This window comes from Halichoerus grypus, chromosome 11 (genome assembly GCF_964656455.1).
Source record: "Halichoerus grypus chromosome 11, mHalGry1.hap1.1, whole genome shotgun sequence".
In the NCBI taxonomy this organism is placed as follows: domain Eukaryota; kingdom Metazoa; phylum Chordata; class Mammalia; order Carnivora; family Phocidae; genus Halichoerus; species Halichoerus grypus.
The window spans coordinates 56,135,599-56,204,971 of NC_135722.1; the positions used below are offsets into that span (position 1 = coordinate 56,135,599).

The 69,373-nt window shown below is 39.6% G+C and overlaps 2 protein-coding genes and 1 long non-coding RNA gene across 11 annotated transcripts; 1 reads left to right on the forward strand and 2 right to left on the reverse strand.

The window, feature by feature from the left end:
* Nucleotides 1–4,220: 4,220 nt before the first annotated feature.
* Nucleotides 4,221–29,382, forward strand: AQP11 (aquaporin 11). 8 transcript variants are annotated; one of them, XR_013442482.1, is made up of 4 exons: nt 4,221–5,216; nt 11,516–11,632; nt 14,261–14,470; nt 23,348–29,382. XR_013442482.1 is itself a non-coding variant. In XM_078058587.1 (3 exons), exons 1-3 carry the CDS (start codon nt 4,595–4,597, stop codon nt 23,356–23,358), a joined length of 750 nt encoding a protein of 249 aa, XP_077914713.1. In that variant the 5' UTR covers nt 4,221–4,594; the 3' UTR covers nt 23,359–29,382. The 8 variants fall into 8 exon arrangements, 5 of the variants coding, with proteins under 5 accessions (XP_077914713.1, XP_077914712.1, XP_077914710.1 ...); XR_013442483.1 differs by lacking the exon at nt 23,348–29,382 and adding an exon at nt 18,099–20,450; XR_013442484.1 differs by lacking the exon at nt 23,348–29,382 and adding an exon at nt 15,427–17,373.
* LOC118549180 (uncharacterized) lies at nt 8,698–11,549 on the reverse strand. Its single transcript, XR_013442485.1, has 3 exons — nt 10,948–11,549; nt 10,196–10,250; nt 8,698–8,972 (listed from the first exon to the last, which is right to left on the reverse strand). It is a non-coding gene; the product is annotated as an uncharacterized LOC118549180 (long non-coding RNA).
* A 1,413-nt stretch (nt 29,383–30,795) lies between the features above and the next one.
* Nucleotides 30,796–60,432, reverse strand: CLNS1A (chloride nucleotide-sensitive channel 1A). Of its 2 annotated transcripts, XM_036113419.2 has the most exons (7): nt 60,209–60,431; nt 54,558–54,694; nt 48,584–48,685; nt 47,794–47,901; nt 46,504–46,677; nt 34,115–34,204; nt 30,796–31,605 (listed from the first exon to the last, which is right to left on the reverse strand). In XM_036113419.2, exons 1-6 carry the CDS (start codon nt 60,331–60,333, stop codon nt 34,137–34,139), a joined length of 714 nt encoding a protein of 237 aa, XP_035969312.2. In that variant the 5' UTR covers nt 60,334–60,431; the 3' UTR covers nt 30,796–31,605; nt 34,115–34,136. The 2 variants fall into 2 exon arrangements, with proteins under 2 accessions (XP_035969312.2, XP_077914715.1); XM_078058589.1 differs by lacking the exon at nt 46,504–46,677 and having other exon boundaries at nt 60,209–60,432.
* Between the last annotated feature and the right edge of the window lie 8,941 nt (nt 60,433–69,373).

Sequence of the window (69,373 nt, forward strand, 5' to 3'; positions counted from 1 at the left end):
TAACCCCCTCCCAACTTGAAAGTATATAATGGGCCACTCCTCATGACCCCGGTGCAGCTCTTTCTGCCCACAGGTCCTGTCCCTGTGCTTTAATAAAATCACCTTTTTGCACCAAAGATGTCTCAAGAATTCTTTCTTGGACATCAGCTTCGAACCCTAACGTCTTTCCTACATCATTGTCATTGCTAGAATCACAAGTGCCAACTTGGGCTCTACTGAAACCACCTGGTATTTCAATTCTACTAAAAAAAAAAAAAAATTTTAACAGCAACTCCTGTTCTTCCTATTCTGTGTATGTGATATTATTTTATTTTTAAACTTTTTATTTTAGTTATAGATTAATAAACAAAAATAGGGGTCCCTGAGTGGTTCAGTCGATTAAGCGTCTACGTTTGGCTCAGGTCATGATCCCAGGGTCCTGGGATGGAGCCCCGCATTGGGCTCCCTGCTCAGCACAAAGTCTGCTTCTCCCTCTGCCTCTGCCCCCCGCCCCCCTGCTCTCGTGCTTGCTCTCTCTCTTGCTCTCTCAAATAAATAAAATCTTTTTTAAAAAGTTATAGATTTACAGAAAAGTTGCAAACATAGTTCAGAGAGTTCCTACATGCCCCACACAGTTTTCCCTATTAACATCTTACATTACTATGAAACATGTCATAATTAATGAACCAATATTAGTATGTTACTATTTTATTCGGATTTTCCTAATTTTTATCTAATGTCCTTTAGCTGTCCAAAGATCCCATCCGAGACACTATTTTTTTTTATATTTTATATATTTTTATATATTTTTAAAGTGCATTTATTTAAATAATCTCACAACCCTGAGTAACTCACAACCTTGAGATCAAGAGTCACATGCTTCTCCAACTGAGCCAGCCAGGCACCCCAAGACACTACATTTCATTTAGTCATCATTATCTCCTTAGGCTCCTCTTGGCTATGAGTTTCTCAGACTTCTCTTTTATAACTTTGGCAATTTTGAGGAGTATCAGTTGGAACATTTTGTAGAATGTCCCTAAGGTGGGATTTCTCTGATGTTTTTCTCATGATTATATTGGGGTTTTGTGTTTTGGAAAGGAAAAACCACAGAAGTGCCATTCTCTTTACACCCTATCAAGGTTACACACTATCAACATGACATCACTGTTGATATTAACTTTGATCATCTAGCTAAGGTAGTGTTTGTCAGGTTTCTCCACTGCGAAATTTCTTTCTCATCTTCCCACCACCACACCTTTCCATACTACTCTCTTTGAAAGAAGTCAATATGCATAGTCCACACTTAACAAGCAAAGAGCTGTGCTCAGCCTCCTTATTCAATTATTTACATATAAAAGTATGGCTTCGTGGATATTTACTTTATACTTGGGAGTTATAATCCAATGCTACTCTATCCTGTTTTTCAAACTGTCTAGTTTGGGCCAGCTTTGTCTCCTGTGTCCCTTTGACATACCTCCATCTTTTAATTTTTACTATTATTATTTTTTTAATTTTAGGACTTGCTTACTTCCTGGCATTGCAAGATGCTCCAGGCTCATTCTCTGTTTCCTGCCCTAGTCCTTGAATCAGCATTTTCTCCAAGGAGGCCCTAGTTCCTTTTATTAGAGAATGTAATTAGAAACCAAGATCTGGACACTAGGTGTGCTCATTGCTACTGGGGTGTCCTAACTTCTAGGCCCTCCTAGCTGACAGAGTCATTGATTTTTGGAAAGCCAAGTCACTTGTTCTGTAGAATGTCCCACGCTCTGAATTTGGCTGATTGCTTTTACATGGTGTCATTTAACTTGTTCCTTTATCCCCTGCATTTCCTGTAAATTGATAGTTACATTTAAATGTTTGATTAGAGGGGCCCCTGGGTGGCTCAGTTGCTTAAGTGTCTGCCTTTGGCTCAGGTCATGATCCCAGGGTTCTGGGATCCAGCCCCATGTATGGCTCCCTGCTCAGTGGGGAGTCTGCTTCTCCCTCTGCCCTTCCCCCACTTGTGCTCTCTCTCTAATAAAACCTTTTTTTTTTTTTAAGATTTTATTTGACAGAGAGAGACACAGCAAGAGAGGGAACACAAGCAGGAGGAGTGGGAGAGGGAGAAGCAGGCCTCCCGCTGAGCAAGGAACCCAATGCGGGGCTCGATCCCAGGACCCTGAGATCATGACCTGAGCCGAAGGCAGACACTTAATGACTGAGCCACCCAGGCACCCCATAAATAAAATCTTTTTTTAAAAAATAAGCGTTTGATTAGATTTAGCTTATTTTTTTTCTTAGGCAAAATCCTGCATAAGTGTTGCTCTGTACTTGAGGCATATAATGTATAGCTGTTCCACTGTGGGCAATGTTAAAATTGGTTGGTCAGTGAGTGGGTTTATAAATTTACCACCAGTCTTCCACGTTTTTATATCCCTTAATTGTCTATTAAAATTCATTAGGGGTTGCAAATTGGTGATTTTCTAAATCCATCATTCTTCTGCCTTTATCAACTGAATTTCCTCTGTAAAGAATTTTCCCTTAGTAACTATTTGGTCACTCTAAAATAAGTTTGTATTTTTTCCTGGCCAGAATACCTCTGTAATGCCTAGAAGCAAAGTGGTTAAAATTGGACCAAAGTTGCAGGGGAAGCCAGACTCTTATCTTCTTAACCTGTGTAAGAGTCATTCTCATGAAGACACTTATCTTGAGAATTGGAATTTTGAGATCTGGATTTGCAAGATGCAGCTCTGTCACCTATATCAACAAACATTTTTGCTGAAGGAATTAGGAGATTAATTAGTGATTTCTTGTTTCTGAAAATAGAGATTGATTTATGTGATGTGAAATACTCGATTAAAAGTAATTAATTGGGTTTATTCTGCTTTTGCTCTCTAATTGAAACAATGTCCAAAGTCTTTTTAATGACAATATATATTAAAATCTCTAAACATACTATAAAAAAGTAAAATAAAATTTCTAATCAAAGTCCAAAAGACTAAGTTTTCTACATAGCTCTTGCTAGTTAAAGTGAATTATCATCAGAGCAGTAAATGAAATATATTCACATTAATTCTCAAGTGACTTTTAGTAAAGGGGAAAAATGAAAGGGTTACACTCACAGGGCTGATTTAAGCAACCTCTTTAGACAGCAGTAACTAAAAAATAGTTTTAATTTACTCAAAATCTCTGGTGAGGCACCAATACAGGAAAGAGAAAAGGGCTTCATTTCTGTACACACTTTGTGAATTTTGTGCAAGTATTTATTTTTTAATTCAGAGAATGTCTATTGGCACCACAGAAAATTTGGAGTTATAAAGAGAATTTTCATTAGTTATAAAAGGACAATTGAGATTGGGGAGAAAAGCTGAAGAGAATCAACAAGAACACCTGCCAAATTCTCTATTGCTTGAAGCTCGGGCTAATGAGTCCCCTCATTTTTGTTCTCTCTCCCTTCTCTCTAGCCCTAAGAAATGTGGACTCTTGGTCAACACAGCCCGAAGGAGGCAAAACTGAGGTGGGAGAGGGGGTTCAGGCATTTGAGCCCTTCTCACCCCCCCAACACTAAACCCTGACACCTATGGCATTAGCACAAAACCAGACTGGCTGCAAGGTCTGAGGAATCCCTGACATTCTCTCCCAGCTTGCCCACAGTGGGCAGCCCCAGATAGGCGAGCTGTTGGGGAGTGGGCTGCGGTGGCAAAAGCCATGGACTCTGGCATCATCAGACTTAAAGCTAGCACTTACTGAACACTTTTTACGTGCTTGGCTCTCTGTGCTAGTGTTTTCATGCTTTTTAAAACAAATCGATGAGGTGGGGCGTATGACCCACAACTGTGTGAGGTAGGTGAGGAAAACTAAGCTCAAGGAAACCCAGTTGCATGCCCTGGTTCACAGAGGTCAAACTCCGGTTCGTTCGACTCCAAAGTCTACTCCCGGTTTCGTTCGACTCCGAAGTCTACTCCCTTTAACTACCCATGGCCTCTGCGCCCCACCTCCGTCACCTCCAGTCTTCTCAGTCGCCCCATTAATAAAAACGAGGTGGTTGGCCGAGATTATCTCTAGGAGCGTCTCCAGCGGGACGGTTTTACCGTTTTAGGAGCGGGGAAGAAAAGCCTTCAAGGTCTTCCCTTCCCAAAGCAAGGGTCAAATCTCAGCGGACGCGAACCTTTCCGTTAGGCGCCGGGACCCGGATCCTGGGCGCCCGCTCGCAAGGGCTCACGGGTCCCCGCGCGCATGCGCAGTGGCCCCGGCGCGCGGCGCGCGGCGCGCGGCGTCCCTCCGCGCTCTTCCCCCGCCGGCGCCGGCTTCCAGTCTCTCAGGGAGGCGGCGGGGACGTGTGCGCGTCAGACTCCCGCTGACTGTTGGCCCTTTAGCCGGTATCCCCTAGCAGAGCTTCCCTTGCCGCCCTTCCCCTCCTCTCCTCCCCGGCTCTGGTCCCAACACCTTAGCTCCGCGCCGGGGAGGAGGGGAGGAGTCCTCCAGCGTGACGCCCAGGGACCTCCAGCTCGCCTCGAGTCGGTCCGCCCCGAGGCGGGAGGAGGGGTGGGGCTGCAGACTTAGGACTTGGGACTCCTACCCTGACGCTGCCTCTGCTTGAGTCAAGCAGGCAGTCTAGTCTGGCCGGGAGCGAACCATGACGGCGCTGCGGGGCCTCTGGCCCGAGGTGCAGGACACCTGCACCTCGCTGGGGCTGATGCTATTGCTCGTGCTGTTCATGGGGCTGGCCCGCGTGGTCACCCGGCAGCAGCTGCGCAGGTTCATGATGGCCCACACCTTCGTCTTGGAGTTTCTGGCCACCTTCCAGCTCTGCTGCTGCACCCATGAGCTGCAACTGCTGAGCGAGCAGGAGCCCGCGCACCCCACCTGGCCGCTGACGCTAATCTACTTCTTCTCGTTGGTGCATGGCCTGACTCTGGTGGGCACCTCTAGCAACCCGTGCGGCGTGATGATGCAGATGTTGCTGGGGGGAATGTCCCCCGAGACGGGTGCGATTAGGCTGTTGGCTCAGCTGATTGGTGCCCTGTGCAGCAGGTACTGCATAAGCGCCCTGTGGAGCCTGGGGCTGACCAAGTATCACCTCAACAAGAGGACCTTCGCTTGCAGGAATCCTATTCAAGTCGACTTGCCCAAAGCGGTCATCACAGAAGCCATCTGCTCCTTTATCTTCCACAGCGCTTTGCTGCACTTCCAGGAGATCCGAACCAAGCTTCGTATCCACCTGCTGGCAGCACTCATCACCTTTTTGGTCTACGCAGGTTTGTTATTCCCACAAAACACTTGGCACGTCCGAAGCCTCTATGACCCGAGGCGCTAGGTTCTTTACCAAGATACATTTGAAACCCCTATACTTCTGCGATGTCAATACTGGTATCCCCATTATTCTAACTATTTTGCAGCCTGTTCTTTACCAATAGTGCAGACATACAGATCCTCCATTCAGTGTTTTGAACCCTCAGCAACAGGAGCCATTTCTGTGCTGAAACTGAGATCTTGTGAAATATTGCCAAGGGTTCAAATATCCTACAAAGGGATTGTTTTAATGGTAGAGAGAAAAGATATCAGCTACTTCTTTCCTCATGCCAACCTGAAAAATGATCATGGGTTTAAAAAGTGCCTTTCAATTTAAAGCACAGGCTACATGATTGGTTAATAGTAAGAGGGAGGAGTAGAAATTTGGTAGTTCTGTTTCTTAGTTCTTTTTCTACAAAATTAAAGTCATTTCTTGTTTCCTTAATAATTCATCTTGAATTATAGGGCGCCTGGGTGGCTCAGTTGGTTAAGCGACTGCCTTCGGCTCAGGTCATGATCCTGGAGTCCCGGGATCGAGTCCCGCATCGGGCTCCCTGCTCGGAAGGGAGTCTGCTTCTCCCTCTGACCCTCCCCCCTCTCATGTGCTGTCTCTCTCATTCTCTCTCTCTCAAATAAATAAATAAAATCTTTAAAAAAAAAAAAAAATAAATAATTCATCTTGAATTATAAATGAACTTTTAAGTGGCCTATCACAAAAGATGTGTTTTAAAATTAAAACTTGCTTGAAATTAAAGATGCTTTTTAAAACAAGTAACTCGAGAAATCTGTTGATTTCTTGCAAACCATTGGTTTATTTTGACAGATCTCAGATGCAGTGGATACCCTGGACATCCTAAACGGGACAAGGAAATCCAAAAAACAAAAACTTAATGATGAAATATGTCATTTTAAATGCAACAAAGTAGCTTCACTGGGACTATATAAAATGTTTTAGAGGCAGGAATCTAATAAAAGGAAATTAGTGGTAATGGTCTATCTTCTGCCCACTGAAAGTGAAACTGTAAGTAGAAGTAAACCTCAAAATAAAGGCTTCTAAACATTTGCTTGACTTCCCAGGATAAAAATGAAAGACTTTCCAATCCATTTTCCATCCTTTAGATCTAGTACTATTCTTTGTGTAGACACAGATGGAAATAAAGGGTAGAGAAGAGAGGGAAGGATTTATGTATATTTGAGGGTTTGGTGAATAGTTGCTTATTTATTAGAGTTTTAGGTTTGGGCTAAAGTAGAAACGTGCCCCATATATGAAGGTAATCATCCTTGCAAAAAGTTATGCCACAGTTTAGCTCTGTACTTATATAATTAATGGTGTATTTTAAAGTTTCCCAGGTAATCCCAGTATGAAACCAGAGTTGAGAACCACTGCTCTCATCCAGACTTGTGCTGGACAATTCAGAAGCCACTAGCTACATGTGGTTACTCAGATTTAAATTTACTAAAATTAAATACTTGGTTCCTCAGTTGCAATAGCTACATTTCAAGTGGTCAATAGCCACACATGGCTAATGGGTGCAGTATCAGTGCTGGAGACTGTTTGCCGGGGCAGAACCTAATAGACAATTGTGGATTACTACTGTTACAGAAATTGATACTATTATGATCTTCCTTTTCTGTCAATGTAAGGGAGGTAAGAGTATTCATTGAGCAGTATACTAATAAGCACATAGGAAATTTATATGAGTTATCTTAGTTAATCCTTAAAAAAACTCACTAATGAATACATTACTCCCATTTTAAGTAAAGTGAGGCTCACAAACGTGAAATGACTTGTCCAAGGTCACACGGCTAGAATGTGCTGGATTCATGGTTCAAACTGACACTAAAGCTTATTCTTGTTTCATTATCAGCATTTCTACACTGCACTCCTCAAAAGTAACAAAAATATGTACATACAAGTGAACATTATTCAGCCATGAAAGGAATTAAGTTCTGATAAATACTACAACATGGATGAACAAATGTTGCAGGACTCCACTTATATAAAAAATCCAGAATAGGCAAATTCATAGAGTCAGAAAGTATAATAGATATTACCAAGGGTTAGGGGGCAGGGAAGAGTAGGGACTTATCCTTTAATGGGTACAGCATACAGAGTTTCTGTTTGGGGTGATGGAAAAGTTTTGGAAATTGTGGTGATAGTTGAACATTGTGAATGTAATTAATGCCCCTGAATATACACTGGAAAATGGTTTAAATGGCAAGTTTTATGTCATATACTTTACCATAATTTTAAAAAATTAAGTTGCAAAAGGATTCTTTTGCCAAGTAAGTCTGGCAAACACTGGATTAAACAGATTTTCTAATGTTAAAACTTTACAGAGCCTTTTCTAAGCTGCTGTATATTGTGAAACCCCAAAAGGAGAATGTGGAACAGTTTTTCAAACTTATGGAATCCTTTTGTCTAGGAGTATGTAGCAGAAGAGAACATACTTTGGGTAATGATACACTAAGCCATAACTCTGCATTATTTTCTGTGGATATGTCATAACTTTAGACCAGAGTTGTTCCAGATAGAATGAACGGTCTTGGGAGTGATCGAATTTCTGTCATATCAGAGAGAGGTAAAGCTTTTGTAGGAAGGATTTAAGAATGGATAGGGGAGGAAAGGCAGGGGGAAGGGTTAGCTACATCAAGTCTCATTAGAAGTTACTTTGATATGTCCTTTTTTTTAACTTCTAAGGTACTGTTGGTACTGATTTGACATGGCTGCATGCTAGGATGTAATTTATTAACATGTTAGAGCTATAAAACTATTAATGCAGATTTCAAGCAAATATCCTTAATTTAGGTTTTGGGAGAATTTGGCTCAATGAACAGAGTAAGAGGGAACTGCATTCATTTTTAAAAAAGATTTATTTATTTTAGAGAGAGAGTGGGGAGGGGCAGAGGGAGAGAGAGAGAAACTTTAACAGATTCTGCACTGAGCGTGGAGCCGATGAGGGGCTCCATCTCAGGACTCTGAGATCACAACCTGAGCAGAAACCAAGAGTCGGACCGTTCAACCGATTGCGCCACCCAGGGGCCCCTGCATTCATTTTTAATCACAGCTGACCCTTGAACAATGCAAGGGTTAGGGGCACTGAGCCCCTACACAGTCAAAAATCCATTTATAACTTTTGATTCCCTCAAAACTTAACTAATAGCCTACTGTTGACTGGAAGCCTTACTGTTAACAGTTGATTAACACATATTTTGTATGTTGTATGTACTATATACTGTATTCTTACAATAAAGTAAGATAGAGGAAAAAATGTTAAGAAAATCATACGGGCGCCTGGGTGGCTCAGTCGTTAAGCGTCTGCCTTCGGCTCAGGTCATGATCCCAGGGTCCTGGGATCGAGCCCCGCATCGGGCTCCCTGCTCAGTGGAATCCTGCTTCTCTCTCTCCACTCCCCCTGTGTTCCTGCTCTCGCTATGTCTCTTTCTGTCAAATAAATAAATAAAATCTTAAAAAAAAAAAGAAAAAATCATGAGAAAATACATTTACAGTACTGTATGGTATTTAAAAAAAAAAAATTTGCATATAAGTGGACCTGTGCATCTCAACCCACGTTGTTCAAGGGTCAACGGTAGACACTGAAAAAAATCTGTTATTTTATACATCTAAGTAAGTTGTCTTTATTATTGCACCTGTTCATTTCCTTTGTAGAATTTTTAATTATACACTTGTCTTATGATGTCTTCTTCCAACAGACAGTAAGCTTTATGAATACAGAAATTAAAGTTATTTTATTCATTATAACATACAACCAGGTCTTAGCATTGTATCACCTGTTACAAATCAAATACTCATATTCACTTTAAAAAATCATGTAGAAAAAAAATAATATATATCTGGACATTTTATATTTTATGTCTAAGGGCTTTCAAAATAAGCCTAATAAATTGTCTGAAGAAATTGTAGTATTTTTACTTCATTTCATTATTCCATTCAGTTTTTGGCATCCTTCTAAATCATGAAGAACATAGGTAAGATTATTTGTCAAAGGAGAAGGGAACTAAGTCCTTTACATACATTTGCTTTTAATGTAATAACTATGTGAAATAGATACTCATTTACAAATGAAAAATTGCTTCAAACAAAGGTCCAGAACATTTATTTATTCATGTAGTGGCTAAGTGCACAGGTTTAGAGTTGTACTGTACCCTTAGAAGAGATACTCAATTTAGGCCTCATTTCCTCATATTTAAAGTGGAGAATAATACTATCTCTCTCTTAAGACCATTATGAGGAATAGAATAACGTATTTCAAGTTAGCATAATACCTGGCACAAATATTCTAGTCACTGGAAAGGGCTAGCCTCCACTCTAAATTAGTTAATTAACATTCTGGCTTATACAGGAGTCTTAGGATTTTAACTAGTGTCATTCTGTCCCAGAGAATTTGATTTCCTTTAGGAGTATTGAGTAACATTAGCATCTAGAATTGCCAGATTTGGAACTTGGACTTTGACACAGTCTTTAACTGTGGTAATTTCGCCAAGTTCCTGCTATCCTGTAAGACTCTTGACAATCAGCCAGCTCTGTCTTCGCATTGGTACCTCTTCTTGGACATATATTATTATGTCTTTTCCTCTTCGGATGTCAATAAATAATATTTTTCAAAGATATTTTGTTAGTCCTGTGCCTAGATGATGATTCTTACTTTTTAAATAATTCATGTTTAATTACACAATGCATGAACGTATTCTTTTTGTTAAAAATTAAAACACTACCAGTGAGACCATAAGTGCCTTTTGACTGCCATCCCCATGCCTGTCCTTTCTCCTTCTCTGTCTAATCTTCCCACCAGGGTAGTCCTCCGCACATGCATGTGTGTGTCCTTCCAAACTCTTTATGTTATTTATTATACATATAGATAAGACCCTATAGAAACTATTGTTTAGGTATGTTCATGTTAACATAAAACGTATCATATCTTACTTTTTGCAGTTTGCTTTTCTTGGTGGTAGTAGTTGTTCAGTGGTATCTTGGAGACCTACCAACGTTAATTAGTAGAGATTTCTCTCATTATTTCAAAATATTGAATGTTATTCCAAATTAATAAGCTTGTTTATTTAGCTTTCTCTCTCTGTCAAATAAATAAATAAAATCTTAAAAAAAAAAAGAGTTATTCTGAAGATCCATGATGTGGTATCATTTATAATTGCTGAGACATGAATATGAATCACACTGTAAGGCCTGTGTGCTAGAAAAAACTTTTAGCCATGGAGTGAACTTAGTTCACTGCTCAACACCTTCATCTCGACACAGCTTCAGTGCAGCTTATCAAGTGTGACATCTCATTAGTGAAATCTTATGAAAGGGTTGCTTAATTTCCAATTTTACTGTATTTTACGAAGACAGCATGCTATAGAGGCATATGTCAAGGTAAAATTTGTGAAGATCTCGGGGTATATTTCTGTAGCTGAGTCAGAGGCAGATGTGTATGCCCAAGCTTCTACATGGAAGAAGTAATAGAAATGTCACTATCTCAGGAATATTTTAGGGTGTGTTCTAAAAAGCTGAGCCACAGTTCTGGTACCATTGGAAAGGAAGTCCAGCCTCCTCTGCTTTTCCTTACTTGCTTGTGTGGCCAGAACTAAACTCCTAGTCTCCGTGTCAGAGAGAGAACCTGGGTGCAGAGCTGGACCATGAGTCCTGAAAAGCAATCAACAGTTAGAAATTGTGCTTACCTTTCACAACTATACACGATCACTTTTTTTATTTAAAAATTTTTGTAGCCACTTTATTGAGACATAATTCACATGCCATGCACAGTCCCTTCTTCAGGGCTCTCTCTGTTGACAAGTAAAAATGGAGTCAGTGATAATACTTTGGTCCATTTTACTTTTGTTTTCAACACAAAGGTGTACTTAAGCCCACGATGATCCTGGGGTATTGTATCCATTTTAAATGTATTTTCATTATTATTTATTCATTTAAATTGATGAATGTTAAGATGGGCAGCCAAATCTCCTGTTTTGTAAACTTGTAGGAGCAATAATAGAACAGATTAACTTTCAAATGTGCATTCGATAATATATAGGAAAAGCACTGGATTAAAACTCTTAATGTCCTAGCACATTATAATCAATCTTTATATTCTATAACATGCCAGGTGATTCTGCAAAGGAAGATTATAGCATAAAAATACTTAAATACCTAAAACAAAGTAGTCACATCCAGTAACCCCTTTATTTCCAGTTACAAGAAAATGTAAAATACATGGTTTGGTATCACTCTGCTTAAAATGTATTACAGGAGGAAGTCTAACAGGAGCTGTATTTAATCCAGCTTTGGCACTTTCACTACATTTCAAGTGTTTTGATGAAGCATTCCTTCGATTTTTTATAGTATATTGGCTCGCTCCTTCTTTAGGTAAGCATATTTTTATTAATACGATTACAAGATTAGGGTATCTTAAAATGATAGGAAATGTCACTGTAACATGTCAATTTCCAAAGCCAGAATAGGTACAAAAAAGAAAATGAAAAAGGTAGTTAATATACCTGAAATAACACTTCATTTGTGCAGTATCCTTTAAAACTTTTTTCTTCAAAGAAATAAAATTATCTAGTTAAGGGTAGTCAGTTTCAGGCATGATACCATTTTAAGAAACCCTCAGATATATGGACCAAAAAACTGAGGAGTGATTCCTTCCATTAAAAAAAATATATCTTTCTTGCTAAAGGGAATTTCTTTTTTCAAATTTGTGAGTTCCAGATAAAATACTGTTTAGCTCATTTGACTCATTTTGCAAAAGAGCATCTCATGAAACAATGGATAACTGTAATAAGTGTAGTTTAAAAATTATCCACAATTTCATTCCTGTTATTTCTATCTGGATCAGATATATAAAACTCCTCTTACTTTTTTTATAAAGAAAATGTCAAATCTTGTGGGTCAGTTAACATATAGGTTGTTTGACTTTTTTTTTTTCATTTAAAGCCTCTGGTTGCAAAACAGACTTCTCTTTCAAAGGCATTTCCTAGTCAAACCTTAAGGTTTGCTGTTACCAAATAGGAGTAAAAAAATATCAAATCTGCATGTGACAAACTCATTCTTAATCTGAGTTTAAACTAATTTAGAGCTTTAAGCCTAAATATGTTAAGATAAAAATATTAATTATTGCAGACATCCCTTTCAAGACAGTGATTTGAGCCCTGTGGCTGTCTCCTCTAGCCCTATTTCCCCACTGAAAAATTAACCAATAGCCACATGCTAGATTTATCTTCTTGTGACCTCAAAAATAAAGATTTACTAATATATGACTCCTTTTTTTAAACCTGTTTTCTTTAAAAAAAAAGATTTTATGTATTTGAGAGAGAGAGGGAGAGAAAGAGCTGGGAGAGGGGCAGAGAGAGAAGGGGAGAGAGAATCTCAAGCAGACTCTGCACCAAGCACAGAGCCCAACACAGGGCTTGATCCCAGGACCATGAGATTTTGACCTGAGCTGAAATCAACAGTTGGACACTCAACTGACTGAGACCCGACTGAGACACTCAGGTGCCCCACATATTTTCTATCTGATATAAAATTTCAGCACTGACTGAAATTTTGCTTTAGACATTTTGCTTGGTACAGCTCTAAAAGCTATTAATATTGTGACTGATGAAAAAAAGAGAAGGGAGAAAGTAATGTTTGATCATTCCAAATGAAAACTCAAGAGTGCTTTCAATTGCCTTATTCTCCCAGTACATACATCTCTGAGGCATGGAGGGACACAGTGTTGATCTTTTAGAGAAGAGCAAATGGAGACCTAAATCCAGAGTTTCTCACTCAGCAAGTCAGTAATGGAGCCAGAACTAGAACTCCAGATCTATTTATCCTTCCAATTCACTGTTTAGATCCTTCTGGTTTTACCAGATACATATGTTTTTAAGGATTCATGGTTGAAGAAAAATGTGAGAATGTTACATTAAAAAATATCCACGTGTTTCATGTAGAATTGATGCAGCTAATTCTTTTAAACATAGCTTTCCAAATCTCTAGGTATATAATCTTAAATTATAGCCACTGAGTGATTATGAACTTCCTTAGATTGTTTTTATTTTACTCTATTTTGTCTTTCAGGTATATTGTTGATGATTTTGATGTTCAGCTTTTTCCTTCCATGGCTGTATAACAACCATACAATTAATAAAAAGGAATAACTATTCCAAAAGACTCAGACTAAGTTACAGGACAGTCAAGCTGGATGTGATAAAGATTTTATCACCTCATATTCAACATACTGGCTGCACTGGACTCATCAATGTTTAGCTTCCTCTGAGGAAGCTGCCTTGTAGTTGTCATCACTGGAACTTAAACTAATTACTGTGAAAAGGAGGTATCCTGTGTTTCTCAGTTAAGACTTGTTCTTTTGAGTGTGTATTAAATGTTGCTAGAAAAGACTCATTAGGGGTGCCTGGGTGACTCAGTCGGTTGAGCGTCCAACTCTTGGTTTCAGCTCAGGTCATGATCTCAGGGTCATGAGATCGAGCTCTGTGTCAGGCTCCACGCTCAGCAAGGAGTCTGCTTGGGATTCTCTCTCCCTTTCCCTCTGCCCCTCCCCCAGCTCTCTGTCTCTCTAAATAAAAAAATAAATCTTTAGAAAAAAGACTCATTACATTAAATATAAATCTCAAGTGATAATTATTAATTTTGATGAAAAAAGGAGCACAGGGTGAGAAGGAAAGGGAGGTGATAGTAGGACCAAAGAAAGAGTGTGTATCAAATCTCACCTGAATGAACAGGATTTTTAGCCAAAGTATGACCAGTCATGCTTACAGACCCAGAAAAGGTACATTTCAGCCACTACCTCACACAATGATACCATCAGCAGTGTCATTTATCAACAGGAAAGTTGCTTTTGGAAGTAGATTATATATCCACTCATACTCAGGGGTTCATAAATTTTAAATATACTCTAAAATATTTTTTCTAAATAGACAATCTCACTTGCTTTAGGCAAGTTGTTATTCCTTTTTTTTTTTTTAAGATTTTATTTTTTTATTTGTCAGAGAGAGAGAGCACAAGCAGGAGGAGTGGCAGGCAGAGGGAGATGGAGAAGCAGGCTCCCTGCTGAGTGGGGAGCCCGACGTGGGACTTGATCCCAGGACCCTGGGATCATGACCTGAGCTGAAGGCAGCTGCCTAACCAACTGAGCCACCCAGGCATCCAGCAAGTTGCTATTCCTTAACAGAATAAAACAAAGCAGCCATACCAAGTCAAGAGGTAAGCTTTTCACATTCTCATTTGATCCTAATAGCTACCTTATGTAGTAGGTAGGGTATGGATTTTTAATCTCCATTTTACAGATAAGGACACTAAGTCCAGAGGGGTTTGCTTCCCTGAGGTCAAAAAGAGCCAAATACCATCCTTAGACTTCTGTTTCAATACAAAAAATCTTCTTGGTCATCATTATGATTAAAGTAAAATTGAAGATTTTGAAGCAACATTAAAGATTTTATAATGTTAGGGGTGCCTGGGTGGCTCAGTTGGTTAAGCAGCTGCCTTCAGCTCAGGTCATGATCCTGGAGTCCCGGGATCAAGTCCCGCATCAGGCTCCCTGCTCAGTGGGGAGTCTGCTTCTCCTTCTGACCCTCCCTCCTCTCATGCTCTCTCTTTCTCTCATTTAAAAAAAAATCTTTAAAAAAAAAAGATTTTATAATGTTAAAATTATTTAGGAATTAACTAGTTTTTTGTTTTGTTTTGTTGGGCTGAAAGAGCCTCTAAGTTTTCTTCCATTAGAAGCTTTCTTTTATTGTAGGAGGTCTACTTTTTCATTCTGGCTATAGGGGCACCTGGGTGGCTCAGTCGTTAAGCGTCTGCCTTCGGCTCAGGTTATGATCCCGGGGTCCTGGGATTGAGCCCCGCATCGGGCTCCTTGCTCCGCTGGAAGCCTGCTTCTCCCTCTCCCACTCCCTCTGCTTGTGTTCCCTCTCTCGCCGTGTCTCTCTGTGTCAAATAAATAAATAAAATCTTTAAAAAAAAAAAGTTCTGGCTATAAATAAGGTTAAGTGTATTTCTCTTCCAAGGAAATTCCATTATCAGGGTTAGAATTGAAAGTAAAAAAATATGGGGTGAGATCAGATCTGTTTGAGTAATAATTAAACAACTGATAAATTGCCAGGTAATTTAAGTGCTGCTTGGTGATCAGCTTGTGATAGTCACTCCCTTTACACCTGCAGACTGGACTGAACGGTGGCAGGCTACCCAACAAGGCAGCCAGGCTGAGGATCATGGACTTTGACTCATGAACTTACAAATACTAGTTTTCTATTTTAAAAAGCAGAATTCATAAAATTTTGACAGTGGCTAAATACAGTTTATTTGGCCTGCACAATATTTTAAAATAAGTAAATAAGCTAGTGTTGTCGTCTTTTTCACACAAAAATCCAGTTCTGGATTCTTGGGAAAAAACCAAAGATCTGGCAGTACTAGGCCTGAATCCTCTCACAGCAACACAAAATAAAGGTTGTTCCCTTTAAAATGATCCCTCTTCCACTCCCTGTGTCTTCCAAACATGAAGCTGTGTTTCAACTACTATTTCATGAGACTCTCTGGTTCAAGAAAAATGAATATTAATTTGTGAAAACACCCAGCCCTCTAAGTGTGTCAGAATTTACAACTGTAGAGGACAGTGCTTCCCCTGCAGCCCTCTGAAATGGTAGCTGTTCTCTCCACACCACCTCTGATACCATGGGGCCTGGAGGTGGAACAGGTTCCTCTCTCCTCGTGGCTGCTTACCTCTGCTCCCTCCATTAAAAACCTGTCCTCAGACCATGCCCTCTGCCACCTGGGCACTTCTTACTGCAATTTTCTACCCTATAGTGCCCTCAATTCCCCCTGGTCCTTTAAGAACTTAGTTCCTGTCTCACTCTCAGCCTCTACAACACCATTCCAGTTACAGTTCTTGAGAATTTTAATACCCACAAAGATGATCATCCCAGTGTCTTGGCCTCTCAGTTCATTAGCTGAACTTGAAAGGCTTTTCAATTATTTTTCTTCTATTCTGCCTCAACTACAACTTTTGGTCATAACCTTAAGCTTGTTAATTACAAGTAACTCAGACTCTTCTATGATCTCAAACCTCTAACCACTAACCTCTCCTTCTAGCTCACTTACTCTAGTACCTCATCTCCAATAATCCTTCAACGTCTGTGGAGAACTTCTGTCCACCGATATCACCACCTCTTCACATCTCTCACCCCTCTCAAGTACTTCTTTCTCTGTAAGCAGCTTAAATTACACACTTGCAGAGAATCTTTACTCCCTTGTTCTTTTATCTCATCATACTCACATGGCTTAACCACAGTATGATTAAACCCAACTGTCTGCTTATTTCTTGCCTGCACCTGAACAGGAAGTAGAAACAAAAATGAGATACAGCAGTAGGACAGTTCTTTTCAGAGCTTGGCTGTAATGGGACGAAAATGTGGACAGTCGCTGAAGGTGGAAATTCGGTCAAGAAAGAATCTTTTTTTAAGATGGAAAAGATCCTGGCACGTTTATACACTAGGGAATGATACAGCAGACGATGTAGAAGAGGGAGGGGAGACTTCCCAGGTCTGTATTTTATACTAGGCTAGTGAAGACAGAATCAAGTACACAGGGGTTGGTCTCAGATAGAGGCAAAGCTAGATCGTTTATAGTAGCAGGAGAAAAGGTAAGAACTTATGGGCACAAGAAGAGTTAGGCAGATGTGCTGGGAGTCTGAAGTTCTATTTTCCTTTTCCTGTTTCTTCTTTTTTAAAATTATTTCTTTAGAGAGCGGGGAGGGACAGAGGGAGAGAGAGAAAGAGAATCTTAAGCAGGCTCTACACCCAGCTTGGAGCCTGACATGGGGCTCGTTATCACAACCCTGAGATCATGACCTGAGCCGAAATCAAGAGTCTGACAATCAATTGAGCTACCCAGGCACCTCTTCCTGTTTCTTCTTGAAGCATTCTAATCAAGACTTCAGCTCCACCATTCCACTCAAATTCTTGCCAAGGCCATCAATGACTTCCATGTTGTTAAAGCAAGTTCTCATCCTTATCTATCAGCAGCATTTGATACAACTGATTGTATTCTCCTCCTGAAAATACTTCACTTCCACAAAATCCCTGCCTTCTCAGTTTCTTTTGTTCTTCCTCCTTTCCCCAAACTAAATGATAGTCTCCCAGGACTTAGTCCTCTGAGCTCTTTTCTATTTATACTCTCTTGGTAATTTTATCCAGTCTTGTAGCTTATAGCAAATATATCCTAGTGACTGCCAAATTTGTATCTTCAGCTTGTACAACTGTCCAGAACTCCGTATCCATCTGTGTATTTGACATCTCTACTTGGTGTCTGATAACTCAACTGATACATGCAGCTTTAGTTAATTCAAACTGCATAGTTTATCCAATCTTTTGATGGTATTAGAAATACCTGAATAACTAGAAGTTAGTCACTATTAAAGCAGTGCTTCTTGTGTACCTGTGTTTCTCTAGGGTAAGTAGGCTTTCATACTTTGCATTATGGCCTACTAGCACAGGTTATTTCAAGCCTCCATTTACTTACTTACTTTTGCCCAGATTACTGCAGTTAACTTCCTGTTCTAATGCTTGAGTGATCCTATTAAAACAATCAATCATACCACAGCTTCCTATTTTAGACCTAAAGGCATGTCATCCTCTATTATAAAATTATAGGTAACTGGGGGTGCAAAATATTAATGTTTTAGGAAAAATTACATATGAACCAATGTGACTTCTGAGCTATACTGACATCACTGCCCTATTTAGCAATTATCTGTGAACTAGTTCATGTTATTTAAAAATACATTGTAGCAAAAATGTACTAGCATGCTAGAACTGGAATGTATTTCTTATTGTAGGCATAATGAAAAGAAAGGCACTGCAATAGAGGAATGCACACATGTGCATAAAACATGCCTAAGAATATTTGCTGCAGCATGCCTTAATAATGAGTAACTGGAACCTTAAATACCCATCAAGAGAATGGATGAACTGCCTGTATCAACTTGGATAAAACTTTTAAAGTGCTGAGTAGGAAAAGCAGCTGAAGGATTCAAATAATGAATGTGTTTTGTGTTGTTTTCAAATAATGAATGTTTAAAAACATGCAACCCTGGGACGCCTGGATGGGTACTGGATACAGATTTCTCAGGCGTCAGCAGAGCATGTGATACGTGATCTCAGGGTCATGAGTTCAAGCCTCACATTGGGTGTAGAGCTTACATTAAAAAAAATAAAAGTTAAAAAAGTAAAAAAAAAACAACAAAAAAACCAAAGAACCCCAAACATGCAACCCAATACCACAGAGTGTTTAGATGATACATGTAGAACAGACATATAAACAGGAAGTGGGCAAAAACCTCAGTTTCCCTCCTATTCCAGTCCCCACTTATTTCAGAAACAGCTACTACCATTTTATGATATTCCAAGGATATTTTATATATACATAAGCACAGAATACATATAATCCCCATAGTAACCTCCAGCCCTTTTTCTTCTATATAAAATACCTTAATTTTTTTTTTCATTTAATGTATCTTGGAGCTTATTCAGCATAGGTACATGAGGATCTACCTAATTCTTTTTGAGAAACAGTTTTCCATTATACAGATACACTGTAAACAATTGACTCAGGCCTAATTATAAACATTGAGATTGTACTCAGTCTTTTGCTTTTACAAATAAAGCTGCAATTAATATCCTTACATATATGATTCTTCCTAATGTGCAAATTTATTTATAGAATAAATTCCTTTACATGGAGTTTCTGGGTCACACAATATTTGCATTTTTAATTTTGACAAATAATGTATCCTTCATTTTTTATACAAAATCTTAAATTTTATGATATACAATCTCAATTTATTATTATTTTTTTTTAAGATTTGGAGTTGCAGCAGACAGCATAAGTTTTTTGCAAGCCAACAGCCAAAGCATCCTTTCTATTTGGGGTAATCTGCTGCTGTGAGGATCTGGGTAAAGGAAATGCCCTCCCACTACAGAAGCTGAAGGGGCCAAATACTCTTGTTTTTTGTCTGTGACAACACACAGAGTGCCAACCAGGACTTTGTGGTGACTCAAAAGACATGGGATCAATTAAGAAATCGATCTAAAAGCAACAGAAGAATCATAGCATCTTATGTAGGCCACCCCTAATCTTTTTATGAGCCTGGTTTATTTCTGCTTTCCTGACCATTTTGTGAGCTACCAGATAGCATTCTAACAAATTTTTCTGCTTAAATTAGCCAGATTTGGATTTACTTAAAACCAGAGTTTGGGCTGATAATTTTAGTCACACTTTTGTGAACATAAATTGCTGCACCATCCTCATATTTGCACTACACACTCTAAAGGCTCAGACTGCTGTATTTTGGGGTAACCTGTATTTGCTTTTCTTCATAATCCTGTCAACTATTTACTGCTATTGATATGCCTGATGCAACCACCCCTTTCTCCTTTTCTAACTTGTTGCATGCCTAAAAACTAGATACTCAAGTACACTGGACCTGTCTGTAGAGGAGGAATAGAGACTTGCAGTGAAGGCCAAGAGGTCCTATGAGGAAAATGCATAAATTTCATTACATCTATTTTAATTGCTCAGATTTTTAAATTCAGATTTCTCAGATACATTCTAAGTGTAAGTTAACACTATCTGCAGCTTCTTCTTTCTGTTATGAAAATAATTAATTGCTACTATTATGTAATAGTTAAAATTTTTTGAGCCATTTTCTAGGCACTGTTGTTCTAAGTATATTTGTGATTCATATAATCTTCAAAGTAATAATTTAAAAAGTCCTAAGAATTAGCCTCAGTACACTTTTATTTAGCCTTCTTATCCCTGGGTTATATATCTCTATTTTATCTTTTTTTTTAAGGTTTTATTTTTAAGTAATCTCTATAACCAACTTGGGGATCAAACTTACAACCCTAAGATCAAGAATTGCACACTCTGTCACTGAGCCAGCCAGGCGCCCATATTTCCTTTATCTTCTTAAAATTATGTTAATAACAAAAATTCTGGGCGCCTGGGTGGCTCAGTTGTTTGAGCGACTGCCTTCGGCTCAGGTCATGATCCTGGAGTCCTGGGATCGAGTCCCACATCGGGCTCCCTGCTCGGCAGGGAGTCTGCTTCTCCCTCTGACCCTCCCCACTCTCGTGTGCTCTCTCTCTCTCTCTCTCTCATTCTCTCAAATAAATAAATAAAATCTTTAAAAAAAAAACAAAAATTCTGACTAGGTTCACTGCTCTCCCAAGTTTTTCTGACTTCTCATCTGAAATTATGAAGTCCTCCGCATTACATACTGGTTTTACCTATGTATATATAAGCAGAGTGAGATGCTAGTGAAAATGTTTGTTTTAGCTCCTTTGTCAAAGAATGGCAATAATCCTATTAGAATCCTCATAAGGGATTTGCTTAGAATCATTTCATATTAGCCACAAGGATGGGTACTGGATACAGATTCATCCATTCTAGAAATACTTTTCAAACAGGATTTCCACAAGAATTAGCTACATAGTAAGGATACTATCTGAAATCCTGCAGATAAATAAAATTCTATCTAAAATATCTAATATCGGGGTGCCTGGGCAGCTCAGTTGGTTGAGGGTCCAACTCATGATTTCAGCTCAGGTCATGATCTCATGGGTCGTGAAATCAAGCCCCCCATCAGGTTCCATGCTCAGCAGTTAGTCTGCTTGAGATTCTCTCTCTCCCTCTGCTCCTCTCCCTCCTCATGCTCTCACACTCTTTCTCTCTCAAATAAATAAATCTTTAAAAAAAAATCTAGGGGCGCCTGGGTGGCTCAGTCATTAAGCGTCTGCCTTCGGCTCAGGTCACAATCCCGGGGTCCTGGGATTGAACCCCGCATCGGGCTCCCTGCTCTGCGGGAAGCCTGCTTCTCCCTCTCACACTCCCCTTGCTTGTGTTCCCTCTCTTGCTGTCTCTCTGTCAAATAAATAAATAAAATCTTTAAAAAATGAATTAAATAAATAATAAAAAAAAATCTAGGGGCACCTGGGTGGCTCAGTCAGTTGAGGGTCTGATTCTTGGTTTCGGCTCAGGTAGTGATCTTGGGATCAAGGGATTGAGCCTGGGGACCAGCACCATGCCCAGCTTGGAATTGGCTTGAGATACTCTCTCCCCCCTCTCCTCCACCCCCCACCCTGCCAATGACCTCACGCTCTCTGGAAACAAATAAAATCTTTTTAAAAATCTAGTATCTCAGGGGCGCCTGGGTGGCTCAGTCATTAAGCATCTGCCTTCCGCTCAGGTCATGATCCCAGGGTCCTGGGATCGAGCCCCGCATCGGCCTCCCTGCTCAGTGGGAGGCCTGCTTCTCCCTCTCCCACTCCCCGGCTTGTGTTCCCTCTCTCGCTGTCTCTTTCTCTGTCAAATGAATAAATAAAATCTTTAAAAAAAAAAAATCTAGTATCTCAAGGAGGAGCAAGATGGTGGAGGAGTTGGAGACCTAAATTTCGTCTGGTCCCAGGAATTCAGCTAGATAGTTATCAAACTATTCTGAACACCTACAAACTCAACAGGAGATCGAAGAAAAGAATAGCAACAAATCTCTGAACAGAAAAGTGACCACTTTCTGGAAGGTAGGACATGCGGAGAAGGGAATCCGAGGTGGTATTAGGGAAGATAAACGGCGAGGGAGGGAGCCTCCATGAGCCACTACCGGCAAGTGCTAGAGCAGCGGAGCACAAAATCGGAACTTTTAGAAGTCGGTTCTGCTGAGGGACGTCGCTCCAGTGGCTAAGTGGGGGATGGAACCCTTGTGGGACAGTGTGGTCTCAGGATCCTCGGGGTCACAGAAAGACTGGGGGTGCCTGAGTGTGGCAGAGCTCCCAGTTATCAGAGCGGGGAAGCCAGCTACAGAGACGGAGCCGAGGCGTGGGCTCGCAGCTCAGGGTTGCCATAAACCGTGATCCGCGGCACAGTCAGGCCACTGCTCTTCCAGCAGGGACCCAACAAGCGGCAGATCCGGGGAGACTCCCCTTCCTCCCCCGGGAGGAGCGGCACGGGAGTGCACCGCAGGGATCTGCTGGGTTTGGAGACTCCACATGGGGTCGGGTGCCAGAGATAGAAACACTCGGTCACAGGCCGGGTGAGCACGGAGTGCGGCCGGAGACCAGGGAGACGGGAGTGACTGACTGCTTTTCTCTGGGGGCGCACCGAGGAGTGGGGCCCAGAGTTCTCAGCTCCTCCGGGGCGGAGATTGGGAGGCCGCCGTTTTCACTCTCCTCCTCAAAGCTGTAGGGAAAGCTTGCAGGGAACAAAAGCTCCCGAGAGCAAACCGAGCAGATTACTTAGCCCAGACCCTGCAAGGGTGGGGCAATTCCGTCTCCGGCAAAGACATTTGAGAACCATGACAACTGTCCCCTCCCCCAGAAGATCAGCGAGAACAGCCAGCCAAGACCAAGTTTACTGATCAATGAGAATGGCCAAACTCCAGCGCTAGGGGAATACTGCACATAGAATTCATGGCTTTTTCCCCCATAATTCTTTGGTCTTTCAAAGTTAATTTTTTAAATTTTTTTTCTATTTTTTTTTTGAATTTTTTTTTCCCTTTTACAACCATCTTATCAATCCCTTTTTAAAAAATCTTTTTTATTTTTCATTTTTAGAGTCATATTCTATCCCTTCATTGTAGTTAACCTTATTTTTGGTATATATATATGTTGTTCTCCCTTTAAAATTTTGGGATACAGTTTCTTCTAACAGACCAAAATATACCCTAAATCTCTAGTATATGGCTTTGTTCTAGTCTCCTGCCGGATCACAGTCTCTCCCTTTCTTTTTTTTTTTTTTTAAATTTCTCTTCTTCTTTTTTTCAACCAACTTCTTATCAATTCCTTTTATAAAATCTTTTATAATTTTCATCTTCAGTATATTCTATCCTTTCATCGTATTTACCCTTATTTTTATACATATATAAATGTTTTTCTTTAAAATTTTGGGAGGCAGTTTCTTCAAACAGACCAAAATATGCCCAAAATCTAGTGTGTGGCACTGATCTATTCACCAGCCTGATTATATCTGATCATATTCTTTTTTTTTTTTTTCTCCTTTTCTTTCTTTCCCTTTCTTTCCCCCCGGTTTCAGGTCTCTTCTGATTTGTTCAGTGTATATTTTTCTGGGGTCGTTGTTACCCCGTTAGCATTTTGTCCTCTCATTCATCTATTCTCCTCTGGACAAAATGACAAAACAGAAAACTCACCGCAAAAAAAAAAGAACAAGAGGCAGTACCGACTGCCAGGGACCTAATCAATACGGACATTAGTAAGATGTTAGAACTAGAGTTCAGAATGACGATTATAAAGATACTAGTTGGGCTTGAAAAAAGCATGGAAGATACTAGAGAAACCCCTTTCTGGAGAAATAAAAGAACTAAAATCTCAACTAAAATCTAACCAGGTTGAAATCAAAAAGGCTATGAGATGCAATAAAAAATGGAGGCTCTAACTGCTAGGAGAAATGAGGCAGAAGAGAGAATTAGTGATATAGAAGACCAAAAAGAGAGAGAAACAACTCCTGGATCACAAGGGCAGAATTTGAGAGATAGGTGATACCACAAGATGAAACAATATTAGAATAACTGGGATCCCAGAAGAGGAAGAAAGAGAGGGGCAGAAGGTATATTGGAGCAAATTACAGCAGAGAACTTCCCTAATTTGGGGAAGGAAACAGACATCAAAATCCAGAAGGCACAGAGAACCCCCCTCAAAATCAATAAAAATAGGTCAACATCCCAACATCTAATAGTAAAACTTACAAGTCTCAGAGACAAGGAGAAAATCCTGAAAGCAGCTCGGGACAAGAGGTCTGTAACCTACAATGGTAGAGACAATAGATTGGCAATAGACCTACCCACAGAGACCTGGCAGGCCAGAAAGGACTGGCATGATATATTCAGAGAACTAAATGAGAAAAATATGCAGCCAAGAATACTATATAAAGCTAGGCTGTCATTGAAAATAGAAGGAGAGATAAAAAGCTTCCAGGACAAACAAAAACTAAGAATTTGCAAACACAAAACCAGCCCTACAAGAAATATTGAAAGGGGTCCTCTAAGCAAAGACAGAGCCTAAAAGTAACATAGACCAGAAAGGAACACAGACAATATACAGTAACAGTCACCTTACAGGCAATACAATGGCACTAAATTCATATCTTTCAATAGTTACCCTGAATGTAAATGGACTAAGCCCCAATCAAAAGACACAGGGTATCAGATTGGATAAAAAAACAGACCCATCGATACACTGTCTGCAAGAGACTCATTTTAGATCCAAAGACACCGCCAGATTGAAAGTGAGAGGGTGGAAAACAATTTACCATGCTAATGGACATCAAAAGAAAGTTGGGGTGGCAATCCTTATATCAGACAAATTAGATTTTAAATCAAGGACTGTTTTAAATAAGAGATGAGGAAGGATATTATATCATAATTAAAGGGTCTATCCAACAAGAAGATCTAACACTTGTAAATATCTATGCCCCTAACATGGAAGCAGCCAATTATATAAGCCAATTAATAACAAAATCAAAGAAACACATCGACAACAATACAATAATAGTAGGGGACTTTAACACCCCCCTCACTGAAATGAACAGATAATCTAAGCAAACGATCAACAAGGAAATAAAGACTTTAAATGACACATTGGACCAAATGGACTTCACAAATATATTCAAAACATTCCATCCCAAAGCAACAGAATGCACATTCTTCTCTAGTGCCCATGGAACATTCTCCAGAATAGACCATATCCTAGGTCACAAATCAGGTCTCAACCAGTACCAAAAGACTGGGATCATTCCCTGCGTATTTTCGGACCACAATGCTTTGAAACTAGAACTCAATCACAAGAGGAAAGTCAGAAAGAACTCAAATACATGGAGGCTAAAGAGCATCCTACTGAAGAATGAATGGGTCAACCAGGAAATTAAAGAATTTAAAAAATTCATGGAAACAAATAAAAATGAAAACACAACTGTTCAAAATCTTTGGGATGCAGCAAAGGCAGTCCTAAGAGGAAAGTATATAGCAATACAAGCCTTTCTCAAGAAAGAAGAAAGGTCTCAAATACATAACCTAACCGTACACCTAAAGGAGCTGGAGAAACAGCAAATAAAGCCTAAACCCAGCAGGAGAAGAGAAATAGTAAAGATCAGAGCAGAAATCAATGAAACAGAAACCAAAAGAACAGTAGAAAACAGATCAACGAAACCAGGAGCTGGTTCTTTGAAAGAATTAATAAAACTGACAAACCCCTGGCCAGACTTACCAAAAAGAAAAGAGAAATGATCCAAATAAATAAAATCATGAATGAAAGAGGAGAGATCACAACCAACACCAAAGAAATACAATTATAAGAACATATTATGAGCAACTATATGCCAGCCAATTAGATAATCTGGAAGAAATGGATGCATTCCTAGAGATGTATAAACTACCAAAACTGAACCAGGAAGAAACAGAAAACCTGAACAGACCCATAACCACTAAGGAAATTGAAGCAGTAATCAAAAATCTCCCAACAAACAAGAGCCCAGGGCCAGATGGCTTCCCAGGGGAATTCTACCAAACATTTAAAGAAGAATTAATACCTATTCTTCTGAAACTGTTCCAGAAAATAGAAATGGAAGGAAAACTTCCAAACTCATTTTATGAGGCCAGCATTACCTTGATCCCAAAATCAGACAAAGATGCCATCAAAAAGGAGAATTACAGCCCAATCTCCCTGATGAACATGAATGCAAAAATTCTCACCAAAATACTAGCCAATAGAATCCAACAGCACATTAAAAGGATTATTCACCACGACCAAGTGGGATTTATTCCTGGGCTGCAAGGTTGGTTCAACATCTGCAAATCATCAATGTGATACAATACATTAATAAACGAAAGAGCAAGAACCATATGATCCTCTCAATAGATGCATTTCACAAAGTACAGCATCCTTTCTTGAGTAAAACTCTTCAGAGTATAGGGATTGAGGGTACATACCTCAATATCATAAAAGCCATCTATGAAAAACCCACAGTAAATATCATTCTTACTGGGGAAAAACTGAGAACTTTCCCCCCTAAGGTCAGGAACACGGCAGGGATGTCCACTATCACCACTGCTATTCAACATAGTACTAGAAGTCCTAGCCACAGCAATCAGACAACAAAAAGAAATAAAAGGCATCCGAATCGGCAAAGAAGAAGTCAAACTCTCACTCTTTGCAGATGATATGATTCTTTCTGTGGAAAACCCAAAAGACTCCACCCCAAAACTGCTAGAACTCATACAGGAATTCAGTAAAGTGGCAGGATATAAAATCAATGCACAGAAACTATGGCGTTCCTATACACCAACAACAAGACAGAAGAAAGAGAAATTAAAGAATCAATCCCATTTACAATTGCACCCAAAACCGTAAGATACCTAGGAATAAACCTAACTAAAGAGGCAAAGAATCTGTACTCAGAAAACTATAAATACTCATGAAAGAAATTGAGGAAGACACAAAGAAATGGAAAAACGTTCCATGCTCATGGATTGGAAGAACAAATATTGTGAAAATGTCTATGCTACCTAGAGCAATCTACACATTTAATGCAATCCCTATCAAAACACCATCCACTTTTTTCAAAGAAATGGAACAAATAATCCTAAAATCTGTATGGAACCAGAAAAGACCCCGAATAGCCAGAGGAATGTTGAAAAAGAAAAGCAAAGCTGGTGGCATCACAATTCCGGACTTCAAGCTCTATTACAAAGCTGTCATCATCAAGACAGTCTGGTACTGGCACAAAAACAGACACATAAATCAATGGAACGAATAGAGAGCCCAGAAATGGACCCTCAACTCTATGGTCAACTAATCTTTGACAAAGCAGGAAAGAATGTCCAATGGAAAAAAGACAGTCTCTTCAACAAATGGTGTTGGGAAAATTGGACAGCCACATGCAGAAGAATGAAACTGGACCATTTCCTTACACCACACACAAAAATAGACTCAAAACGGATGAAAGACCTAAATGTGAGACAGGAGTCCATCAAAATCCTAAAGAACACAGGCAGCAACCTCTTTGACCTCAGCCGCAGCAACTTCTTCCTAGAAACATCGCCAAAGGCAAGGGAAGCAAGGGCAAAAATGAACTAGTGGGACTTCATCAAGATAAAAAGCTTTTGCACAGCAAAGGAAAGAGTCAACAAAACCAAAAGACAATGACAGAATGGGAGAAGATATTTGCAAATGACATATCAGATAAAGGGCTAGTATCCAAAATCTATAAAGAACTTCTTAAACTCAACACCCAAAGAACAAATGATCCAATCAAGAAATGGGCAGAAGACACAAACAATTTTCCCAAAGAAGACATCCAAATGGCCAAGAGACACATGAAAAAGTGCTCAACATCGCTCGGCATCAGGGAAATCCAAATCAAAACCTCAATGAGATACCACCTCACACCAGTCAGAATGGCTAAAATTAACAAGTCAGGAAACGACAGATGTTGGCGAGGATGCGGAGAAAGGGGAACCCTCCTACACTGTTGGTGGGAATGCAAGCTGGTGTAGCCACTCTGGAAAACAGTATGGAGGTTACTCAAAAAGTTGAAAATAGAGCTACCCTATGACCCAGCAATTGCACTACTGGGTATTTACCCAAGAGATACAAACGTAGTGATGCGAAGGGGTACATGCACCCAAATGTTTATAGCAGCAATGTCCACAATAGCCAAACTATGGAAAGAGCCAAGATGTCCATCATCAGATGAATGGGTAAAGAAGATGTGGTATATATATATACAATGGAATATTATGCAGCCATCAAAAAAACCCTGAAATCTTGCTATTGCAACAATGTGGATGGAACTAGAGGGTATTATGCTGAGCGAAATAAGTGAAGACATGTATCATATGATCTCACTGATATGAGGAATTCTTAACCTCAGGAAACAAACTGAGGGTTGCTGGAGTGTTGAGGGAGTGCAAGGGATGGGGTGGCTGGGTGACAGACATTGGGGAGTGTATGTGCTATGGTGAGCACTGTGAACTGTTGCAAGACTGATGAATCACAGACCTGTACCTCTGACACAAATAATACATTATATGTTAAAAAAAAAAAAAAAAGAAGATAGTAGGAAGGGAAAAATGAAGGGGGGGAAATCGGAGGGGGAGACGAACCATGAGAGACTATGGACTCTGAGAAACAAACTGAGGGTTCTGGGGGGGGTAGGGGAATGGGTTAGCCTGGTGATGGGTATTAAAGAGGGCACGTATTGAATGGAGCACTGGGTGTTATATGCCAACAATCATGGAACACTACATAAAAACTAACGATGTAATGTATGGTGATTAACATAACATAATAAAATAAAACTTAAAAAAAAGAAAATTCTAAAAATAAATAAATAAATAAAATCTAGTATCTCTCTGAACAATGAGTAATCACACGTCTTCTTCTAAAAGTAAAGGGCTATTGGGGCACCTGGGTGGCTCAGTCGGTTAAGCGTCTGCCTTCGGCTCAGGTCATGATCCCAGGGTCCTGGGATCGAGCCCCAGATTGGGCTCTCTGCTCAGCGGGAGGCCTGCTTCCCCCTCTCCCACTCCCCCTGCTTGTTTCTGCTCTCGCTAACTCACTCTCTCAGTCAAATAAATAAATAAAATCTTTTAAAAAAATAAAAATAAGTAAAGGGCTATATACCATGACCATCTATGCATCATCTCTTATCTTTACCAGTACTGACAAAGATCCTAACAAGCTTTCAAAATACATAATGTACAAAGATTTAAACAAGCTTATTTGAAAAGTATTAATATCTGACAAACTGATCTGAGGGAGGAGAAAACTCACCAGGGTCATTTTAATAAACACATTTTTTTTATTTTCTTATTTTTTTAAAATTTTACATAATCCCTACATCCAACTTCAGGCTTGAACTTACAACCCCAATGTCAAGAGTCAAATGCTCTACCAACTAAGCCAGTCAGGTGCCCCATGAATACATTTTTTAAACAACAGAATTTAGAACAGATGACTACTCACTAGCTTTTATGGCTATTTTAGATGGCTCACATTATGGGGGGAAATGTCCATGGCTTAAATTTCCTCTACATCAAGAAATAGGAAGCAAAACAATTACAGTAACATTAAAATTCAGCTCAAATAGAATCAAGAAATGTTGGCTTGGCTGAGCATTATGAATTTCATTTTTAGTAAGTCTGACCTCATCGTTTTTTTTCACCTTCTATATTCTCAGTTACGGGTACAACTGACTAATATTCTAGAATGTTACAGCTGAATCTCTGAAATCATTTAGTCTAGCTGCCTCATTTTACAGATAAGGAAACAGGTCCAGAGAGGTTTAAATACCTTGTCTAACAAGCCAGAATTAGATGCTTGGTTTCCTGCATCTTAGATGACTGCATTACCCATAATAACAAGGTGACCACAGCAGTGCCTATAGGAAAACAGTGCACACCAATCTCAACATTTTTTCAATATTATCAGAGCACTTTATTACTTCACTAAAAGTCATGATGACAAGTTGGTATGACTTCAAAAAAGGACCCAAATAGAATTTCTAAGATTAGCCCATGAGAATACCCTGACTGCTTACTGAAAAAGAGGTAAATGTCTAGGATAGAATATGAGTGCTGCTGAGACTGACAGCACATAAATTTGGGAACTTCCTGTGCTGTCCACTGAAATTTTAACATTTAAAATCCTGCAGTTAAGAGAGAATTTGCTTCCTTTCTACTGCTGATAGATGGTAAGGCTATATGGTATTTTGGAGCACAGGCTTAAAAATCACAGCTCACTATATGACCTTAAGTGTTATTTTAGCTCTCTCTGTAGTTTCTTCATCTCTAAAACAGGATAATAAAAGCACCTATACCTCATAAGACAATTAAGAATATTATATGTGTAATGTGTATAAAGAACCCAAGACAATGGCTGATACAGAGAAGGCCTCAGTCAACTTCAGTTTCCATTTCCAAGTGGCCCTTTTACTTGCCTATTGTAACAAATTCAGTATTTCTGAGAGTCTGGTCAGAAAAAGGACAATCAGCTTTTTTTTAGTCTACCATGCAGGATGACAGAAACCAAATGAAAGTGCTGTAAAGAACACTGGTAATGTGTTCTTTTAGTAGTCATGAACTAGAATTTAGTCACTAATTAGCCAAGTGATTCTGAATAGCTTTTCTAACCATATTTTTAAAGTCATATAATAGTATAGAAGATCCAAGTATAAATGTGTCATTATAAATCAGCCTTACAAATACCCTGGTGTCTGTGAAAACTAAAATTGAGAGTTGTAAGAAATTATTCCTGATCCAAGTGAAAGAAGCAGAAATCCCTTGAAATGTACTAAATCCTTGCCCTACTAAAAATTTGCCAGAAACTCTACCTATATATTTTCTTACTCATTTCATGTTCATATTTTCAAAAGTCAAACAAAAATAAACGAACAAGACTCGTTTTTTGACAGTCTTAATGAAAAAATTTTTTTCTCATTAATGGTTTCAGTCAAGAATGAGAGCACAATATAGAAAACCTAGATTTATTTGTTAAACTATCACAAAGACAAAACAATTATCATTGAAGCACTCTGAGGATTTCATCCCAATTTCACTTGTTATGGAAACCGACCTAAGAGGTTAGCAATTAAAGGATATAACCTAAGAGGTTATAACAAAACAGACTGGTGAAACATGGTGAAAGGAGTAAAAGCTAGTCAGAAGCATCCGTGTTAGTGGTATTTTATGTGGCTAGGATATTTCCCAAGAGGCTCCCTAAAGATGCCTGAATTAATTAATCTGGGTCCCAAATTAGTAAAAAAAAAAAAAAAAAAAAAAAAAAAAAAAAAAAAAAACAACAACAAACCCTTACCCCTGTGAAGAACGAGCAGAGGCCAAGATTTCTCTGAGATCTCTTTGTCTTTCTTTTTAAGGGGTAATGGGACTCTTAGACTCTAAAAGGGTTTATCTTAGATTCAGCCTCCCTCCTTCCCATCCAGTCTACCTACGTCTTCAAGCGCCTGCGCATTCTCAGGTAGGCCTGACGGGTTACAGAAGATGCATATAGTGAAGGCTGGAACTACAGGCCTACTCAGAGGGCACCTATACACAGAAATTTTGGGGTAGATGATAAACTACAAATACGCTCCTGGTTAAGTTAATTCACCTTTGTTAATAAAGGTCATAGTTTCTTCTGCTGGTGACAACTTTCTGTCTCAGTATAGTCTGTCTCAAAAAAGAACTGGTTCAGGTAAATTTTGGAGAAGGAAAAAGACTTCATCAACACCCACTCCACAGTAGAAGAGGCACCAAGTTCTTTCCTAGTTATGAGCAGAATCTGAAAAACAAAAGATTTACAGTGTTTATAATAATAACTATTATTTATTGAATGCCTAGTCAAGAGTGCCAGACAACTTAGATATATGTCTTAGTCTTTGCAACAATCCTGCCAGGTAGTTTATCAACCCCATTTTCAAATGAGGAAACTGAGGATTAAAGAAGTTATGTGCCTTGTCCAAAGGCACAGAAGCCGGTATATGGTAGAGCTGTGATTCTACCACTCCTGTGCCTTGACTCCACCCCATCTCCTGCACCGAGAGGTCCTAGTTCCATTATCTTGAAATCATTAATGGTTGCATAAACACTCTAATTATTCCTTCTTCATTCCTTAAAGGCAAAAACAATTTAAAATGATTAAAAATTTAAAGACATTGTTTGGAATTCAGGTCAATTATCCAGATGAATAATTTGTATAAACTTTATGAACAAAATAGCTCTCTACTCCAGCTGTAGCATAAAATGAATAGAAAACAAATCATCAGCTCATTAGAAAGCTTGTGGTTATTTTATGATTATTTCACCATAAAATTACATTACAAAGAATCCTAAGAATTCTCACCAGTGAACTGCAGTAACATCTCATCTGTGTAACCATTAGTGACACAACAAATGCGTTTGTCAGAATCCTTATTAATACAGTGGTGGGTACTCTCTGAATAGTCTATTTTTCAAGAAGAAATACGTAAAAGCCAGAAGATCAAAAAATGTTTTCCAGTTTCAATAAAAGTTACTAAGTATTACTGAACTGAAAAAGTTAACATGCTATAAAGAACATGATAAGCAGGAAAGTGAGAAGGGAAGAAGACTTAAGTTGGCACCAAAAAGATTTCCCATACAGTGTAAGAGTGAAGTACTGATATCTGGAACAGTAAGATCTGAAAATTAAAGGTAACAGAGCTGCAGCAATATGAACACGTAATTTTAGCTAATTGCAGAGGAGACAATGCTGGTTTTAGACTATATGGCTACAATGACAGAAATAAATGCTGTGGAAATAAAAATTAAGTATTTAAAGCAAGAAATATAAATCACAGAACTCTAAGAGATTATTCTCTGATAGTTCCACTGGCAGCACCTGAGAGGAAAACAGAGATTCATTATCATTTTTCATGGTTATAGTAAGAAGAAATGTTATGTTCACATGGCAACAATTTGGAAGGTAAATGGAACTTGGAAAAAGGAGGGATCTCACAACCCAACTGGATGACTCACAATAGTATAAGAGTCAAGCCAAAATATATAAATCTTGCCACACCATTACTATATGCTTTAAAATAAAGGACCTGGGCATAAGTAACATCTCAAAGACTGGAAGACAGCCAGTATTCAAGAAAATGCTACCTGGTCAGAAGTAGGAGGACACTGTAGAGGGGAAAGAGGGACAACAATTTTAACAAAGTAAAAATCTTACAGCTCATAAGGGAAGGCCAACTAGGATTACTAGTCCTAGAGCTCTAGGTGGTATGAACTAACCACATAACCCTCAGTTATTATCAAACATACAGTTGAGATACTCAAGCTGGCAAAGGACAATTTATTTCTCAGGGTAACATGCAGCAAAGTCAGGGACAAACTTTAGGCAAAGCTCACAAGAATGTGTCAGGGGAAACTGGCTGTGAGCTCTTATGTCAGTCAAGAAAGCAGGAGTGAAGCAACTTGGGAAATGATAGCTTTTGGAAAAGTGTGCATGGCCTTACGGTTTGGCAAACTGGTCTTGAACGCTAAGGTGCCCAGGACCTTGGTCCTCCATTATTTTCAGAAGGAGGGAAGCCAATACAAGATTATGATGAAATTAGGGGTGTTTGGGTGGCTCAGTTGGTTAAGTGATTGCCTTCAGCTCAGGTCATGATCCCAGGGCCCTGGGATGGAGCCCCATATCGGGCTCCCTGCTCAGCAGGAAGTCTGCTTCTCCCTCTTCCTCTACCGCCCCTCCTGCTCTTGCTCTCTCTCAAATAAATAAATAAAATCTAAAAAAAAAAAAAAAAGGATTATGATTAAATTAAAGACTTAGATACAGTATGGAATTACTACTTCCTCCCTAAACTGAACAGCAGTGAGTTGAAGCAAATCTTGCTTTGTGATTTCTGATGTACATGTTAAGGTTTCAAACACAAGTGGGAAAAGGTGAGTCAAGAGCAGAACAGGAGATTATCTCAGGCTCTGCTGCTCCCAACGAGGGAGCCCATTTCTGAATAATGGGCTAATGTCCTCCTCCTGAGTTCACTGAAGTTGGGTGTGTCTTATTCTTTCATGCCTCAATGCCTAGCACTGCCCAATGTCTAACACAGCACTTAACATGTGTAAGTGCTCAGTAAATGTTAACCTGAACATCACTGTTTGCAGACCTTGACTCCTCAGGGGGGAAAAAACCACGTAAGTCTCAATAATTTCAGAAATGGATAACTAACATCTTTCCAAGCTGCTAATTATATAGAGTTCTCCTGAAAATAAAAATTATTTCACATGATTTTCAAGTTCAATGACAAGGAAGAAAATAAACTACTCACCCCACAGCAGCATAAATCATTTTCAGTGATCAACATCTGCATCCTCAAACTGTCCAGCAACCGTTGGTGTAGTGTCTACCTCCATCCCATCTAAAAAAAAAAAAAAAATCAACTGCTGAGCAACAGTCTACTGAGCTCTTCAGACAGGTAAAGGGTCAACCTATTCATCAAGCAGAAGGAAGCTAGTGCCCTCTGTTGGTCAAAGTTGCTATTTCTTTCTACTGTGAAAAAGTAACAAGGAACAACCAAAAAAGAAAAATTCCACCTGTACATTTTTTTACTTTATAAATTCTCAACCTCAACACTAAAAGAACATTAGATAAGAAGTTTTTAATGTAGTAAAGAGTTTGATATGTGCTCTGAGCATACAGATGCTGTTCATCTTGCTCAGAAACGAAATGATTCTAAAGTGATGGGAAGAAAACTCAGTTATGTGTTCCGTTAATAAAGAAAAATTAAAACAAAAAAAAGTTTTTAATGTAGTTAGCATCAACTGTTCACTCTTCACAGAACTGTGCTGGGTATTTACTGTGTGACATTATCATTATTATTATTATCTTAAGATTTAATTTATTTGAGAACGAAGAAGAGAGAGCATGAGCGGAGGGGAGGGATAGAGGGAGAAGCAGACTTCCTGCTGAACGGGGAGTCCGATGCAGGGCTCGATCCCAGGACCCAGAGATCACAACCTGAGCTGAAGGCAGACACTTTACCGACTGAGCCACCCAGGTGCCCCATTATTTTCATTTTTAAAGGTATAAAAGTCCTATCCTCACAAAGCTGATGACATAACTCTGAGAAAAGACAAAATAAGTAGAGTGAGGTTCTTGCCTGTTTTTCTCATTTCATAGGGGGAAAAAAGCACGCGCGCGCATGCGCGCGCGTGTGTGTGTTTGTGTGTGTGTAGGGAGAGACAAGGAAAAAAAGCCCTCTGGAAAGAGCTGTTTAGAAATGCTTTCTCCACTTTGGCACCTCCCATTCACCTTCAACTCTTCAGCCCACAACAGGCTTCTGCCTGAGCCCCCCAGTACTCCACCTGGACATGCAGCAGGGTGTGCAAATGTAACACATATCTAAAACGAACTCATCATCTTTCCACATAGAAATGCTTCTCTTGGGGCACCTGACTGGTTCAGTTGGTAAAGCCTGCGACTCAATCTCAGGGTCAAGAGTTCAAGCCCCACATTAGGTGCGGAGCCTACTTTAAAAAAAAGGGGGGGGGCACCTGAGTGGCTCAGTTGTTAAGCGTCTGCCTTCGGCTCAGGTCATGATCCCAGGGTCCTGGGATCGAGCCCTGCATCGGGCTCCATGCTCTGCAGGAAGCCTGCTTCTCCCTCTCCCACTCCCCCTGCTTGTGTTCCCTCTCTTGCTGTGTCTCTCTCTGGAAAAAAAAAAAAGAATCTTAAAAAAAAAAAAGGTTTCTCTATCCTAACATTCTTACTAAAGGATACCTCTCACCTGTCCAATTCAGAAACCCCTACCACATCTCTAATTTCTGTTGCTTCTCTCAAACATCTCTCAAATCTGTTAAGTCTTTAACATTCACTGCCACTATCAAGTGCAGGCCATGATCTCTCATCTAATTTAAATCATAACTTATTTAACAGAGTTTCCCTTTGGGGCGCCTGGATGGCTCAGTCCATTAAGTGTCTGCGTTCAGCTCAGGTCATGATCCCAGAGTCCTGGGATCGAGCCCCACATCAGGCTCCCTGCTCAGCAGGGAGTCTGCTTCTCTGCCCCTCCCCTGATTTGTGTGCATTCTCTCTCTCTAAAATAAATAAGTAAAATCTTAAAAAAAAAAAGAGTTTCTCTTCTATCCTCCAATATTTCCCTCTGCAATCAATTTTCCATTATCACAGGCAGGGTCATCTTCTGAAACACTAATCAAACTAAAAATTCTTCACTTCACATTCCCATTGGCCTAAGCGTAACACTGAAATTCTTTAAAACAGCTTTCAAGTTCCATTAAGATACAACCAGTTCACTACTCCACCTCTGTCTGTTGCTGTAATAACTACCCTTCATACTCAGAGTTCCAGACATAATGAACTACTTCAGTTCCCCAAAGTTGAATGGTCTCTTGAAGTTCTGCACATGGCTGATCATGTTACCTGCCTCTCTCCCCAACCTGTACGTAATCCCCCTTCACCCCGGTCACTTTATTCATCTTTCAGATCTTGACTTAGATGTCACTTACTCCATGAAACTTGAATCTCTGACTATCCAGGCTGGGTGAAAAGTCCAGCTTCTGATTCCACAGCTTCTCAAGCTTCCCCTATAACTTAGTGCTGTATCACAATGTACTGCCTAATTACTTAATTTTTCTCTACACAAGAATGCCATTGATATGAAGACAGTAATCTCATCTTACTTGGGCACTGCTATATTCTCTGTACCTGGCATAATAGCTCAATAAACACTTCTTACATAAATAAGCACATGAAGCACTGACATACCACAAGGAGATAGGGTGTTTGTTTTTCAGTGCAAAAAAGATGGTTTTATTAAAGCATGGGGAGCAGGACTTGGGCAGAAAGAACTGCGACAGGGTGTATTTAAACGGCAAAAAGATTGAAATTTGCCAAGACAGCAGATCTTAGGTGTTCTACCACAAAAAAACGGGTAACTACGTGAAAAGATGGGTATGTTAACTGACTTGACTGTAGTAATTATTTCACTATGTATATGAAAACATCATCTGGCATACCTTAAACATAAACAATTTTTAGCCAGTTAAAAAATTTTAAAAATAAATTTTAAAAAAATGCACAGGTCAAACAAAATAAATAAATCAATGGCAAAAAGAGTGACATGGGTACTTAGAGGACTTTAGAAGACGGGGAATGGTATAGGCTGAAAAAGTTTCATATATAGGCAACTCTCAATATGCTAATAAGGCTTAGGAATAAAAGTCCAAAAATCTCACGTAGCAAAAAGTGTTTGTGATCTTAAAATGATCTGCTATAAAGCATTAAACAAGGAATTTTACAATTAAAAAAAAAAAACTCTTCAGTGAAGGTTTTTCAATGTCCAAGGACACTCTCCCATCAATCACTGTAATAAAAAGAAGGTACCATCTTGAATTCTTTCAGCTAAGAGTTTAGTAGTACACTAGAAATCATCTGAGCCATCTCATCCTATAGCCTATGTTATAGGCTCACCAAGTAGGACTTAAAATGGAGAGGATATACAAGGAATAACAGTGTGACCCAAAGCCTAAACTTTTCCAAATTAAAATATCCCAGGACTGGGGCGCCTGGGTGGCTCAGTTGGTTAGGCATCTGCCTTCAGCTCAGGTCATGATATCAGGCTCCTGGGATCAAGCCCTGCATGGGGCTCCCTGCTCAGCAGGGAGTCTGCTTGAAATTCTCTCCCTCTTCCTCTGCCCCTCCCCCTGCTCGTGCTCTCTCTCTAATACATAAATAAAATCTTAAAAAAAAATAATAGGGCGCCTGGGTGGCTCAGTTGGTTAAGCGACTGCCTTCGGCTCAGGTCATGATCCTGGAGTCCCAGGATCGAGTCCCGCATCGGGCTCCCTGCTCAGCAGGGAGTCTGCTTCTCCCTCTGACCCTCCCCCCCATGTGCTCTCTCTCTCTCATTCTCTCTCTCAAATAAATAAATAGAATCTTAAAAAAGAAAGTTTAAAAAAAAAAAAAAGCCCAGGGCTTCAGGATACCCAGGTCAACATGCTATGTGCATGAGGATATTTATCACAGCATTATGACAGAAATTTATATTGCCCAATAAAAGAAAAACTAGGGGTGCCTGGGTGGCTCAGTTGGTTAAGCGTCTGACTCTTGGTTTTGGCTCAGGTCATGATCTCAGTGTCCTGAGATCGAGCCCCACACTGGGCTCCACACTCAGTGCAGAGACTGCCTTAGATTCTCTCCCTCTCCCCTTCTGTCCCTCCCCCCACTTACATGCTCTCTCTTTCAAATAAATTAATCAATTAAATCTTTAATTAAAAAAATGAAAAACTACGGTAACACCCTCTTTAAGAACATTCTGCATCTCTAAAAATTAGAAGTGCTAAGACTCTAATGGCAACATAAAATACTAGTATATATTAAATACATGTAAGATGGAAGAAGTGCTTATATGCTTATAACACTTTTATATGTATCAGCTCATTTAATCCTCTCACCACTTATTAGCTATTTGACCTCAAGCAAGTTATATGATCTTTCTGTGCTTCAGTTTCTTCATCTGTAAAATAGGTATCAAATAACACTTAGACCACAGAGCATTCTTGGAAGGATTAAATGAGTACTTACGTGTAATATGCTTAAATCAGGGTCTGGCACATAAGAGCAGTAGCTGAATGTTCTATTGAGAGTAGCAGAAAAAGCTTGGAGATATCTGGGGCAAAGGCAAGGTTGTCTCTTCAGAGTTAGAACTTTATATGGTGATTATCAGGCAATCACTGAGGGGACATCCCTATATAGGGGTGACCACAGAGTGTTCTCAGAAGATTAAGATGGCACAGTGAGCTGGAGGCAGGAATGATTGAGGCAAAAAATTACTATTGTAAATCCAGTGTGAGAAGACAAGGGCCTAGGTAGGGTTGAAGGACAGCAGCAGCAATAGCAAGGAAATGTGAGTCACTTAAATGAAAAAATCAATGGGACCTAGTATTACACTAGAGCAAGGAATAAGAAGTAAAGGCTGAGGGGGGAGGAGCAAGATGGCGGAGGAGTAGGAGACCTGGATTTTGTCTGGTCCCAGGAATTCAGCTGGATAGGGATCAAAACATTCTGAACACCCACGAACTCAACAGGAGATTGAAGAAAAGAATAGCAACAACTCTGAACAGAAAAGCAACCACTTTCTGGAAGGTAGGACGTGCAGAGAAGTGAATCCGAGGCGAAATTCGGGAGGATAGACGGCAGGGGAGGGGGCCTCCGTCCACCGCTTCTGGCAAGTGATAGAGCCACGGAGCACAAAATCGGAACTTTTAGAAGTCTGCTCCGCTGAGGGACGTTGCTTCAGTGGCTAAGCGGGGGGTGGAACCCTTGCGGAACAGTGTGGTCTCAGGACCCTCGGGGTCACAGAAAGACCGGGGGTGCCTGAGTATGGCACAGCTCCCAGATATCAGAGTGGGGAAGCCAGCTGCAGAGATGGAGCCGAGGCGCAGGCTCTCAGCTCGGGGTTGCCATAAACCATGATCCGCAGCACAGTCAGGCCACTGCTCTTCCAGCAGGGACCCAACAAGCGGCAGATCCGGGGAGACTCCCCTTCCTCCCCCGGGAGGAGAGGTGCGGGAGCGCACCGCAGGGATCTGCTGGGTTTGGAGACTCCACATGGGGTCGTGTGCCAGAGATAGAAATGCTCGGCAACAGGCCGGGTGAGCATGGAGTGCGGCCGGAGACCGGGGAGACGGGAGTGATTGACTGCTTTTCTCTGGGGGCGCACTGAGGAGAGGGGACCCGAGTTCTCAGCTACTCCGGGCAGAGATTGGGAGGCCGCCATTTTCACTCTCCGCCTCCAAAGCTGTAGGGAAAGCTTGCAGGGAACAAAAGCTCCCAAGAGCAAACCCGAGCAGATTACTTAGCTGGGGCTGGCAAGGGCGGGGCAATTCCACCTCAGGCAAAGACATTTGGGAACCACGGCAACAGGCCCCTCCCCCAGAAGATCAGCGAGAACAGCCAGCCAAGACCAAGTTTACCGATCAATGAGAACAGCAGAACTCCAGCGCTAGGGGAATACTGCACATAGAATTCATGGCCTTTTTACCATGATTCCTTCGTCTTTCAAAGTTAATTTTTTAACTGTCCTTTTTTTTTTTTTTGAATTTTTCTTTTTCCTTTTTTCAACCAACATCTTATCAATCCTTTTCGTAAAAAACATTTTTATTTTTCATTTTTAGAGTCATATTCTATCCCTTCATATTAGTTACCCTTATTTTTGGCATATATATGTAAGTTGTTCTCTCTTTAAAATTTTGAGATACAGTTCCTTCTAACAGATCAAAATATACCCTAAATCTCTAGTGTATGGCTTTGTTCTAGTCTCCTGCCTAATCACACTCTCTCCCTTTTTCTTTTTTTTTTTAAATCCTCTTCTTTTTTCAAACAACTTATCAATTCCTTTTATAAAATTTTTTATAATTTTCATTTTTAGTCATAGTCCATCCCTTCATCATATTAACCCTTATTTTTATACATATGTAAATTTTTCTTTCTTTAAAATTTTGAGAGGCAGTTTCTTCTAACAGACAAAAATACACCCAAAATCTAGTGTGTGGCACTGATCTATGCACCAGCCTGATCATATTTGATCATATTCTGTATTTTTTGTTTTGTTCTGTTTTTGTTTTTATCTTTTTCTTTTTTTTTTCTTTTTTCTTTCCCTTTCTTTTCCCCCGGTTTCAGGTCTTTTCTGATTTATTTAAAGTATATTTTCTGGGGACGTTGTTACCCTGTTAGCATTTTGTTCTCTCATTTATCTATTCTCCTCTGGACAAGATGACAAGACAGAAAAAATCACCTCAACAAAAAGAACAAGAGGCAGTACCGACTGCCAGGGACCTACTCAATACGGACATTAGTACGATGTCAGAACTAGAGTTCAGAATAATGATTTTAAAGATACTAGCTGAGCTTGAAAAAAGCATGGAAGTTATTAGAGAAACTCTTTCTGGAGAAATAAAAGAACTAAAATCTAACCAAGTCGGAATCAAAAAGGCTATTAATGAGGTGCAATCAAAAATGGGGGCGCTAACTGCTAGGATAAATGATGCAGAAGAGAGAATCAGTGATATAGAAGACCAAATGATGGAAAATAAAGAAGCTGAGAAAAAGAGAGATCAACAACTACTGGATCACGAGGGCAGAATTCAAGAGATAAGCGATACCATAAGACGAAACAACATTAGAATAATTGGGATCCCAGAAGAAGAAGAAAGAGAGAGAGGGGCAGAAGGTATAATGGAGCAAATTATAGCAGAGAACTTCCCTAATTTGGGGAAGGAAACAGGCATCAAAATCCAGGAGGCACAGAGAACCCTCTCAAAATCAATAAAAATAGGTCAACACCCTGACATCTAATAGTAAAACTTATGAGTCTCAGACACAAAGAGAAAATCCTGAAAGCAGCTCGGGAGAAGAGATACGTAACCTACAATGGTAGAAACATTAGATTGGCAACAGACCTATCCAGAGACCCGGCAGGCCAGAAAGGACTGGCATGATATCTTCAGAGCACTAAATGAGAAAAATAGGCAGCCAAGAATACTATATCCAGCTAGGCTGTCATTGAAAATAGAAGGAGAGATAAAAAGCTTCCAGGACAAACAAAAACTAAAGGAATTTGCAAACACAAAACCAGAAATATTGAAAGGGGTCTTCTAAGCAAAGAAAGAGCCTAAAAGCAACATAGACCAGAAAGGAACACAGACAATATACAGTAACAGTTACCTTACAAGCAATACAATGGCACTAAATTCGTATCTTTCAATAGTTACCCGGAATGTAAATGGGCTAAATGCCCCAATCAAAAGACACAGGCTATCAGATTGGATTAAAAAACAAGACCCATTGATATGCTGTCTGCAAGAGACTCATTTTAGACCCAAAAGACACCCCCAGATTGAAAGTGAGGGGGTGGAAAACAATTTACAAGGCTAATGGACACCAAAAGAAAGCTGGGGTGGCAATCCTTATATCAGACAAATTAGATTTTAAATCAAAGACTGTAATAAGAGATGAGGAAGGGCACTATATCCTAAAGGGTCTATCCAACAAGAAGATCTAACACTTGTAAATATCTATGCCCCTAACATGGAAGCAGCCAATTATATAAGCCAATTAATAACAAAATCAAAGAAACACATTGACAACAATACAATAATAGTGGGGGACTTTAACACCCCCCTCACCGAAATGGACGATCATCTAAGCAAAAGATCAACAAGGAAATAAAGACTTTAAATGACACACTGGACCAAATGGACTTCAAAGATATATTCAGAACATTCCATCCCAAAGCAACAGAATACACATTCTTCTCTAGTGCCCATGGAACATTCTGCAGAATAGATCACATCCTAGGCCACAAATCAGGTCTCAACCGGTACCAAAAGACTGGGATCTTTCCCTGCATATTTTCAGACCACAATGCTTTGAAACTACAACTCAATCACAAGAGGAAAGTCAGAAAGAACTCAAATACATGGAGGCTAAAGAGCATCCTGCTAAAGAATGAATGGGTCAACCAGGAAATTAAAGAAGAATTTAAAAAATTCATGGAAACAAATAAAAATGAAAACACAACTGTTCAAAATCTTTGGGATGCAGCAAAGGCAGTCCTAAGAGGAAAGTATATAGCAATACAAGCCTTTCTCAAGAAAGAAGAAAGATCTCAAATACACAAGCTAACCCTACACCTAAAGGAGCTGGAGGAAGAAGAGCAAATAAAGCCTAAACCCAGCAGGAGAAGAGAAATAATAAAGATCAGAGCAGAATTCAATGAAATAGAACCCAAAAGAACAGTAGAACAGATCAACAAAACTAGGAGCTGGTTCTCTGAAAGAACTAACAAGATTGATAAACCCCTGGCCAGACTTATCAAAAAGAAAAGAGAAATGACCCAAATCAACAAAATCATGAATGAAAGAGGAGAGATCACAACCAACACCAAAGAAATACAAACAATTATAAGAACATATTATGAGCAACTATATGCCAGCCAATTAGATAATCTGGAAGGAATGGATGCATTCCTAGAGATGTATCAACTACCAAAACAACCAGGAAGAAATAGAAAACCTGAACAGACCTATAACCACTAAAGAAATTGAAGCAGTAATCAAAAATCTCCCAACAAACAAGAGCCCAGGGCCAGATGGCTTCCCAGGGGAATTCTACCAAACATTTAAAGAAGAATTAATACCTATTCTACTGAAACTGTTCCAAAAAATAGAAATGGAAGGAAAACTTCCAAACTCGTTTTATGAGGCCACCATTACCTTGATCCCAAAACCAAAGACGCCATCAAAAAGGAGAATTACAGACCAATATCCTTGATGAACATGGATGCAAAAATTCTCACCAAAATACGAGCCAATAGGATCCAACAGTACATTAAAAGGATTCTTCACCACAACCAAGTGGGATTTATTCCTGGGCTGCAAGGTTGGTTCAACATCCGCAAATCAATCAATGTGAGACATTAACAAAACAAGAACAAGAATCAGATGATCCTCTCAATAGATGCAGAAAAAGCATTTGACAAAGTACAGCATCCTTTCTGGATCAAAACTCTTCAGAGTATAGGGATAGAGGGTCCATACCTCAACATCATAAAAGCCATCTATGAAAAACCCACAGCAAGTATCATTCTCAATGGGGAAAAACTGAGAGCTTTTCCCCTAAGGTCAGGAATGCAGCAGGGATGTCCACTATCACCACTGCTATTCAACATAGTATTAGAAGTCCTAGCCACAGCAATCAGACAACAAAAAGAAATAAAAGGCATCCAAATCGGCAAATAAGTCAAACTCTCACTCTTTGCAGATGATATGATACTTTATGTGGAAAACCCAAAAGACTCCACCCCAAAACTGCTAGAACTCATACAGGAATTCAGTAAAGTGGCAGGATATAAAATCAATGCACAGAAACTATGGCGTTCCTATACACCAACAACAAGACAGAAGAAAGAGAAATTAAGGAGTCGATCCCATTTACAATTGCACCCAAAACCATAAGATACCTAGGAATAAATCTAACCAAAGAGGAGAAGGATCTGTACTCAGAAAACTATAAAATACTCATGAAAGAAATTGAGGAAGACACAAAGAAATGGAAAAACGTTCTATGCTCATGGATTGGAAGAACAAATATTGTGAAGATGTCAATGCTACCTAGAGCAATCTACACATTCAACACAATCCCCATCAAAATACCATCCACTTTTTTCAAAGAAATGGAACAAATAATCCTAAAATCTGTATGGAACCAGAAAAGACCCCGAATAGCCAGAGGAATGTTGAAAAAGAAAAGCAAAGCTGGTGGCATCACAATTCCAGACTTCAAGCTCTATTACAAAGCTGTCATCATCAAGACAGTATGGTACTGGCACAAAAACAGACACATAGATCAATGGAACAGAACAGAGAGCCCAGAAATGGACCCTCAACTCTATGGTCAACTTTGACAAAGCAGGAAAGAATGTCCAATGGAAAAAAGACAGTCTCTTCAACAAATGGTGTTGGGAAAGTTGGACAGCCACATGCAGAAGAATGAAACTGGACCATTTCCTTACACCACACACAAAAACAGACTCAAAATGGTTGAAAGACCTAAATGTGAGACAGGAGTCCATCAAAATCCTAAAGGAGAACACAGGCAGCAACCTCTTTGACCTCAGCCACAGGAACTTCTTCCTAGAAACATCACCAAAGGCAAGAGAAGCAAGGGCAAAAATGAACTAGTGGGACTTCATCAAGATAAAAAGCTTTTGCACAGCAAAAGAAACAGTCAACAAAACCAAAAGACAACTGACAGAATGGGAGAAGATATTTGCAAATGACATATCAGATAAAGGGCTAGTATCCAAAATCTATAAAGAACTTATCAAACTCAACACCCAAAGAACAAATGATCCAATCAAGTAATGGGCAGAAGACATGAACAGACATTTTTCCAAAGAAGACATCCAAATGGCCAAAAGACACATGATAAAGTGCTCAACATCGCTCGGCATCAGGGAAATCCAAATCAAAACCTCAACGAGATACCACCTCACACCAGTCAGAATGGCTAAAATTAACAAGTCAGGAAACGACAGATGTTGGCGAGGATGCGGAGAAAGGGGAACCCTCCTACACTGTTGGTGGGAATGCAAGCTGGTGTAGCCACTCTGGAAAACAGTACAGAGGTTCCTCAAAAAGTTGAAAATAGAGCTACCATACGATTTGCAATTGCACTACTGGATATTTACCCCAAAGATACAAATGTAGGGATCCAAAGGGGTACGTGCACCCCGATGTCTACAGCAGCAATGTCCACGATAGACAAACTGTGGAAAGAACCAAGATGTCCATCGACAGATGAATGGATAAAGAAGATGTGGTATATATATACAATGGAATATTATGCAGCCATCAAAAGGAATGAGATCTTGCCATTTGCAACGATGTGGATGGAACTGGAGGGTGTTATGCTGAGCGAAATAAGTCAATCAGAGAAAGACATGTATCATATGATCTCACTGATATGAGGAATTCTTAATCTCAGGAAACAAACTGAGGGTTGCTGGAGTGGTGGGGGGTGGGAGGGATGGGGTGGCTGGGGGATAGACACTGGGGAGGGTATGTGCTATGGTGAGTGCTGTGAACTGTGCAAGACTGTTGAATCACAGACCTGTACCTCTGAAACAAATAATACAATATATGTTAAAAAAAAAAAAAGAAGAAGAAGATAGCAGGAGGGGAAGAATGAAGGGGGGGAATCAGAGGGGGAGAAGAACCATAAGAGACGATGGACTCTGAAAAACAAACTGAGGGTTCTAGAGGGGAGGGAGGTGGGAGGATGGGTTAGCCTGGTGATGGGTATTAAAGACGGCACATTCTGCATGGAGCACTGGGTGTTGTACACAAACAATGAATCATGGAACACTACATCTAAAACTAATGATGTAATGTATAGTGATTAACATAGCAATAAAAATTTTTTAAAAAATAAAAATAATAAAAATAAAATTAAAAAAAAAGAAGGAAGTAAAGGCTGAGTCAAAAGAATACTTCAACATTCTGATTGAAATAGGATAGTCAGAAAAGCAAACCAGTCTTATAGGGGAAATATTTACAAAGAAGCCTACAGAGTGGAGACAAATGAAGCAAATTTGAAAGCCACTTGTTTAAGGTCCAGAAGTGTGTCACAAAACAAGAACCCAAGTTTCTTGAATGCTGTCTAGCCCTTTTAATCAACTGACTATCCTAGTTTTACATATAATCATGTAGGAATTTATTTTAAAAATAAAAACAGCAGCATAGATACACACACACACATATACACATAAGCAAACAAACAAAAAGACTGGAAAGATAGGCAATAGAAAAATTAAGAGGTCTTCCAATTATAATTACACTTGATTTTTCATTTCTTCTTTGCCTGTGCCCATTTAAAAAATTTTTGATTGTGAACACACTATTTTTGTAGTTGAGGGAAAAAAGTAAAAAAAAAAACAAAAACAAAGTTTCATGAGAATTCCCATTCTATATAATTCTACATTTGCTTCCTACACTGTAAGTTAATTCTGAGATTTCTCTGTCTTAAGAGTTTCCAAAAGAACATACATACATATCTATGTATATATATCTATCTCCATAACTTTCCTTGTTGCCCAAGGACCATCTGACTGCTCACACTGAAAGAAAGGATACTCACCTTCATAATCTCTTACTGAATCTTCTGTCCGGACTCCAGCCATGTTATATTGGCTGCTCACAGACTGAGAAAGCATTCCTTCTAATCTCTCCAATGTGGCTTGGCCTTCTGCTGTTAAATGGGATAATCCTTCTTCATAGGTATAAAATGTAGGGATGTCTCCCTGTCCTTGTTCTAAACAAATAAAATGCTTTTAAGCTATTATAAAGCAATTAGAAAAACATGCATAATCAATAATGCATTTACTGAAGATAAGGTACAGTTTAAAAAGGCTTCCAGGAAAATATTTTTCAATATTCATTTAATACACAGATGTAGGTCATCTGTTAAAAATAAAGACAGAAAGAAAATGTCTCTACCCTCTAGAATGAGAAGGGATTCCAAAAGATAATGACCCAGTAAACAGCAATTCTCAAAAAATCAAATGTCCAGGGACTAGAAGGAAAAGAGGGTGTACTTAAGGCCAGGAAGTCTTATGTTATCCCAAGCTGGGAATTTTATAGGTGAGTGCAAATTAATTTGATACTAACTTGTACTGATTTTTTTTTGGATTAAAATACATGCTCCGTTTAAAAACTCAAGAAATTCTGGAAAATATAAAAAGGATAAAAAAATAAAATCATTCAAAAATCTCAGCGGAAATGAGAACGTATTTAGATATATGAAGGAGAATTCCAGAACCGAATTTGTCTCAGGCCAGGAAGTAGGTACATATGGAGGAAAGGACTTTGGACAGCCAGATCGGTGGACATGAGAACAGTGGGAAGAAGAAAAGAGAAGAGCAGGCACCTCAAGTTACAAGACTCTACCAGGCTAGTGACAGTATTTTGGTCTGGGGGAGGCAAAGAGAAATAATCTTAGACAAATGAAGTATGGTTCTGGGGGGAGAAAATGACTTTGGTAGTGAGTTGTCTGAAGGATTATGTTAAGTAAAGATGTAGATGATAAAGATTTCAAGTGGTGGAGGGAGAAGGCTTTGTTCTCTGGGAGGAGCTGCATCAACTTAAAAGATTCTCCCAACCACCCACTTTCTCATCTATTGTTTTCTTCCCTTCCATTTATCTCTATCCATTTTCTGCTCCCAATAATATCTACTTTTTACCTTCAAGCTTGGAAAGTCCAACTATTTTTCCAGTTTGGCTTAGACATGAATTGTGCCATTCACTTTTATTAATAACCACACTATGAGTATTTAATAGAGATATAAAGAACTATAATCCCATACCCTTAGTACAAATAAGTGCTTAAAATGAAACACACACACATTTAAAAAAAATCCGTGTCACTAACCATGTGCTTCCACATCATATTCTTCTCCATCATAATCATCTGAATCTTCATCCTCAGGATCAGGATGCAAAGCCTGGCATTCACACATTGCAGTGAACATTGCCTCCACTGAACAAGGAAGTTAAATTGTAATGAACATTCTTTTCTGGCCAGTGTAGAGTAAAAATTTAATAATATAACCACCAGTACAAATAAATTCAATGAGTAGACAAGAAATATACCAGAATCACACTATTTACAAAACCTGCTAAATTCCAAGGAGAATCAATCTTGAGAAGTACTTGATGGCAATGGACAAGTCACAAAATAGTAATAGTTCATTTTAAGATAATGTTGAGATCTCTTCATGCCTGGCTGGATTTTCTGAGAAAAAGAGTCAGAGTCTTGGTCAGACTGCTGGTATCAGGGCGGAGCCCCTTTTAGTTGATAGGACTCTTTTCCAGCTATCCTGGCATCTTCCACTTTGGAACTGCCATGACCCTTGCCGTCTATCTGGTAAGATTCAAAGTCAACAGCATCAAGTCAATAAAAATAACCAGATCTCTTCATTCACAAACACACCAAATAACATAGTGTCTCCTATACTCTCACCACATTGACAATCTTTGATATTAATAGGTATCTGGTCCTCAACGGTATGACAGATGTTAGAATGAAGAAAAAGCAATGGGACAGAAGGTAATGAGGGTAACAGTAAAAGTGTGTGTGTGTGTGTGTGTGTGTGTGTGTGTATGGGGGGTGGGATGCTTGGTACATAAAGGGAAAAGAATCAATTCTATAGAATACTCACATGCTGATTTATCACTAGGCACAAATCTGAATTCAGCAATAGGTTCAACATCATCATCACTGTCTTCTTCTTCTTCTTCAGCAACAGATTCTTTTGATTCCTCTAGAAAGGGAATAAAAATAACTTTTTAAATGATGTTTTTTGTTTTGGAAAACAAGAAGCCTAAAATAATTTCATAAAGGATGCTTATTGATGTATCTAAATACTGCAACACAGTTTTTACTTCAAATTATAAGAACATGGTTATTTTAGAGCTAAAAAAGACTGTGGACTTTCACTGAGCCCTAGGGATTCCAAGCCCCCTTCAAAGTCATGGTGGGGGTGAGGAAACCCAAACAGTTAGGCCTCTAACAAGTACAGTTCCACTGTCATCTGTCTCTCTTACCTTTTACCATGAAACAAAGGGTTCAGTAGCAGTTTGTAAACCGCTGATGTGATTTATCACCAATAATTTACAGATGAGAAAACTAAGGCCCATAAAAGTTAGCAAACCCAACAGATAAATTACCAAAGTCTGTAGGCAAGAAAAAAATACAAATTTTCAATGAAGAGAACTAGCACAGTGGAAGCAGGAACTGCTACAACTATTCTGGAGGTGTGCATATTCTACTATGCAGCAATTCTCATCTATGTATTTATTATGTACACAAGGAGTTTATACATAAATGTTTACTGAAGTACTCGCGAAAAATTTAAAAATTAATGTTAATTTAAAAAAAAGGAAACATGTATTGTAACCCGATCATATTATGTTTTATAGACAGCAGTTAAAAAGGAACAAATATTTATATGTATCAAAACTCATAGATTAAAAAATGTAACTGAGTGAAAAAACTAATTGCAGAATATATATAAATAGGGGCGCCTGGGTGGCTCAGTCGTTGGGTGTCTGCCTTCGGCTCAGGTCGTGATCCCAGGGTCCTGGGATCGAGCCCTGCATCGGGCTCCCTGCTCAGCAGGAAGCCTGCTTCTCCCTCTCCCACTACCCCTGCTTGTGTTCCTGCTCTCGCTATCTCTCTCTCTGCCAAATAAATAAATAAAATCTTTAAAAAAAAAAAAAAAGAATATATATGAATAATACCACTTACATATTAAAAGTTTAACACAAAACAAAACCATTATATTGCTTATGGATTTATACATATTCAGTAAAAATCTAAAAGTTTAGATGGGAAGGACACATACCGCCTTTAGGATAATGTTTAACTTGGGAGATAAAATATGAAACAAAATGGGAAAGGTACGAAAAGGATTAACAGTACTGATACAGTCTTATTTGTTTTTTTTAAAGATTTATTTATTTATTTGTTTTAGAAAGAGAGAGCGAGCGAGCAGGGAGAAGGGACAGAGGGAGAGGGACAGAAAGAATCTCAAGCAGACTCCCTGCTGAGCGCAGAGCCAGACACACGGCTCGATCTGAGGACCCTCAGATCATGACCTGAGCAGAAATCAAGAGTCGGACACTTAACTGACTGAGCTACCCAGGCACCCCCAGTTTTACTTCTTTAAAAACCAGAGTAACTATGAAAAAAAGTTAGAATTTATGCTAGATCATGAATAATGAAAATTTTTTATTACTCTCTGTACTTTTCAATGTTTGAATTATTCCATAATTTTAAAAAACCAGGTCGGGGCACCTGGCTGACTCAGCTGGTAGAGGACACTGACTCCTGATCTCGGGATTTTAAGTTTGAGCCCCACACTGGATGTACAGATTACATAAAAAAAATCTTTAGGGGTGCCTGGCTGGCTCAGTCAGTAGAGAATGAGACTCCTGCTCTTAGAGTTCTAAATTCAAGTCCTTGGGTGCAGTGATTACTTAAAAATAAAATCTTAGAGCACTGTGAATTGTATAAGACTGTTGAATCACAGACCCGTACCTCTGAAACAAATAATACATTATATGTTTAAAAAAAAAAAAAAGAAGAAGAGAGCAGGAGGGGAAGAACGAAGGGGGGGAATCTGAGGGGGAGATGAACCGTGAGAGACAATGGACTCTGAGAAACAAACTGAGGGTTCTAGAGGGGAGTGGGGTGGGGGGATGGGTTAGCCTGGTGATGTGTATTAAAGAGGGCACGTACTAAATGGGGCACTCGGTGTTATACGCAAACAATGAATCATGGAACACTACATCAAAAACTAATGATGTAATGTATGGTGATTAACATAATAAAAAAAAATGTCAAAAGAGAAAAAATTACTGATGTGCGGTATGAACCCTGGTGTGGGGATTTCTTTAAAAACTCCTCCAGGTCAGTGTCCTGTGCAACCAGGGTTGAAAAGCACCACTTTAGAGCATTGCTCCTCAGACCATTTGTGGGGAAGCACCAGTTGTTTATTTCCAAAAGTATCAAAATACAAATAAAAATAAATTACTAGAAAAATAAAAAGAAAACACATAGAAAAAAATAGTAATAATAAATAAATAAATAAAATCTTAGGGGTGCCTGGGTGGCTCAGTCATTAAGCGTCTGCTTTCGGCTCAGGTCATGATCTCAGGGTCCTGGGACCGGGTCCCGCATAGGGCTCCCTGCTCAGCAGGAAGCCTGCTTCTCCCTCTCCCACTCCCCCTGCTTGTGTTCCCTCTCTCGCTGTGTCTCTGTCAAATAAATAAATAAAATCTTTAAAAAAAAAAAAATCTTAAAAAAAAAAAAATCTTTAAAAAATAAGAAGTATAAAAAATTTAAAAACCAGGTCAACAAAATACTTAAATAGACTCTCAAAACATGTTCAAACTAATAATCTTAAAAATATAAATTAAGGGTGTTATATGCAACTAATGAATCACTAAATTCTACCCCTGAAACTAATAATACACTATATGTTAACTAAACTGAATTTAAATTAAAAAAACACATAAAAATATAAATTAAATGTTGTTTAGCATATTAAAGTTACCATTTAAAAAAATTTTAATTCTCCATGCAGATGAAAATAAGGTAGAAAGATTCTTATACTATTACTGAAAGTGTAAATTGATATACACTTTCTGGAAAGCAATTTGACAATATATGTTAAGAGCTTTAAAAGTACTACCTTTAAAGCAGCAATTCTACTCATAGGAATCAATTATAGGGGGTATCTAAATGCTTTTTTTTTTCTCTAAGTCATACAAGCTGAATATAGAATGAAAAAATACAGATAAGCAAAAAAGGAAAAAATTTTAAATGCCCAGTATTAACAATTTTAAATCACAGATTTCATAGGACTTTTTCTGTCCTGTTGCTGTTATATGGTTACATTGTTATACTGTCCTCTGTAAACAAGTGAAATAATACAAAAATACTGGAGAATTCTAAAATAACTCTGAACAGTTGAACTGAATACGTTATGGTATTACCAAACTTTTTCAGTGTTTTAAAAAACAAAATGGTATCATATTAGAACTATTATTCTATAACTGAATGAACATCACTTTTTATATTATAAAAGTAATACATGCTGGTATAAAAATAATTGAAAGAGTGTAGATGTAGTCCAAGGAAAAAGTAAGTCCCTACCACTCTAGTTCCTCTCCCTGGAAGTAACAATTATAACAATCTGTTTTTTACCTCAGGAATCTACCTTAAGGCAAGAAATATAAATGCAATACAGTATTTTTGCAAGTAAGAAAAAAACACAACCATGACCAACACTCATTATCTCATGCTAGATCAGAGTATCTGCCTTATTTTCAGTCTCTAAACCTTTCTAAATTTTCAACAGTGGGAGTAAGTTTTTAGTTATTTTAAAAATAATCTAATATCCTCAACTATAAGCTGAAAGTCCACTTTAATAAGGTTTATGGAGGTTCCAAAGAGAAACAAACATCTGAAGCTTGGAGAATCAGGATGAGAGGAACAAAGGCTGGGAAAACAGGATCCAAGCACATGTAACTTATGAGAAGAGTTGAATCCCACATAAACGGAATTGGAGAAGTACTACATAAATGTGACCCAGGAGGATTCTACTTTTTAGTAAGAAGTGAAGTCTGACTTAGCTTAGTAAGAAAGGATTAATCACAGTCCCATTAATTTCAAGAAAATAATCATATAGAGCAAACACTTAAAATAGCTATCCCAAACCTACTGAATCCTTACTGCCTAGTTTGGGACTCCTGGTATCTGCATTTTTAACAAGCTCCCCAGGTGTTTCTACTGTGCAGCCAGGTTTAAGAACTAAAGACTACTACAATCCCCTCATTTTTCTGGATGAAACTGAGGCTCAGAGAGACGAAAATAACTTGCTTACCAAGTTAATGACAGTCTCATCCAATGTGTTTTTCTCTTTAGCTAGCTTTATTGAAGCCCTACCTCTCTAACCTAATTTTTTGACATACACCTGACATACACCTTTGCCCAAAGCTAATGCTCTCCACTATCTATGGGCATTTCACACCAGGATTTGGAAATGACTGGCAAGGTCACCTCTGAGTCTTTGCAATTCTATGAATGAATGGCTTAAACTAAACATGAAATAATAATAATCTCGGTTATAAAAATCAGAGTTGCACCTACTTGGAAAGTGAACTTTGTGCCCAATACCTCCTCATTTGGAAAGTCTTACTACAACCCAAGGTCAACAGCTTTTTCTTTTCCTTACCCTCTCTTTCAAATTTCATTAGAAATCTTTGCACTTTTTCCAATGGCAAGTGTTCGAAATCTTATAACAAAAATATTTTCAGATAGCTGAATCAGGCAGGGCTGATGAGACAGGGCTTGCCAAAAGCCCTAAAAGTTATTAGATAATTAATGTCACACTAATTATAAGTGGTCATCTTATATCTGAAATCATATTAAAATCCTAAATTGGATGGGGCGCCTGGGTGGCTCAGTCGTTAAGCGTCTGCCTTCGGCTCAGGTCATGATCCCAGGGTCCTGGGATCGAGCCCCGCGTCGGGCTCCCTGCTTGGCGGGAAGCCTGCTTCTCCCTCTCCCACTCCCCCTGCCTGTGTTCCCTCTCTCGCTGTGTCTCTCTCTGTCAAATAAATAAATAAAATCTTTAAAAAAAAAAAAAAATCCTAAATTGGAGGAGCAATAGCTTAACAGGTAAATTCATGGGACTGTCTCTTACACACTATTTCAGAGAAAGGCAACCCATTATTTTAAAAGCACAAGTTCAGTAAAAGTGTAACAAATTGTCCTTTCAGTCACAAAGTCCTGCATTTCTACAAAAGTTGAGCATATTAAACTAACACAATATAGGAAAAACTTCTCATCTAGTCACGCTTACAAAAATTAAACTTCTGTGCAGTAATTTTGTGCCTAATTTCTCATTTGGAATTCCTACAACCCATTGTCAACAACCCCCAAGATGGATTTTTCTTCTCTTTCTTACCCCTTCTTTTATCACTTTCACTAGATTTTTATGAATCTTTCAAATTATTTCAATAGCAAAAAACTTGGGAATCTTTTATCACAGGGTTTCTCAACCTTGGCACTACTGACATTTGGACTGGGTAATTCCTGATTGTGGGAGGCTGTCCTGTGCCTTGTGGGATGTTAAGTAGCATCTCTGGCCTCTAACTACTAGATGCCAGCAGCACTCTATGCCCCTTCCAGTCATGACAATCGAAATGTCATTGCCTAAAGGGGGAGGGACACAACACTGTCCCCCACTGAGAACCACTTTTCTAATAAAATGAAACAAAAAAACAGGTTCTACACTAAACTCTTGGAAGCACAAAGTATACTGATCCAAGCTTCTAAGGGTGCCAAATATAAATGCCTTTACAAAAAGAATAAACAATTCAATGCAAGAGGAAAAAGTAGAAATATAAATCCACAATAACTGAATAATTCTAAGTGCAAATATATATAGAAAGTAAAAAGCAGTGTCCAAATTATTTTACTGAGTTGAAATTTTGCTTAATAAACCGTTATCCAAAAGAGGTCAATGGCTTGAATATTACTTTATGATCAAAGACTGCTTTTTAAATATATGATATTTAATATTCCACCAAAGGAAGCTCAAGATTAAATTACACCATACATACCTCCAAATTTGGCATTCACCATAACATACAAATGCTCTCGTGGATAGGCATTTAGGTCCCTGGACACTGCATGCAAGCTAATCGTGGGGTATTCCAGTGAGAATCCTAATCCAGAGCCATCTAACCAAGACAGGCGGCTGAAAAACATGTGTAAAGTAGATTATTTTAAGAAATTAAATCCTAATTTAATCCTAAAGTTTATAAAGGTTCAGCTTGGACACTTTTACGCATGTGAATAAATTCAAGCTTAGTGTTTAGAAATATTCCTAAAATAATAAAATTCAGCAGCAGCAAATGACTTTCTTGATTCTGTTCTCTTCTCCTCTAGCTAAAAATTCAAAAAAATTTGAAATCCAATTTTTTTTTTTTTTTAAAGTCACATGTGTTTCCATGCCTTCCATGCTGGTTCTTATTTGGAATGTCTTCAGGTGCCTTGCTTTTGCAATTCCTCAACTGGTTAAGTCCCCGCTCCTCCTTGAGCCCTTCCTCCAATTACTCCAGTCCATAATAATCTCTTCTTTTTCTGAACTGCACTTCTGTGCAGTAATAGGCCATTTAGCACTTAACTCTGTGGTGATGAATCTCATATGTACCCTGACAGAATATGAGCTACTTGACAGAACCTGTCATATTCCTTTATTTCACATTCTTCAAAACCACTGGCATTAGTGCTCAGCATGTAAGTATGCAATAGATGCTTGGGAGTCACTAATTTCTCCACAAGTCCTACATTAAATGACATACACATGAAATGGCTGTAATCATACTTACCACAAGTTAGACAATATTTATCCCATTGAAAGACTTTATGAGCCTTTCACTTATTCTGCAGCTTTAAAAGAAAGCCACAAGAAAAGTCTAGTTTTCCTTCAAAAGTGGCCAAATGCAAATATTTTATTGGTATAATAAAGGAAACATATCACCAAAATCAGTATGTTGAGTTTTGATTAAAGGCTGGCTAATTTTTTGGCAATACTTCACCCATCTGGAACTGCACCACTTAGCAGGAAAAAAAAAGTAGCAAAAAGATCCTTAAGAGACCACACGCAAAAAAATGTTAATGGGATAAAAGTTAATGCAATATAGCGGCTGCATAGGGCTGGAGAGAAATAGAGATTGACTGCTAATGCGTGCCGGTTTCTTTTGGGGTGATGAAAATATTCTAGGGTGCCTGGGTGGCTCAGTTGGTTAAGCGACTGCCTTCGGCTCAGGTCATAATCCTGGAGTCCCGGGATCGAGTCCCGCATCGGGCTCCCTGCTCAGTGGGGAGTCTGCTTCTCCCTCTGACCTACCCCCTCTTGTGCTCTCTCGCTCTCAAATAAATAAAATAAAATCTTTAAAAAAATATATTCTAAAATCAATTGTGATGGTTGCACAGCTCTGTGAATAGACTAATGACCACTGAATTGTATACTACGTGAATTATCTCAATAAACTTTTATTAAAAAAAAGAAATTAATGTAATAACACCCCCATATCATTCTACTTTTTATACAATTTTAACCAGCCTGGTTGTCTCATTTCTAACCAAGCAAAAACAAATACAATAATGAACCTAGGACTCTCTTGGGTAAGAAAAATGGCAGCCCAGCAGTCTGAGATCATTCACATTCAATGTAAGGGGAGGTTGAACTTGACACCTCAGTCCCCCTAAAGGAAATTCATGTCTGAGAACACAATTAAGTGTATATAATATATGACCCTCACTTATCAAAAGCAAAGGCAGAATTAGATTGTGGTGAAAATGTGTACAACTCTGTAAATATACTAAAATGCAATGACTTGTACACTGAAGAAAGCAAAAACAAGAAAAGATGCACTGTCATTTGCAAGGATTTCCCTTCAACATGTTTATTAAAAACAGAAAAAGAAAACCTGGGAGGCTTAAAGTGATAAATCTTAAAAGCTTAGAGGTAAAAGCTCTAGAAATGATTTTCCAGAATGATTCATCCCATTAGTTCCAAAGAAATAGATTTTATTATTGTAATTAGATTGTGTGTGCTATATGTGCCTTTCCTGTCCACTGCTTTCTTAATGTGGAAATGAAATAGTCCTCACATATCCAAGAAATATTGCTAGTCCTTTACTAAAACTCTATTATTTTAAGCAAATAAACTCCCTTTTCTCATCTCAAAAATGCCCCAGCATCATCACAACTCAGAAAGTAATAGCCCAAATTTGGGTGTCCAAAATGATTTCAAATATCCAGAGCCACAAAACTTTAATGACTCAATTAGAAGATGGAAAAAATGAAATATAAAATGGACTCAGTGCCTATCAAATTATGGTCTTTATTTTTTTTAAGGATTTATTTATTTATCTGAGACACCTGGGGGGGGCGGGGAGAAAGAGAATCCCCAGCAGACTCCCTGCTGAGCTCGATCAGGCTCGATCTCATAACCCCAAGATCGTGACCTAAGCCGAAATCAAATCAAGAGTCTGGCGCTTAACCAACTGAGCCACCAACGCGCCCCTATGGTCTTTAAAAAGCACATAATAATTGCTCTGTAGTTCCTTATACATGGACATGGATATGCACTCTACAGAACAGAAGCAAGTTCCACTCAAAAGCAACATTTACTCTGATTGCTATGTTCTTATTCATTTTTCACATATTCTAGAAGAAAAGCCCTCCCAAACCAAAATATCTAATTAACTATACCCAACCCAAAGAAGCCATGAGTCACAAAAGGGAAAAACAATTAGACAGTAATACAAAGGAACGTTTTGCTAATTTCTAATGCTTTTGAACAAGTATGATCATTATACCTTATTCCTGGCATGAGGTGAAAAACAGGATAGAAAGAGAAAAGAAGTTTTGAATTTGAGCTGGCTTAATTATTTGGTTTAAAATTAACTTTGGCTTAAGATATAATTTAATTACCCTCTTTATCCATTTCACATGAGCTATTTTGAATGATTCATGCCTCTGATCCGTTCCTTACCTGAGTAACAAAGTCAACTTCCTGTGAAAACTCAACTTTGAAAATAAGCCTGAGAGTTCTGTATCTCTCAACACACATCTGAGAAACCACCTAAATTAAATCAGACCCTATCTCTCTTTGCCTAAAATCCTAAAATAATTTTCTCAAAGCCTTTGGGCAATAAGCCAAACTCATGGAGCATAGCTCTCTCCTTTTCCAGCTTTATTATTTTTCCACTCTTTTCCCCTCATTCCCTCAGATGAATATGGTGTATTATATATTCTGGCACAAACTAAATATTGTTTCTCACCCTTGCCTCTGAGCATCCTGTCTCTTCTAAACAGAATGTTTCCCCTCAGCCCCACCTCATTCACCTGGCTGTTAATACTCATTTGTCATATCCTCTAGGAAACCTTCCTAGTTTGTTGAGGCCTTGATTCTATCAAGACCTGGAAATGCTTGGGGGAAAGAAAAGTGGAAAGAGACCAAGGATGTAATGCTAACAAAGAGTAAAGGGTGATGAATATAGCTGTCCATGGTACTCATAATATTCTATTCTTTTTTTTTTTTTAAAGATTTTATTTATTTATTTGACAGAGAGAGAGAGACAGCGAGAGCAGGAACACAAGCAGGGGGAGTGGGAGAGGGAGAAGCAGGCTTCCCACGGAGCAGGGAGCCCGATACGGGGCTCGATCCCAGGACCCTGGTATCATGACCTGCGCCGAAGGCAGACGCTTAACGACTGAGCCACCCAGGTGCCCCATAATATTCTATTCTTAACCTAGATGGTGGACATACAAGGGTTGGTTTAATTATAATTCTTTAAATCATCCATATATAATGTATATTCCTTTTTGTATGTATATTTTACAAAAATATTTTCTTAAAGAAGGTAAGAGATTTCTCAGTGAAAAGTTGATACGAAATTTTTTTTTAAACATATAAGACCTTACAAGGAGTTTGTATTTCTTCAGTGTGATAACTGTATTATGATTATACAGGACAATGTCCTTGTTCTTGGGAGATTTTTGCTAAAGTATTTATGGATGAAGGGACATGTCTGCAACTCTCAAACAGCTCAGAAAAAAGATAACTGTGGTAAAATGTTAACAACTGATGAATCTTTGTGTGTATTAATTAACAACACTTGAGATTTTTCTTTAGGTTTGAAGTTTTTCAAAATGAAAAGACAAACATAGGGCCTTGTCTTCCTTCCCCAAACAGTAGTTATATTTTAGAAAGAGTCAATATATAGAAAAGCCATGGAGAAAAAGGGATGGTGTAGGGACTAACAATCTATCTGTGCTGCACTCTCCACCACTTAGAAGAAATTGCTCTCCCAAAATCATTAAAGATCTCCTTGTCATTACCCAACAGATGCTTTTCAGATTTTGACTCCTTCTCCCTCCTGTCTGTTCTCAAGTCTCTTCTTCCATAACCTACCTCTTACTGTAGATATGCCTTGGTCCTCTTCTCTTCTGGGGTATCTAACCTATCCCCCATGAGTATATGCTAACCTTTATACTAATGATTTCCTAATCTCTATCTTTAATTCCACTCTTCCAAGATACACACTCTTGTGTCCAATTAATCACATATGTCCAGACCAAACTCATTATCTGCACCTCACCCCCAACGTGCTTTTCCTCCCATCTGTATTTCCTATCTCAGTCATTGGTCAAAAGCCTAAGCTTTGCTCAATGTTTAGATTTCCCTCAAACAAAGGGTTCTTTACATTTTTTTTGTGCCCTCTGTGGTAGGCAAAAATTTGCCTCCCCCGGGACCTTCAAACCCTCCCTCCCCCGTGTCAAGCCTGTGAATATATTGTCACATGGCAAGAGAAAACCTGTATATGCAGTTAAGGTCACTAATCAGTTAACAACAGAATGGGGAGATCATCCCGGATATTCTGTGTGGGTCCAATGGAATCACATGGGCTCTTAAAAGGAAAGAAATTTCCCTGACTGTAGACAAAAGCAGTCAGACAAATTTCAAGGAAGGGAAGGATTCGGTGTGTCATTGTGGGCTTGATGATGACTGGAACCATGTGTCAAGGAAATAGGGACCTCAGTCCTACAACTACGATATTTGAGACACGTCTGTCTTACTGTAAAAGTACAGCGCTTCAGGCGGCCAAATAAAAGGGCGACTCCTTCTAGGAATGGAAATGGGAGTCAGAAATGGGAAACGAGAAATGGGAGTCTCGTCCCTCTGGATGACCTCGGCTTGCGTGGGGTTGAGGATGTTCCTCTCCCCATCCACACCTACAGAAGAAAAGCCATACTTCTTAACCAAACTTTTAAAATGCTCCACAGTCCGCTCTAAACTTACATATTTTGCCCAGGGCAACACCTCCCGCACCTTTTTACAGGAAAGAGGGGCACATCGATGATTCTCAGGGGCTGGAAACTCAAAACCTTAAAACGAAACCTTGAGTAAAGAGCGACGCACGCACCAGACGTCGGGAAAACAGGCAGGTAAAAAGCATAATCAATGAGAGAACTCCGCGTGAAGAAGAGAAAGAGGAAGACTCGGGAGGCGAGGACACCACAACAATCGAGTCTTCGCCCCGGCAGAAGCCTCCCCGAGGCGACCCGGAGCACGCGCGCTCAGCCTGCAGCAGCCCCCGAGACCGCGGTCTCGCCCCCGGCCCGCCACTCAGCCCGCGCCAGCGGGACGAAGGCGGCGCGCAGGAAGCCGGCACTGGCAAACAGGAACCCTGCTTACCTCTCAGCGATGTAAAGTGTGCCGGTGCCGAGGCCCTTGCCGTTCAGCACAGCCTCGGTCTCCGGCTGCTGCTGCCGGAGCCCCTCAGCCGAGCCGGGCGGCGGGAAACTTTTGAGGAAGCTCATTGCAGCAGCGAGCGCGGAGACACAGGCCGGGAGGGAACTGAAACACGGCGACTCCAGGGGCAAGCCTCACCCCGCCCCGGAAGCGGTGGCAATCACCCCGGAAGAGCAACTTAGTCCGCACCGGAATTTGAGCCCCATCCACCATAGAGACGAGTCGTTTGGGGGCGAGCCCCCGGAGGCTTGACCGGACCTGGCCGCGTTGGTCACGTGACTCCTCTCTCCGGGCCCCTTCTCCTCGCCGTTTCTAAGGCTCCGCGCTTGAGATAACTGAACTTTTCTCTCCGACATCCTACTGCTGGGTCGTCACAGCAACCCTGTGAGAGAGGAGGCACAAGGAATGTGCCTTTCTACAAAAGAGGAAACAGGCCTGAGCCTTGGACAGGAATCAAAGACCGCGCTCATCTAGAGGTCGGAGGTCTAATGGGTTCAGGGCTCTTCTAGCCTGCGCGGGCCTCAGCCCGGCCTGTCCACATCCCAGCTTAACGGCCGTGCCTCCGCCATCAGTCTAGGTCCTGACGCTGCCCCAGTGCGGCAGCCGCGTATCCCCGCGTCTCAGGCGGGCAAACGAGCCCGAAGAGGTAATGAACTCTGGGTGAAGAGTTGGCTGTCAGGGAGGACTTGGAGTGCTGAAAGGAAAGAATTAATCCATCAGATTTGGAACCCGTGCTTTATTTCTTTGTTGGGCACTGAAGAGCGAAGTAATCAGAGCAATGAAAACTTCCATCAGGAAATAATTGGTAAAGGTGACCGAGTGTTCCGTGCCAGGCACTGTTCCAGGCCCTTTACCGGCATTATTTCTTCATTTCCTCTTTATGCCAATTATATGAGAAATTTATTATTGATCCAGTTTTACAGATGGAAAGCCTGAGGCATTAACTGAAGAGCGAGAGTTTAGCCTTGAGAGACCTACTGGAATTCAAGTCAGTCAGTTTCTAGGCCAAATTTTCTTGCCTGTGAAATGGGCATGATCATACCTATGCTGTAGCACTGTTGAGGCTGGATGACTGGACATGTGGAGTAGCTGTATTTCTGTCTGCTGAAGAGAGGAGTGTTAGATTTTTTGTTTTTGTTTTTTATCTAGGATTCGTTTGTTGGTAGCGAGACTGGAGGGGGGCACTCTGAGCAGGGAGAGTATTAGGAAGTTGTTGCCACAGTGTAGGTGAGAGAGTGGCAGTGAGAATGGAAACAGAAGAGGCTGGAGCTATTACAAAGGTAAAATCCTCAGACTGAGAGAAAGAAGGTGGTGAAAATGCTAATGAGGATGGATGAAGAGAGAGAAGTCAAGGATGATTCCCAGGCTAAGTGATTGAGTGGATGCTGGCTCATTTCTCCAAGATGGAGAATTCGGGAGGAGCTTTGAGAGCAGCTAACAATCTGATATGAGAAATGGAGAGTTTCAAGGTTCCATGGGACAGCTACATGTGGTTGGCTGTTCAGTAAAGCAGCCAGTGCTTTGTTTGGAAATGGACTCCCCCAAATCATGCAGAGAGAAAATTGGCTAAAACCTGTATAATAATTTCGTATCAACTTGACATAGTTTTCATAGTGTCTTTGTAAAAAGTGCTTGTCTAATGGCAAAACATTTTATTCAAGTTTATAACTGAAGAAAGGGGATCTTAGCTATGACAAAGAGTTCTTCACCTGTTACAGTGACAGGCTCAGAGGAGGCATTTAAGCAAATGTATGTCAGAGCAAAAAGGCATATCACTAAGAGTTTAAAGAAGGGCAGGATTTGCTCCTTTGCCTCCTATATAAATCCCAATGAGTAATAGTAAGGCATAATAGGTCTCACGAATGCATAGTGTTTTACTTTTCAAAAGAATGCTTTTCTCACCCGTTAGCTCCTTTGATCTTTATAATAATTCTGTAAGTAGGCAGGGTGGCTGTTATTATGCCCACTGTACAGATAAGAAAACTGAAGATCAGAGAAAGTAAATGATTTGCTCCTGGCTACATTACTAGTACTCAGCTAGAAATTAAATTCCTTCCTTTTTATGTCAAGTTCAGTGTTTTCACTACAAACCACCACCTCTTACAACTAGTTAGCAGAGAGGTATAAAGATGTCTTGCCTTTTGGTGATAGTAAGAATTAAGCTTCCTGTATATCCATTCTTACTAGGATCGTACTCCTGATAGTCCTCTTAAGACTCTTGAAGATGAGGGGCACCTGGGTGGCTCAGTCGTTAAGCATCTGCCTTTGGCTCAGGTCACGATCCCAGGGTCCTGGGATCGAGCCCCGCATCGGGCTCCCTGCTCGGTGGGGAGCCTGCTTCTCCCTCTCCCACTCCCCCTGCTTGTGTTTCCTCTCTCGCTGTCTCTCTCTCTCTCTGTCAAATAAATAAATAAAATCTTAAAAGAAAAAAAAAAAAGACTCTTGAAGATAAGTGATAGAGTTGAAAGAAGAACTGGTGAAAACCATGTACCAGGACTAGATATACCCTGAGATTCCCAGCCTTCCATACTGACATCTGACATGTTGTGGCTGACAACTGGGACCTCTGTGGGAACTATCAGCTGGAATACCTTTCCATAGCCTCTCCATGTGGCCTGAACTTCCACACAGCATGGCAGCTGGGTTTTGAAGGTGAGTATCCCAAAAGAGAGACTGACAGAAACTGCTCTTCTAACCTAGCCTTGGAAGTTACAGAGTGTGACCACAAGTAGGATCTGCTGGGTTTTTCTTTTTCTTTTTTTTAATGAACCTTGTAGTATTATATGCCATGAAATGCCTGCAGCCGTGGCTGCCACCTTGACTACAGCTTTGGGAGAGACTTTGAGGCAGAGGCACTCAGCTAAATGGCCCAGATTGATGACCCACAGAAACTGTGAGATAATACTTACTATTTTAAGTCACTAAGTTTTGGGGTAAACCTAGCAGTAACTAACAGACTAGCTAAAGAGAAGTGAGAGAGAACCTTGAATAGTGTTGAGTCACTGTGCTTCTCCTTATACACTTGACTTGGCAAGCTTGTCCATGCCCATAGTTTGAATTACCCTGTGCAGGGACTCCCAGGTCTGTATCTCCATCCCAGAACTCTCTCATGAACTACAGACTTTTACCTCCCACAGCCTGCTAGACTTCTGGCAGTTCCACAGACACTTCTCATTCAGCTTATCAAAAATTGAACTTGTAAACTGTGGACTTTGGGTGTTAATGATGTGTCTCAATTAGGTTCATTGGCTACAACAAATGTACCACTCTGGTGGGGAATGTGGATAACGAGGGAGGCTGTGCATGACTGGGGGCAGGGGTATATGGGAAATTTGTGTATCATCCCTTCAATTTTGCTGTGAACTTAAAACTACTCTAAGAAATAGTTTTAATAAAAATCTGAATTTGCCAACTTCTCACTCAATTCTGCTATTTCTTCAGTGTCCATTCTGTGGGAAAATACCACCTCATGTTTAGTTGCTCAAGTTAGAAATCTGGAATTTATCGTTATTTCCTTCTTCTCCCTCACTCTTCATATTCAGTAATAATAATAATTATAATTATTATAACAACAACAAAAACAGCAAATAACATTTATGGAAGGCTTACTATATGCTAGGTACTCACTGTTCTAAGCATTTTATGTGTATCAATCAATCTTCATAGCAACCCTAGGAAATATATGCTATCATGATTCCTGTTTTACAGATTAAAAAAACAAATTAGGATGAAGTAACTTGCCCAAGGTCCTTACCTACTAAGTGGCAGAGCTTGATTTAGAATCTATGCTGTTGGGCAGCAAAGCCCTGCACCCTTTAACCACGATATTCTACTGCGTCCAGTCAACCAAGTCCTGTTACTTCTTAACTCCCATCTCATGAATCTGACCCCTCACTCCTCCACTATTGCCCACTCAGGTCATCTCTCTATTAAGAGTCTCCAAACTGGTCTTGGTTCACTGAACCGAGAGACTTCACAGTCTTTGGGGCAGAGGCACAGGAATTATAATCTCATGTGGTAAGTACTGTATTGAAGTCTGCACCAAGTGCCATGGGATTGCTCTGCATGAGAATCTAGAGAACTAGGAGAACATGACATTTGAGCTGGTACTTGAGGATGAAGAGTTCAAAGATAGAGAAAAGCATGGGTAGAGGTAATTCCATTTTGTTGCACAGAGATAGGAAGGAGCATGCAGTGTCTGAGGAATTGCAAGAATTTGTGTGTGGCACATGACGGCATGATGGGGCTGGAAAGTAGGCCAAGATGGTCTGGGAGGGGCCAGGTATACAGCAAACCCTTGGTGAATGACTTGCCACAGATTATCCCTCAAATCTGTAACATTTTGCTAAAACAATGGTGAAATGATGAAAGAGCCCAGTCGGCCGCCCTGCACTTGCACTCAACTTAGCAGCTTTCCTGCCTCTTACCATGACTTAAGGTACTTTTCCACTCTCGCAAAACTATAGTTCACCATGGGGCCTGGGTGACTCAGTTGGTTAAGCGTCTGACTCTTGATTTCTGCTCACGTCATGATCTCAGGATCGTGAGATCCAGCCCTGCACTGGCCTCCACGCCGAGCGTGGAACCTGCTTAAGATTCTCTCTCTCCATCTCCCGCTGTCCCTCCCCACCATCTACCCCTCCCCCGACGTGCACGTGCTCGCTTTTTCCAAAAAAAAAATACAAAAAACTATACTATGTTGAGTTTCTTTTCTTGGGGGGTGGGGGTGGTTGGAGGAGAGGGTACCATATACACCATGGTGATGTTCCTGAATTAAAGGATTTGAGAAGGTCTCTGTTAACATACCTGGACAATGTCATGTGTGAGCAAAAGTTAACTTTTATAAGGTAATGGGTGATGCATATGAATAAACAAGTAAAATTAAATAGGTGAAAAACACGAACCAGGAGGAAAAAGAATATAGAAAAAATAAAAACCATGAAGTGAGAAAATATATTAGAATAGTGATTTTGTTTCTGTGTTAGCTCTATGTGACACCTATCATAGGGTTTTAACTTTGAAAAGGAATTGCTCCTAACCCATTGATTTCTCAAGCATATGGATTTGAGAGTTTAATCCACTTAATGATGTTTCACAGCTCCCGCTGCTTGGACACCAAGGTGCCAGGCAACATAGTCCCCCACTGTGTACAGGGTTTTCAGGAGAAGGTTAATATTAAAGCTGTAAGGTTCATTTCGGGTTCCCCCTTCATCCTTGAGTTGCAGGGCAAGGATTATCAGGGAAGATGGTGAATCTTGAAACAGGCCCAGGAGGTGAGATCAGACAACAATGCCCTTGTTTTAACAAACCACTGAGGTCCCTCTTTTAACTGTATAGCTAGTAAATCACAGAGGGTGTAACATCACCACATCAGCAGACATTCATTCTTTCGGATGCCAGAGTCTGAATGAGAAAGTGACCCAAACTGAAGAAAGCAGCTTGTGTTACAACATATGGCAGCAGAGATCTCGTGACCAGAGGTAGCAATTTAGGAAAGAAGAAGTTTCAAAGCCTAAACTATGAGGGTCTGGGCCAGGAAAATACTGACTCCCCGCCTTCTGCTTCCTCAGCTGCCACTGCCTTTCTCTATTGAAAACCTCCCATGTCCCCTCAGGGCTGCAGCTGACCCAGGAGCAAAGATTGTGCTCTTCATTCTCAAAGCTTCCTGCAGACTGGGTCATCTGGCTTTTACAGATAATGGAGTGTGTTGTTTGGTAATATAAACTGTCAGATTTATTAGGAAGGATCTTTGTTCAGAAAGATCTAGCTTTTTAATCTGCAAATAAAAAATACTGAAGGGAAATGCACTAACTTATTGAGTGGTTATTTCTAAGTGGTGGGGGTGTGACTAATTTTTCTTATTGTTTACTATAATAAGCATATATAGATTTATCAATAAAGAAAAACTCTATTTAAAAAGGCTAATAATGGGGCGCCAGGGTGGCTCAGTTGGTTAAGTGTCTCCCTTCAGCTCAGGTCATGATCCCAGGGTCCTGAGATCGAGCCCCACAGGCTCCCTGCTCAGCAGGGAGTCTGCTTCTCCCTCTGCCCTTCCCCCTGCTCATGCTCTCTCTCTCTCTCAAATAAATCTTAAAAAAAAAAAAGACTAATAGTGGGAGAAACTCTAGGACTTAGAGAATTGGCCTTCTCTGCTGGTACGGTTTTCAGATAGAAACCTGAAATGACTCATTGGAATGGCCCACGAAACAGCGAGGCTGAGTGCTTACTTGGCATGCAAGCTGAGTCAGGTTATTATCTATGCCTCTGAATTAAAAGAAGCTGTAGTAGAAAGAATATTGACTTGGAGTCTTAGAAAAATACTTAATCTATGAGCCTCAGTTTTCTCTTCTGTAAAATGGGAACAATAATACTTCCTGTGATTAGGTGAGTGACAAGTGAGATTTGTTATTATTTTTAAATGACTTAAATGTAAGGCATTTTGCTAGACATTGAGGATTGAGAGCAGATAGCCCTTGCCTATCAAACAGTAGCTGGAAAAACAATTACAGTATAGTTCATTAAGCAGTATAATATAGAATACGCAGCATCATACAGGAGCACCTAACTCAACCTGAAGGGTGAGGACAGACTTCTTGGAAGAGGTGGTGCCTGAGTGGCATCTTAAATAACTATCATTTAGAATTAGCCAGGTGAAAAGAAATAAGGTGTATGTTGTGCATGATGAACTGTGAGATGCTATAACATAAATTCGTAAAAGGATTCGATTTTTTAAAGAATTTTCTGATGAAGTGGGGCACCTGGGTGGCTCAGTCAGTTAAGTGTCCGACTCTTGATTTCAGTTCAGGTCTTTTTTTTTTTTAAGATTTTATTTATTTATTTGAGAGAGAGAATGAGATAGAGAGAGCATGAGAGCGGGGAGGGTCAGAGGGAGAAGCAGACTCCCTGCTGAGCAGGGAGACTGATGCAGGAGTTGATCCCGGGACTCCAGGATCATAACCTGAGCCGAAGGCAGTCGCTTAACCAACTGAGCCACCCAGGCGCCCTCAGCTCAGGTCTTGATCTCAGAGTCAAGGATTCAAGCCCCACGTTGAAAAAAAAAAATTTCTCATGACGTATATTTTTTATGCTGAAATGCATGGTCCTTAAATGTACAGTTTTGACAAATACACATACAACCCTATTGATATATAAAATACATTTTCTTCCTAGCAATTATCCCTCCCAGAAGCAACCACTAATCTGATTTTTATCACTGTAGATTAGTCTATTCTAGACCTTTATTTTTTTTTTTTAAAGATTTACTTATTTATTGAGAGAGAGAGAGAGCACAAGCCGGGGAGAGAGGCAGAAGGAGAGGGAGAAGCAGACTCCCCACTGAGCAGGGAGCCCAACACATGGGGCTTGATCCCCAGACCCTGAGATCATGACCTGAGCCGAAGGCAGGCGTTTAACCAACTGAGCCACCCAGGCGCCCCAAAATTTATTTTTATTTTATTTTCTTTTATTTTTAAATAATCTCTACATCCAGCGTGGCACTCAGTCTTACAACTCTGAGATCAAGAGTCACATGCTCTACCACTGAGCCAGTCAGGTGCCCCTATTCTAGAACTTTATATATAAATGGAACTATATAGAATATATGCTTTTGTGCAAATCCTCTTTTACTCAGCATAATATTTTTGAGATTCATTCATGTTGTCACTCAATCCGTGGTTTGATCCTTTTTATTGCTGAGTCGTATTGCATTGTGTGAATATACCACAGTTTCTTTATCTGTTCTGTTGATGGACATCTGGGCTATTTCTGGTTTTTGGCCATTGTGAATAAAGCTTTGTGAACATTCTTATGTATAGGTTTGTGTGGGTATAGGTTTTCATTTCTTTAAGATAAGTACCTAGGAGTGGAATTGCTATATTATAGGCTAGATGGTTTGTTTGTCTTTTTAAGAAACTGCCAATAGTTTCCAAAGTGGTTTTACCATTTTACATTGCCACCAGAAAAATGTATGGGAGATCCAGGTGCTCCATAGCCTTATCAACATTTGGTGTTGCCAGTCTTTTTCATTTTAACCATTCTAGTGGGTGTGTAGTATACCTTATTGTGGTTTTAATTCACATTTCTCTGACAACTAATAGTGTTAAGCACATTTTCATGTGTTTATTGGCTATATATATATTTGGTAAGTATCTTTTCAAATCTCTTGGGAATTAGAAAAACAGACCTACAGATTAAATGCAGTCCCTATCAAAATTCCAATTATCTTTTTTACAGAAATTGACAAACCGAACCTGAAATTGATACGAAATTCAAGGTACCCAGAATTGTCAAAATAATGTTATAAAGAAAGAAAAAGAGGTTGGAGGACTCACTTCTTGATTTCAAAACTTACTACAGAGCTACAGTAATCAATACTGTGTAGCACTGGCATAAGGATAGATACATAAATCAGTGGAATAAAATTAAATTAAGAGTCCAGAAGTAAACCCATACATTTCTGGTCCACTGATTTTTGGAAAGGATGCCAAGATAATTCAGTGAGGGAAAGAATAGGTTTTTCAATAAATGGTGCTGGTATAACTGGATAGCCACATGCAAAAGAATGAATTTGGATCTCTCCCTGACACCATATACAAAAATAACTCAAAAAGAATCAATCACCGGGGCGCTTGGGTGGCTCAGTTGGTTAAGTGACTGCCTTCGGCTCAGGTCATGATCCTGGAGTCCCTGGATCGAGTCCCGCATCGGGCTCCCTGCTCGGCAGGGAGTCTGCTTCTCCCTCTGACCCTCCCCCCTCTCATGCTCGCTCTCTGTCTCTCTCTCTCAAATAAATAAATAAAATCTTAAAAAAAAAAAGCCATTATTAAAAAAAAAAAAAGAATCAATCACCTAAACTTAAGAGCTAAACCTATAAAACTTAGAAAAAAACATAAAACATAAATTTTTGTGACATTGCATTAGGCAACAGTTTCTTAGGTATGACATTTAAAGCACGAGCAAACAGAAAAAAACAAATTGGACTTCATCAAAATTAAAAACTTTTTTGTGTCAAAGGACACCATCAAGAAAGCAGAAAAACAATCTGAAAAATTGGAGAAAATATTTGCAAGTCAAGTCCTATATTTGGTAAGGATTGGTATCCATAATAAA

What these genes read in the sequence shown, in the direction of transcription:
- AQP11 (XM_078058584.1), top strand. Translation starts at nt 4,595, where the DNA reads ATGACGGCGCTGCGGGGCCTCTGGCCCGAGGTGCAGGACACCTGCACC. An exon ending in CACCTTTTTGGTCTACGCAG is followed by an intron (nt 5,217 to 11,515) that starts GTTTGTTATTCC and finishes AATGTATTACAG; the next exon opens with GAGGAAGTCTAACAGGAGCT. An exon ending in TTGGCTCGCTCCTTCTTTAG is followed by an intron (nt 11,633 to 14,260) that starts GTAAGCATATTT and finishes TTTGTCAGAGAG; the next exon opens with AGAGAGCACAAGCAGGAGGA.
- CLNS1A (XM_036113419.2), bottom strand. Translation starts at nt 60,333, where the DNA reads ATGAGCTTCCTCAAAAGTTTCCCGCCGCCCGGCTCGGCTGAGGGGCTC. An exon ending in ACACTTTACATCGCTGAGAG is followed by an intron (nt 54,695 to 60,208) that starts GTAAGCAGGGTT and finishes CATGTTTTTCAG; the next exon opens with CCGCCTGTCTTGGTTAGATG. An exon ending in GGTGAATGCCAAATTTGGAG is followed by an intron (nt 48,686 to 54,557) that starts GTATGTATGGTG and finishes TTCCCTTTCTAG; the next exon opens with AGGAATCAAAAGAATCTGTT.